We start from the raw sequence: 67,780 nt of genomic DNA, 5'->3' as shown, positions 1-67,780 counted from the left end.
AGTGCATAAATTTACACATTAACACCAATAAATTCGAGTTTTTTCATTGACGGTCCATCACCGGCAGCCAGCACAGCACGGTGGTTTGGTTTGGAAAGCCTCCAAATTAAATGCATGATGAAACAGATGGTATTGGCTGCTAAGATAATGGACAAAACAAATGATGTTAGCACCCAAACCGAATTTTAACCCTTTCTTTGTTTTGGCATGCTTTATTGATTTGGGGGTTGTAATCCATGCATTCATCCTAACAAAAAAAACCTTGCCATGTGTCGTTTGTTGGGATGATTCTGTCGTCTGCTCTTACATGATGCTCACCAATCTTTGTCTCAATCTTTGAGCATTTACACTGTATGTTCATTCAGCTCACGAGTTGTTTGGTTTTTAACCCTCTCAAAATATCTATACACTATCTCAAATAAGAGACACCAACTAAAGCATTTTATGGTCTCTAGTACGTGTCATTCGAAACAAAAATTTCATTTTGTATTCTTTAGTTTGCTTAATTCAACATCTACCCTAAATTTAGATTTAATTGTCTTATCCATTGATAAATTTACAATATTCCTTTTGCTTCACATTGGTTTTACGTCATGAAGGCAAGCATATTAAAATAGACAAATGAATTTTTTAATATGTATTATCTTTAAAATAATAATTTGTAATATGTATTACTTTTAATTATTCTTCATTTTTGGAATATTGAGAGGAGAAAATCCTTGGGAAATGTATGTCACACAAAATACTGTATCCAACAAGACTTTTTTTTTTAAAGGAAAAAAAAACTTTTTAACTCAGTTAAGTTGTTCCACCTCCTCACAAAAATATATATAAAATAATTCGCAAAATAAACAAATGAGAAAGTGAAAAAGGAAAAAAAGAAGAAGAAAAGGTTACATATTAGACTCTAATATTATTACTAATTAAACTTGGGTTATTTAAGCAGCCGAAGTCACCATAATGCAGATCAACGGCTGATGTTCGTCGCCCTTATTATTATCATCACAATTATCAGGCAGCCTTGTATCTACACACGTCAGCATCTGGGCCCTCCTACCTTGTAGGTCCCAGTCAGTGGATCCCACCACAAACAACATAAGCAAAGCGCAACACACTTGCGCCGAAAGCAGGCCTAACCAAAGCCCAGGGAACCCGACTCCGAGATAGAATCCGAGCCCAATTGCCACTGGCATACCCACCAGATAGAATGCACCCAGGTTCACATTGGCTGCGGTGGAAGGACGGGCACTCCCTCTTAGGACCCCACATCCCACCGTTTGCGGGCAATTCCCAAGCTCGCATAGCCCTAGGATGGGAAGGGCGATGGATGTGAGTCGTAGGATCTCGGAATCAGAGGTGAACATATGGGCCCACTTATCCCTCATCCCCGATGCAAATGTAGAAGCTGATAGGCCCATCATGGCGGATACAAGCACCGCCACCACAGCTGATAATCTCGCTTTGTAAGGACGGTTCGCACCTAGTTCGTTACCAACACGGGTCGAAACCGCGAAACCCAGTGAAGATGGGAAAACGTATATCAACGACGTCGTCTGGATCAATATACCCATTGAAGCGACCGGTGCTTTTGGGTTCCCCAAAAGCCCACACAAAACGATCATAATCTCATACCACCACCACTCCAAACACACCGAGACGCAGCTCGGCGCGGCTAGCTTGAGCAGCTGCTTCCAGCCTGTTAAACACTCCAAACTCGGCTTCATCCATGTGGGCTCGTGGAGGCCCGAAGCCCAAATGTAAACAACCAAGCAGATGAGAACGAACAGGTTAGAGATGGAAGCGGAGGCAGCAACACCGGCGACACCGAAGTTGAAGCGGGAAACGAGTACCAAGTTGATGGGTAAATGGAAGACGGTGGCGATGAGGGTTGCTAAAGTAAGGGGGAAAGTGATACCTTGAGCACGAAGGTAAATGCGGATTGGGTGAATGAAAGAGTTGGTGAAAAGGTCGGGGAGGGAAAAAAGCAAGTATCTCAGGCCGATGTGGGTGATATCAGGATCTTGGTGAAAATAAACCAAAATGTTGAACATGTTTGTCCAAAGAAAGGATATTATTATGGAAGTGCATAAGAGGAAAATAACGTAGCGGTGAAGGGTTAAAGATAAAAGTTTAGGTCTTTGAGAACCAAAGGCTTGGGAACAGAGTGGTTCCATACCTAAAGCAAGGCCAGAAAGAACCGAGTAGCCCGTGATGTTTGCAAAAGCTATAGCTAAAGAGCCAGCAGCAAGTTGGATATCTCCGAGATGACCAAGGAAGAACATGGAAATGAAGGAGCGAGAATAGAGAATGAGACCGGTTAGAGCTATGGGGAAAGCCAGATTGAAAAGTGATTTAACTTCTGCACTGATCTCTGAGACTGAAGGGTATACATATCCATTTCCTTGATGTTGTTGCAGTTGGTGCTTATTTTCAGTATCTTTTATTGAGTTGGAGAGTGGTAGAACATTGAAATAAAGGTGGGTTTGAGATGATTTCTCGGTTGATGGAGTAGATGATACGTTTGGGAGGGTCGCGGTGGTGGTTTGATTACACATGACGACGACGGCGCCGATGAGATAAGCAAGAAGAGGAAGAAAGGGGAATCAAAGATGAAGCAACTCCTGTTTGTTGTTTTTCGCTTTAACTCACTAAAGACACTCTCGTAGAAGCTCTCTATCTCTTTCTCTACTTTTCCTTTCGCTTTCTCTTAACTTTGTATGGATACTAAGCTTCGCTTCAAAGATAGGAAGATAGAATAGAATGGTTTGATTTTCAACTGAGATAGCTAGGTATATTAATAGATGAGTTGAGGTCGTGTTTTCTTTCTATTTTCTTTTCTCTTTTTTGTCCTCAAGGGTTGTCACTGACTCGCTTGTAATAAAATATCAATAAATCACTTGAATTTTAAATTTGTTCATTTTTCTTTTTCTTTGTAAATCATGGTATAATCCAACAGATTAAATTCGAAAGTTATGGTCCATAAATAAGTCGCTAATAATTAAAAAAAAATTTATTAGTCTCATTTCCAATAAAGAACCTTTTTAGTTGAAGTTTTAATGGTTAAACAGTTCTAAATTTTTATTCATGGTAAGTTTTTAAAAAATACGTCAGAAGTTGTCAGAATGGCTCAATTTCCGAGAAGTAAATGGCGTTTTTACGAAGTTTGTTGTTCTGGTTTTATTATTGTTCGTATGAATGGCGTCATCCTCCAGCCGTCGGCAGTTCTCCGATCTGCTCTGTTTCACTTCCGGTAACATGGTAAAGAGAATGTGTACGTAAAATATTTTAGTATTTCGCTGTTCTCGTCTTCTTAGTATTTACCCTTGCATGGTAATTCAACTCCCTGTTTGTAGTCAAAATACCATACTAAATATTTGTATTTCCCATGTAGCATTTATATCCATATGTTACCAAGAAGAAAACTAGAATCAAATTAATTAGAGTATTAGTTACTTTGATCCACGAATTTAAACGCATCCCAGAGTCATTTACAGTGCGGTACGCTTGCATTTACAACTTGAATTTAATTTCGAAAAGATAAAAAATTAAAGCAAGGAAAATAAAAACAACAGAAGGTGAGTAAATAAAAACAATGGGAAAAAGAAGAGAAGTACAAAAGACAACAGAGAAGGTAATGACACGTGACAGGACACACGTGCAGTTAGAGACTTGGCAATGCTGGGTTTCTGGCAGAGTCCTTAAAAGGGGCCGTGGAACAGAGACAGACTGAGCAGGCTAAGCTACGAGAGACGACGAACAAAATGGAAGACCAAGACGAAAACTGAAACTAAAACAGAGCCGTGGGAAAAGGCTCTCTCAGTCTCAGTCTCAGGCTCTGTTAATTAATTACTTAGAGTTGGCATTTTCATTTATCCTTTTTATTATTATTATTGGACTACTGTAATCTACCTGCCAAAATTTTGGACCCAGCTCGCGTGCATGCATGCGTGCATCAAAGCCGTTCCCCCTTCTATGTTCACCTAAAAACTTATCCCTAAACTAATCTCGGTTTTTTACTGCCAAAAAGCAGACCCAGAAATTTAAAAGATGTAATTATCATGTGTGGGGGAAGTTGGGGGTAACCTAACCTAAACTTTACTGTGAGTCACGTTTTTAATTAATATAAGGGATAGGGGTTATAATCATGGGTGGCGGCAATAACAGGGCTTTCATTTCACATGTAAGATAAAAAAAGGCAGATGGGGTGGATAGATAGGTAAAGTACAGAGGCAATCATCGACATCGTTGGGATTTTACCAAACAGACGGTAGAAAGGAGACATATCTTTTCTTTTTCAATTTTTTTACAAATAAATTTTACTTCCTTAAATTTGTGTTTTCACATTCTCTCTTTCTTTGTCTATGTTGAGTCGGGCTTATAAATGAGTGTTGTTGTCGTTTTGTCTAGCGAAAAACAGGGGAAGGGGGCCAGCCAGCCAAGCTTTGTAGTGAATATGACCCACAAAATTTTGGCAGCCTCCACCCTCAGTCTGAATCTAACACTCGCTGTCGACCCCCTGCACCACTGTTTGTGTTTCTATTACGGGAGCTAGCGTCTATGTGCTGTGTTGTGCTGTTGCCGTGCCGTTTTTGTGGGCTCCCTGCTCCCCTTCTCCGTATTAACGTTTTTAGTCTTTTTCTCCCAACTCCTGATGCTCTTTCTTTTGGACCATCTTCCCCACTTGAGTTAAAAGCTAACACCATTCCTACCTCAACACTATTATTTAAATATGTAGTTTTGGTGGTAAGGTTTATAAAATTAGACTTCAAGCCATCAATTTATCAATTCAATCGATCAGTTCGTTGCAATTAAATAAATTATTAAAAAATAGTTCAATCAGTCCATACCGATTTTTAAATCAATCAATCTAATGATATTTTTTTTCATTAATACTCGGTCTAATCTATCCAACTGACCAGTTCAGTTCAATTCAAACAATGTTGTCGGACACCAACCTCAATTAACAAATTACCAAATGACTATAATTTAACACAAAAATCATATATTATAAGGGCTATATAAGTAAATTAATTTAATTTAAAAATAAAATAAAAAAGATGTTTATATATAAAAAATATTATTTTTATTTCTTTCACCTATTATATTATTGTATGCCATGAGACAAGTATATTATTAAACAAATTGTGCCACCATAAATATCAAACATTCAAGCAACTTGACTTTTAGCCTTGTATATTTTATAATTAGATTTAATATGCATGTGAAACTTTTGAAATAGTGAATTCTAATCACGGGAACAAAAACTTGAACCCTCTTATATCCACAAATTATGTATTTGTTTGGCAGATTCAGTTTTATTTCTTTCAATAGTAAATACACTAAATCATTGATCATCAGCTAACACGAAACGTAATATTTTGCAATCATTGAATTAAGGGCTCCTTGGGGAAGATTAGGGTAATGATGGGGCATCGAGAGGTAGGCAAGATCGGCATTTAACTATATTCTATCTCATGCAGTTGTTAACAAGTGGGCCGGTAAGGGCATCTTTCCAGGGCTAATGGGCTATTATATTATGAGATTGGAGATTGTTATGTTCTTTTTTGGATAAATTATTTTTTTGTTGCTTAACTTTAAAAAATTATAAAATAGTCATTAAATTGTTTAAATTTTTTTATTCAAGTCACTAGACTGTTAAAATATCTATTGCATAGCCTTTTTTGTTTGCACTACCTGTGCCAATCGAAAGTTCTCATTCCCTTCTCTTCTACAGTTTACTTTTTTTTATGAGATATTTTTGAATGTTACAAATATACGAATTAAGAACCAAACAGATTACTTTTTCGATCTTAAACAATGACCGTCAAATCGATTTAGATCTAAGATATGTTCTTCTACTTATCAATGAGTATTAATCTACTGTATTGATTGCCGAATTGTCGCTTGGAGCTCACTAGTCGAATTTAAAAAAAATATATATTCATCAACCTAGTAACTTAAATGAAAACTTTAGAATAGTTTAATGGTTATTTTGTAACTTTTTGAAATTAAATGATAAAAATGTAAACTTACTAATAATTTAATGACATTAGACATAATTTCTCCCGTTTTACTAAATTTAAGAGGAAAAAAACAATAATTACTTTTAAACACGCTACACTATGTAATATATATTTTTCAATGTAGCACAATAATTTTCACTATTTAAGTATTCTATCAAAAAAATTATATTTTTTTGGTGAATTAGAATAACAGGGCAAAGCTCGAACAACCAACACGACTAGCATGACTCAAACCCAAACCACATATGAGACGGTGAACACCCTTAACCTATCAGGCCATCACATGGGTTTTAATAAATTGATTTTCGCTTAACATTCCAACCTCATATTTAGAATAAAAAATCTAATTTAGATTCAATATTTTTATTTAATTATTTGATTTTCAATGTTTGTAATATTAATCACATGAGTAATTTTTATTTATTTATTTTATGAATGCTACCCAAATCAATTTAACAGAATTCAATTGGACTTCCTCAAAAGATTAGAGGAACTAAAATTTTGAAATTAAAAATAAAAAGAATCAAATTTCAGATGCACAATAAATTCAGCATTATTAAACCATATATTATATTGACCTGTTTCACTACATGGTTTCATGTAAAAAATCATTTAAAGTTGTATATATGATATTCACGTAATGAAGTTTTTGGTCCTCTAATTTTACAAAAAAAAAGTTATTTTAGCTCTTTATTTATTTTTTGGTCTCTTTTAGTCTTTGAATTTGTTTTTTTTTAATCAAATCACTCCAAAATTGATAGAAAAGTAAATTTTTGTTAACTTTATTAACATGTCATACACATGGATTGTTATATGGATGACATGCCAGCATTTAATTAATTTTTTAAAAATTTAAAATATAAGAAATATTGTTTATATTTTAATAATTTTTAATTTTTAAAAATATTTATTATTATTTTTTGAATTTTTAAAAATTTAAAAAATTAATTAAATGTTGACATGTCATTCACGTGATGTTAGAAAATATTATTTTGAGGTGATTTGACAAAAAATATAAATTTGAAAATTAAAAAATAAAAAGTAAATGAAGGACTAAAATGAATTTTTTATAAAGTTAGAGGATGAGTACGTGATTTAATAAGTTAAATGTTACAAGTTTAACTTCACGGATTTTAATCTATCCAAAAGAAGCGATAGAAAAAGGAAAAGAAAAAGAAAAAGAGTGCAAAAAAGACTTTTAATGGGTGTGATTATTTGGACTAATGTTTGGTTTATCCAATTAATTGCCATGGTAGAGCAAGTGGGGAAAACTAGGTGTGTGTTTTTCTTGGTAACAAAGAGTTAAATGGTTAAGGCTAATGCTGATATTGGGACCAGTGTTCATCTAAAATAGTTAATATTCTGTAACTATTAGCAAATTTAGATGAAATATTTTATTCAACTCAATTATACACATACTAAGACCAAGTTAATTTAAAATAGTTGAAGTCCTTATAACTACTAATACAAATCGGACAAGTTTTATACAATTCCTATTGCTATTACTCATATTTCTCAAATCTTTAAATTAAAAAAAAATGGCCTTAAGCATATTCAAAGTCTTAATAATAATGCCAACCCATAAAGTCATACCGAGTAAACATTATTGGGACCGAAGGTCGGTCCATCTTTTAACTTTTGAAGCGAAACAGCCTTATCAAACTCCTTTTCAGCGCTCTTACTTTGATAATCAAGAGGATGAGCGCTTTGGACTAAAATTTGCAGAACATCTCTCATGGAAGGTCTTAACGGAGGCAATGTTCTTGTACAACAGAGACCGAGTTTGAAGACATTGCACATTTGGTTCAAGTGACAAGGTTTTTTGATACCTTCAGCTAATGCATCAAATATCGAGTTGCCTTGTTCAAAGTATCGTTGAGCCCATTCTGCAAGTGATCTGTTTTCATCCCCCTGATCCGGTTTTCGTCCTGTTGTTAGCTCCAAAAGGATGACTCCGAAGCTATAAACATCGACCTTCTCGTTGATTCTCCGTGTATGAGCATATTCTACAGTTCAAGTCGAAATAAATGATAATGTATATTTAACTAGAAATCAAGCTAGTGGAATTGGATGCAATATTGAAGGCTAAAACTCACCAGGAGCAATGTAGCCAATCGAACCAGCCACCGCAGACATTGTTGTTGGTTTTCCTTTGATCAACATCTTAGCTAGACCAAAATCAGCAACTTTGGCATTGAATTCAGAATCTAACAGGATGTTGCTTGACTTCACATCTCGATGAATAATGGGTGGGGAGCAATCGTGGTGCATATAGCAGAGTCCTTGGGCAGCCCCGATCGCGATTCGGAATCGCTTAGGCCAGTCCAAGATGATACCCGATGTTCGGTGCTTATTCAACCATAGGTCAAGGCTCCCGTTCTCCATGTACTCGTAAACAAGAAGTTTCGAGTCCTTACTTGACATGCAACCCATCAGTTTCACTATGTTCAAATGCTTAATTCTGCTCAATGTCATAACTTCAGCTTGAAATTCCTTCTCCAATTCCCTCTCAAGCTTTATCTTATTCCGAATCTTCTTAACGGCAACGAAATCACCATCGCCAGTTATATCAACACGGTATACTTCTCCTGATCCCCCATCTCCAATCTTGTTTTTTTGACCTTCCAATCCTGACAAAATGCTTTTTATCGTGAAAGTCAACATTTGGAATGCGGTGAGCTCCCATTCCGGATCCAAGATGCGATTTCTCTGCCAACAGACTTCAGAGAGGAAGAATGAAACTGACAAACACAGTACAAGAATTGCTGTGCTCGAAATCCAAATAAGAATTCGAGGATAACTCAAGTTCGGGTTTTTTTGTGAACCACAAATGCGGAGGTTTACATTTGCAGTACCTGCACAGAGACCAGGATTGTTTAGGAAGCTGTTGGAGTACGCACCATTTTCGAACTCTTTTGGGATGTTCCCCACGAGATGATTGGAAGAAAGGTTAATGAAACTAGACTTTAGTTGACCAAGTTGAGGAGGAATTTGGCCTGAAATTTGGTTTTTAGACAGATCCAATAAGTTTAGGCTCGGTAGAAAACCAATGGCCTCTGGAATTTGTCCCGAAAGTTGGTTTTGGCTAAGGTTTAGAGTAGCGAGTGAGTTCCATGAGATTATATCAGATGGAAGGGAGCCATGGAGTTGGTTTCGGTCAAGCAAAAGAACTTGTACAGATGAAAGGGCAGTTAATTCTCCAGGAATTGTACCACTGAAGAAGTTGTTACTGGCATTAAATACGGAAAGGTTCCTCCACAGCTTCACATCAACAGGTATTTCTCCAAAAAACCGGTTGTTACTCATCTCGAGTCTGGAGAGATTATCCGACACTTTTCGGGGAAGCTCACCAGTGAACATGTTGTCACTTATCAGTAACTTTGATAAGTTCAACGATGTCCATAGTCCACTGGGAATGCTCCCAGTAAGACCATTCTGGCGGACATCAACCATTACTAAGCTATCACAGTTACCGAGTGATGTTGGCAATTCTCCCGTAAGATTGTTGTCAAAGGCTACAACTCCCAGCAACTTACCTCCATCGCATAAATGCTTAGGCAACATCCCTGTCAGCCTGTTAGAACAAACCTCAAATCTCTCAAGCATCGAGTATCGGCCGAGATCTTGAGGTAGAGTGCCTGACAATCTATTGCTAAACAATCTAACGTCTGTTAACGTGGAGATTTGGCCGAGGCCTTCAGGAATTTCGCCTGACAGTTGATTGTAAAACAGAACTAAACTGGATAACTTTTCTAGCTTCCCGACATCACTCGGGATTCTTCCAGTCAGGCTGTTTTGAGAAAGATCAATTCCTGTCAGATTGGAAGCTCGAATCACTTGAGGAATCTCTCCGAGTAGCTTATTGTTGGAAAGGTATACCGCCTTCAAATTCTTCAACAAGAACAATGCTTTTGGGATTTCTCCCGTTAGTGCATTTTTAGATAAATCCAACACCTCGAGAGCTTTCATATCTCCAATTATCTCAGGGATTTCACCAATTAAATTTGTTCCAGACATCCATAAAGTCTTCAGCTTCGTCAAGTTAGTGAAACTTGAAGGAAACTTAGACGGCATGAATTCTGAATTATCTGCTAATCCCAAAATTTCAAGCTTGGATAAGTTGCTAATTTCTAGCAGGAGAGGACCGCTGAACTGGTTCTTAACAAGCAGAAGGGTACTTAGCTCTTGCAACGATCCAATGGCGGCAGGAACTTCGCCTGAAAAATTATTAACCATAAGATTCAAGTACTGGAGCCGGCCTAGTGTGTTGATGTCATGAGGGATGGGGCCAACGAAATAGTTTTGAGAGAGGTCCAAATACTCAAGTTTGGAACAGTTGTAGAGAGTTTTTGGAAATTCACCTATGATGTAGTTATAATTGAGATCAAGGGATGCAAGGTTCTGAAGGCCACAAATGAAAGATGGGATTGTACCGTTGATGTTCTTGTTGGGAAGGCCTAACGCAGTGACTGAATTGTTAATGCAAGTGATTTCAGGCCAGCTGCAATGGTTAGTGGAGTTTGCTGAGAGGGTCCAGTGGCTGATGGAGGATGGGTTTTGCCAATATTGCTTTAGGTTGATTAAGATAGCTTGTTCTTGAGCAGCATGCAGCTGGGAACTTGCATGGCTGAAAAGAAGAATAAGGACGAGGGCATTGAAATGAATTTTGAGGAAACCGGCTGTTGGCTTTGACATTTGGAATATTGGGAAGTGTGAGTGAGAATTAGTATCACATCCCAAACTGTAAGGACTATGTTGTCAAAGGTTAAGTGAAATGGGTAGTAATAATGATATATGTAAGAATGAATCTTTAAGGTCTATGCTTCCAAATATGCAGGGAATGAATATTTATATACTCATTGGAGTGATCAAAGGGGTTAAGCATTATGGTCAACTTTTCTTTTAGAAAAATGATATCTTTCACCCAATTTTATTACTCCGATAAAAATAATGTGTTTCTCGTTTAAGATACAACTCTCAACTAGACTTGTTCATAGGTTGAGTTATTTGTTTAGGCTTGAAGGTCTGTTCGAAATTTGGGAGGGTTTGGATAAAACTATTAGACTTGAAAATTGGACTAAGGCAAAAAAATTATCCCTGTTTAAAATATAGGCCGGGTGGCTTGAACATTTAAGGCCTGAGCTTAGCCCGCTCATTTTTAAGTTTATAATATTTTATATTATGTTATTTTTATATATTGTACACATTAAGAGAATAATTTTATACTAAATATATAATACTACCCTAATATAAATATTAAAATAATGTTAAGATGATTATATAAAAACTTTCAATAAATAAAAAAATAAAAAATATTAAAATAATATAAAATAAATATTTTTTTAAAAAATAATACGAGCAGACTTAAAATGAGTTTAGGTTAATCTTTTGCAAATATGGGCGAGTATGAAAAAAATTTTAGGCTCATATTTTGAGTCAAACTAAGCTTAAATAAATATAAAATATGTTAATATTAAGCTTAAGTCAATCTCGATTCGACCCGGCTCATAAGTACTTTTAGTCCCAACCCAACGTGCAAGTCGTGGAAAAAAATATGTAGAAAAAGGGACAAAGACGCTACTTTCTATTTTTCCGACCCTTCCAATACGTTGTTTGTTTCCAGGAAAACAACAACCATTTCTATCAATTATCCAAAATTTTCTTTTTCACAAAGGAAAGGCAGAACTAGTTACTTTTTTTTTAAAGTTTATTTGGAATGAATACCCCGATGACATGTATTTTAGATAAAAAGAAACTTTTGAGGGTATATATATTTGATATAACTATATATGCATAATAAAGATGGGGAGAGTTAAAAGGTAGATTAAAAATTTTGGAAGGAAAAATCCCATCAATGGTGTAATAACGTACATAGATATATGATTATTATTGTAGGTTAATGACTAGTAGCATAATAGTTGTATCTCCAAAACATTCCTATCCTATCCATTTTTAGTCTTTTATATTAGTGTTCTTACTTTTCTTATGCAAATGTTCAAAGTGCCACATCAGTTGGAAAATGGTATAGTGGTAGTTAAATGGAAGAGTCAAGAGGTAGGGAAAACACTGATGCTAGCCTTGGGGACGGGGAGTGGACAGAAAAGAGAGAAAGGAACCCCCCGGCCCCCCCCCCCCCACATACACACAAAAAAAGAAAAAAAGAAAAAGAAAGAATATTACTTTTTGGATGAGGATCAACACAAATTATTGCCGAAGACTTTGACGAGAAACTTTGTTTTCATTAAAAAAAGAAGAAGAAGTCTCCATTCCGAGCAGATCAGTACATAATAAACGTAGGATCGATCGGATTTTTTTAAATTGCAGAGTTTGACATCATGTCAATGGAGAACAGACTCTGGAGCTGGTTTCAAAGCTCAGTCAAAGAACATTTTCATGGCCACTATGGTCTATGGACCTGCTAGGGTAGGCTGCTACCAAGTTTAATTTAACATTCCACTCCTAAATGATTTATGGAACACTTTCTAGGCCACCATTCTTAGTGGAATGGTCTTGTGTTTTGTTTAAGTCTTCACTCAAGATAATGCAATCAATAAATAATTGAATAATATTGCAAAGCCCCGGTATCTATTATCGATCAGAATTGGATCATAACAGAATTTCGGTCTATACTGGTACCATAATATCAGATTGGGGAGGGAGGTTAGAATTAGAGATTGATAGAAAAGCAAGGATATGGGCTCGTGTAAGTAGGAAACAGAAAATATCTATTCTAGTTCTATCATCAGCTATGGGTTCAAATCTAAGAGAAATTCTAGAGAATGTTTGCTACCCTGAGATTTTCTTGTCTTTCCTAACCGATAAGGAAAAAAAAATTGGGTCAAAAGAAAATACCATTTTGGAGTTTTATCAACAATTTTCTTGTGTAGGCGGGGATCCGGTATTTCCTGAATCCTTGTGTAAGGAATTACAAAAGAAATTCTTTCAGCAAAGATGTGAATTAGGAAGGATTGGTCGACGAAATATGAACCAGAGATTGAATCTTAATATACCTCAGAACAATACATCACCACAATTTCAGTTGAATGGTCCTCTGCTAGTGTAACACTCTTCGTCCAATCCGATCGTCGAGTCTGAATTACGAAATGTTACACTTGTTACCGGAACAACTACAGACAATTAACATTCACATTAAAATATAAAAAAATGCAAACACAATCATTACAGATCATGAGTTCATAATACAAATTTTCTCGGGTCTTATATGAGCTTACAAATGCTCTAAAGTTAACCCAGAACTGTATTAAAACCAAATTGCAACATTTTCAAAATTTCAATACGACATTGCGATGTGAAGTTACTCGTCGCAATGTGACTGTCTAGTTTGCCTTATTGTTACGAGGGGGTTCCTTGACACGCCGTGATCAAAATCCCAAATCTCATTGCGACGATCATCACTTGATGTCTTGACATGGACTTTGTTTTTAGCACAAAATAGACCTTTTGGTACCTATTTCAATCAACCAAACCATTTCATACAATTTGGTGCACAAAAGTGCACCTTCAACCTGCATAAAATAATGTTCAATCACATGTCAAATATATGCCATTTATCCAAATCTATACATTCAATCCAACAAATCCACAATTTGACACCATACCAAACAATTCAACTAGATCAAGTTGAATCAAATTAACCATGCCATATAGCATTTCAATATCATCATTAATCATACCATTTCATCAACAAAATTGGCTTTCAAATGCCACATTTAGATCTTTAAAACATGTACTATTGCATATATGAACATTAGTTTTCCAAAATCAAGCATTAATCAAGTTTAAACAACTATCTAGCCAAAGTGAAGTGTGAGCTTCGAGTTGATCTGATCGACGAGTTCCGCAAACCAACAATTTACAAAAAAGGGAAAACCAACTAGGGAAGCATTTCGAATGCTTAATAAATTTATAGGTATTAAAACAAATAACATACTTTGATTTATAATCAAACATAACCATCTAATTAACTTGTTACAATTTTTTTGACATAACATTTCACAACGATAAGTTGAGTCGTCACGTAATCGAGTCATATAGCAATTCAACATCAATATGCTATTCAATTTAGTACAATTCACAATTCAATTCCATTTACGATATCAAAACATCAAATTTCCATTTTGAACATTAAACTTCTAACATTCCATTCACGGTTAACTACACCACACCAGAAAGCACCGTAGTGCTAAACATAGAGCACTAAAATGCTAAGCAGAAAGTACTGAAATGCTGATCAGAGAGCACTTAAGTGTTGAACAGAGAACACCGAAGTACTAAACCCGTACACCCACGCAAATAACCCTATTGGCATGTCAACCGTATTCTAATCGTTTACTAAATTCACGCGGACATTAATACTATATTCGTAACATTCAAATCACTGTAGCTCCATCATATACATATTCTTCCATCATAGAACATTTTGTATCCATTCAGACACATATAACACATAGTATCATTTCTTTACAATTTAGATAATGTCTCACCTTTTTTGTATTAAATCATAATCAATTCAAAATTACATTTCACACAAACAAATTCATAATTCAAACATATTTACATTATTATTATATATAATCACACCATATGAACTTATCAGGCAAAAATAACAATAACAAAATTAGTCAATTTTTTTCATTTCTAAGTTTAAAAATCTAACAATTTAATACCAAAAGCTTCACGGTTTAATAATGACAACTTTTAAAAACTTTAACAATTTTACAAATTGGTACACGGGCTAGTTAAATTAAGCTCTCGAGGCCTAATAACATAAAAATTACAAGAAAAAGATTTGAAATCTTACCAAATATGAGGGCCTACTGTTGAAAGCATGAAACCCCTATTTTTCTTTCTTAGTTCGTGAGGTTGGAGAAGAAGATGAATAAAAATGTCTTTATTTTATTTTATTTTATTTTCTTATTTATACTTAGATTAATATATAATAAATCATAATTAACTTAATTAACCTTAATTAACTTAGGCTAATGATGATTAACATATTTTGATGGGTGGAAGTTGTCATCCATCACCATTTGGTGGTTTAAGAAAGGTTCAATTGCTCGATTGGTCATTCAATTAATTAAAAATCCATAATGGTTAACTTTTATCACTTTTACAATTTAGTCTTTACACCTTAATTAACTATCCAATTGACAAAATTAACGGACCAAACTTCAACTAAACTTTATACTAACCTCGACTCAGATCATTGAAAATGAAATTCCAAAACCACTGATTTTCAGGCTGATACAGCTAGGCTGCTACACACTTACTTAATCTTTCTATTATATTTAATTAGATGCTAATAGATTGATGGGGAATAAAAGAGTTTTCTATCATGTAACATGTTCAATAACACTGCCCTGCCTGTATGAGTCTTGCTCTCTTATTCCCCAACTCCTAATCATTGTTTTTTCTCTTGCTTGGGAACAAAATGAAGCCTAGTGAGGCAAACATAAATGCTAGTTCCACTCAAAATATGGATGTTCTTAGCTATTCATACAAGTATTTCGGGTTGAGAACAAATAGAGTCTAATAGCATGAAGCACATTCATCATTCACATTCTACCTAGCAGAAGATACTATTCAAGTCATTTATGATGAATGAACGGAGCACATATAAGTTTCTAACGCCATTCAAATGCATTGCGTGCACCATAGCTTTCATTAATGGTAGCAGAAAAATACACAAGGTTGCAAGTTAGTTTATGCCAGACAATAACTAATAGGCCTTCAAAATCATGTCAACCAAACTGAATATTTTATGAAGTGCAACAAACAATGAGACTGCATATTTTAATTTACCATGAAATTGCATATTGACTTTAATGGAGTACTAGAAATTTATCAAACATATAAGTATTTAGCAGTTTACCGGTTTTAAGGTGAGCCTGTCCAGAGGCAAAATCAGAGCTTGAGTTATCATATTCCTTCCTCAATGAGCCATAAGCAACAAATAAAGCTGTTGAACTACAAAGCAAGTCCCGTGATCTGACATTCCTTTAAACAAATCCCCAAATCCTTAACAAAATGGTTGACGAAAAAGCCTGGTTCGAAATCCCTCATTAAAATCCGGTTCCCTTACAAATCCAACGATTTTGAGCTCAGCTGCCCCGTCGATATCGCATCCAAAAACCCGGCCACATTGAGCCCTGCTTTGCCGGCTTATATAATTCCTTTTACTAATCCGACCATGGCTGACGCTATGCCTTTCCTACTGAATCCCATGTGATTAAATTTCCCAATAAGGGTAAAGAGGGGATCTAAATGGCGGACGGCAACTTCGTCTGTCTCTACCAAATCCCTAGAGAAACCCCCTTGCCCCATACACTTTGGAGAAATTTCAGGCAAAGTTGAAACTGTTTAACTTCTTTTTAAGTTAAATTAGAGTTTCATTAGTGAAAAGATGAGGAAATACAGTGAAACTGTTGAACCCTATTTCATAAAAAGGAAAAAGTTCAAATTAAAATTCAATCGAAAGCGAGACATACCAAACGGAGTATTGAAAATTGAAGGAGGAGACTTTACTATGTTGCTCTACTTGAATTTTAGTATATTTTTTCTGCATTTCACTTATTATTTCAAATAAAATTATGATGAAAAAGTAGCTTAAAATTTTAACCAAAAAAAAATTTCAAAAAAAATTTCTCCAGGTTGAATTCGATTCCAAAGAAAAAGAGTGATTAGGATATTTTGCTTCTAAAGAGAAATGAATAGGCATCCAAGTGGCTTAAGATATCTTAATTTGAGAAATAAATTAAAAACGCCCTTATTTTGGAATTAATAATTTTAAACTGCCCTAGTAAAGAAAAAAAATCTCAGCTGCCGTAACGGTGGCAGTTTTCCGCATCCGGGCTTTTCATTCACAGCCTAACAACCCAAGAAAAGGTTCTTTTTGTATTATATGAAAATAATTTACACATATATATTTTTAAAATTTTAATATGAATTATTAATTTATTAAATTTAAATATATTTAAAAATATATAATTTTTTAATTTTAATAATGATAGGATAAAGTATAGAATATGAAAAATGAATGATGTAATGCAAATGACAAATCCGCAAATTTCCTCGGAATTTCGGTGGTCACTATGTGTGGACCATTTTAGGCATTTTCTCAAATTGCTGAATTGCTTGAATTTTCGTATGATTTTAGTACAGATAATATAAATTAAAGTTTGTGTCTTGCAGAATTTGTGCAATGGTTAGATTTTAATGCTTTTAAATCATAAAATAAAATTTTAAAAACTTGCTTGAGTGAGTGATTCAAGTTTACTTGATATAAGTTGATTGAATCTTTAATTCAATTAGTATGTACATTATTGTCAATGCAGGAGAATATAAATTTGAATGCGTTGAAGCATATTGTTCTCTTATTTATGAATTAGAGAAGAGATATAAATAATTCTAAATATTGTATAAAAAAATAGAATCCGTGTTTATAATAAAATTGTTAAAAAATAGTTAATTAACTACAATTATAAATTATATAAATTTAAGAAAATATCATGTGTTTTTTTTTTAACACTTTAAATTGTTTGATACTGGTCACTGGTCAGTTAAGATAGTCTCTGCAATCTAAAAACATGTGGATCATGACTGAGGTAATCAGGGATGGACAATTGTTTTGCATTAAAATATACGAAAGCAGTGGACCACAAAAAGGGAAAAGTTGCAATACCATGGATCTTTCAAACAACAAAGCTGGCATCGCAATGTTGGATAAAAGTTATGCGCACCTTTGTTCAACCTCACTTTTTTGGCAAGCAAACACAAAATACTTTACTATGTAAATAAATATTTGAATTATTAGTAAATTTAATTATAAAATATTTATTAAATTATTTAAAAAATTTCATTCAAACTATCAGGTGGTTATGTTTTTTTTTAAATTCAACTGACGAACTCTAAGCACTGATTTGTCAATGAGGCAGTAAATAGACCGATTTCAAATTGCTAAAATTATTTGATATCTGAATTTAAAAATTAAACAAACAAACAATTAGAAAAATTAAAAATAAAATAGATTTAGAAAGAACGAGATTGAAACTCTTCTAAAAGAAATAATAAAATATTTATTGCAAAGGAGAAATCAATAAAGGAGTTGGAAAAAAATTCATAGAAACTAATCTAAAAATAATAGTTGGCTAAGATAAAAAAAACAAATCCCTAAAAATATGAGCAGTTATGAAACGTAACTCTTTTTTTTTTAATAAACTCATGAAGAAAAAAAAGGATTAAATGAATATTTATATATAATTTATTAAAGATTGATGCAGACTATAAATTTCAAAACTGTTTCACATCCAAAACAAGCATCAAACTCTCCACCATTAATTCTATCCTTTTTTGCCATAATACCTAACATCCATAATTTTGAGAAAAACTAAATTTAAACATAATCAAATACTATAACTACAATAACATTTGAAAAATGATGGGAATTCATTCCCGCGTTTAGTGTCGGTTGATGTATTTAAGAATTAGATTATTGGACTGACTAATGTAAATTTTGATTATGATATAAATTTACTCATAAAATATTTATTATTTTTAATATCTTAATGTATTTAAAAAAAACCCAAAAAATTAGTTTACACTAGTCAATATTTGAACAACTAATTTTCTTTTTTACTGATTCAACTTATGGGAAAACTACTGCTTTACTGTTCCAAGCTTGACCTACCATTTTTTACTGTTCACCTCTTTATTATTCAATAAAACGACCAAATTAACCTAATAGTATCATTGATAATTCTAACTTCATTTTATTTTAATATACAACTAATTAAAACATAAAAACAAATATTTTTCAGAAACTTCCAATATACACAACAAACACATCTAACGGTCTCTCCCTCTTTTTTCTGATTAGATTTTATTTTTAATTTTGTTTGTTTCTGTTTTTATTTTTCCAATCTGTCGGTCTGTTCTGTAATTTTTCCTTAAAAAAAGGGAAGAAAAGTACAGATGTGTGTGGTCAATCACCTTTCTTTCTTTCCCAGCTAAAATCGAATTCAAAAGGTTTCTTTTTAAAAAAATTACGCAGGCCTTCTCACCTTCATCATCATCATCGTCGTCGCCGTCTTCTTCTTCTTCTTCTGATCTTTTCCTTTCTCTCAGAAACCCAGGACACGCCCTTCATTCAAACACGGGGAGAGAGAGAGGGAGAGAGAGGGAGAGAGAAGAAAGAGACGAAAGCTTCCATTGCTAAATTCTAGGGCTTATTTTTCTTTTTTTCTCGTGTTTGTCTGTGTTTGGTCGATCAATTGATTGATTTTTCTGTTTGGCTAGTAAGATAACCCTTTCCGTCGAAGAGGATCGCAGAGAGGGAAGAGGAACACAATAAATTAGACGGTAGAATGTCAGCATTGCACTCTGCCGATTCGTTTCTCTTATCTCTCAGCAGAGCATTTTGTAGTCCTCTTGCTGTTTTTATTCAAATCCAGGTGTGTTTTAATATTTTCTGGTTTAGATCCATTTACTTTATTGTGTTCCGCTTCCGTTCGGAGTTCATAATTATCTGTAAATAGAGCCAAACAATGTATGTATTCGTCCTTTTCGTTGTTTGGAGAGATTTAACGTATGGAAATAAGCTGAATGGCTTTCTTGAACTCGTTTCAGTTTTTCTAAACTTTATTTTGTGTCTTTTCTCAGAAATTAAATGGATATCGGACTAAAACTTAAAGACCTATTCTTTAAAGAAGCTATAACTTCTTTTTTTTAAAGCGGAAATGGAGTTTTTTCATTATCATTTGGTCTAGATAGCTAAGTTTAGAGCCAAAAAAAGGCCTTTTCTTAATTACACACACACACAAAAAGAAAAGGAAAAGGGAAGAAAGAAAAAAAATACGGCTGTTAAGTAGTGCAGATGAAAGTTCTGATATGTAGTCACAAAGATGACTGTTATTATGATAGTGAGCAATGTCTCTTCAATTTCATTGTAATGGTTATGAAGTTTGTAGATATAAATTCCTTAATTTTGCTTCATGTCCATTGGAAGGTATCGAGGTGGTAAGGTTTTAATATTAAGCTTTGAGTTGATCTTTGTTATAGTATTAAAATAAAATGGAACAGAAGGCTCCTTCTCTAAATACCATTTTTCCATAATGGGAGCTTTTGTTTAGTTTATTGATTTATTTGAGTTGTTGGAGGGAAGGCTGGTATGTCAATTAATTGAACAAAGGTTGCCACATTGAAAAGCAGATGAAATCAACTCCAAACAAATGGATTATCAAAAGAAAAGCTATGGAAACATGCTTACATTTTTACATTCATTACCAATTACAATTTTTGGATGAACTACAATGTTTGACCAATACATGTTATCCTTTTGCTTTTGACTTATGGCTTCCTTCTTTTACTACTTTAGAATTACTTCAGTGATCTATTTATGAATGTAGTGTTTTATTAACTAATCATCACCTTTCTCTCTCATTCTCTGCCTGTTAGAATTAAAAAAGGTCAACAATCTTAATGTTTTGTATATAATGCAGGGATGTGTAATCTGCTTGACTCTTGCTATTGGGTGGGCTTTTGCTGCCTATGTCAGGTACATGGCTTTAAAGCTGAGCATTTAAACAGCAGGATGACATGACCGTTCCATGTTGTCAGCATTACCTTGAACTCTCAGTATATTTATATATACCTACATTTTTTGGCTCTTCACAGGAAAAGAGAGATCAATCGAATAGAAGATGGCATAAAAGGCGGCAATAGCTTTGCTTTTCTATGCCATGATATTTATGAACTTGAGCACTCTAATCAGGTCAATCTACCACGGGTTTCGGTTGTGATGCCTTTAAAGGGTTTTGGAGAGCATAATCTACACAATTGGAAGAGTCAGGTGAGTATTTTATGTTAGGAATTCTAACCAACTCTTGTGGCGTCTTCTCTTGGTTTCTAAAGAAGTGTGCATTTATCTTTTCCTTTCCTACATTTGCTCAATAGAAAAATGGAATTTTGATTAAATTTCCTTTAATAAGTATTAGGCATATCCCACCTGTTCTATTTTATATTTTAACATTACTCAACCAGAGTTGATTATTTTAAAATGTTAATATTTGCAATAAGTATTTTTCTGAAATTTCTACTTAATACTGATGGAGGCAGATCACATCTCTTTATGGTGGCCCAATTGAGTTCCTTTTTGTGGTTGAAAGTACTGAAGACCCCGCTTACCATGCTGTATCTCAGTTAATAACAGAATTTAAGGTATACCACCAATTTACTTTATTGTACATTCTGATAATATTATCTGAAAAAAAATATAATAGGATTGTTAATTACTGATAATCCTTTATTCCAAAACTTCCAAAAATGCTTCCACTTTGTTTCATGCAAGTGTTTGAGGGCTTCATTTGAACTCCTTCACTGTGGCTTCAGTACTTGCTTTCCTGATTTCACTGCATGTTTCTCTAACCAGGGTGACGTGGATGCAAGAGTCATTGTAGCTGGTTTATCAACAACCTGTAGTCAGAAAATACATAACCAGCTGGTATGTAAGAACTTTTCCAGATTGTTAAACTGATTTTGCAAATGACCCGGCCTCATATATTTTAATTAATATTATTTAACATTAGTCCTTGTTCCCTCTGCTAGAAGTGTTTTCCATACATGCTTAGCAATATACATTTTTGGTATATTTTGTGAAGGTTGGGGTGGAGAATATGCATAAAGATTCCAAGTACGTATTATTTTTGGATGATGATGTTAGGTTCCACCCAGGATCAATTGGGGTCCTCACTACTGAAATGGAAAAGAATCCTGAGGTATGTTTGTATTCATCCATGTACCTTCAGTCAAAATAATAAGATTTTTAACCTTTACATGAGTGCTTATTATGATTATGGTGCATAGAGTGTAAACTATTGATTTGTTCTGAGGCTCTCATTTTATTGGCAATATATGCAGATATTTATTCAAACTGGATACCCTCTTGATTTACCATCTGGAACTTTAGGGAGTTACTGCATCTACGAATACCATATGGTATGGTGCCATCTATACTTAGTCTTCTTCCTGAGATATTTGCAGACACCTGACTGCATTATTATTATTATTATTATTTGGATCACTGGCATTGTTTTAATCTAAGAGAGCAGAGGAAAACCTGTTATCAGAACAAGAGTACAGCCAGAATAAAAGATATTAGGACTCTGCCGTAAGCCCTTTGCTAATGGTTGAATTATTACATAAATTCTGATCAATGCTTCAGTCAGGCACTCCAATATCTCATTTGTTTATGACTCCCTGTTTTATTCATGTCCTACTGCCCAATCTGCCATCATGCAGTTATATGGTGCAACCTTTGATTACTAGACAAGCATTATGCTAGCTAAACAACCTTGTTCCCCTACTAAAAGATTAAACACACAGATATCAACAGGAAAACACTTACTGAAATCCTAAAGCAGCAGCAAGTTGGCGAATATCTGCTTCATGTTTAACTTACTCCATAGCCCAAAGTTCAAACAAGACTTGAGCACTATACATACTCATCTGTTTATATCACGTGAATTTGGCCAAGATGTGAAGCCAAATCCCCCCCCCCAAAAAAAAAAAAGCACAGACACAGCAAAAAAAACAAACAAATGATAAGTGGAAAAACTTTTGCTTTTATGCGTAACTATGGTCTAGCAGTTGATATTGCATGTGCTATGTTAATCTTTCTCAAATAAGTTGACTATTGTATTCTTTAGTTCATGTACTCATTGCATGTCTCTTCTACAGCCATGCTCAATGGGATTTGCTACTGGTGGGAAAACATTTTTTCTTTGGGGAGGGTGCATGATGGCAAGTAGCTCTTCCTATCCTTCTCAGTGCTTCCTGTGCCAAGTTGAAAAATTATTTCTGATTCTTCTAGATTGTTTTTCAGATGCATGCTGATGATTTTAGACATGATAACTATGGTGTGGTCTCAGGACTTCGAGATGGTGGATACTCCGATGATATGACTCTAGCTGCTATAGCTGGTACTATAGCCTCTACTAAATCTTTTACCAGTAAGAAATTCAATATTTCTGTTGATATTAGAATAGCAGCTTTGTACATAGACTTGCAACCTTCTCACTGCTCGTGTATTGTGTCTTCTCAGGAGCCCACAAGAGGCTTATTACATCTCCTCCAGTTGCTGTTTTCCCTCATCCTATTGCAAGTGATCTTACTTTCTCAAGGTTTGTGGTTGTTACCATTAAGCTTTTCTATTATATTTATATCCATGTTGACTTTGACCTCTTGAGTAGGTACTGGAATTACTTGAGGAAGCAAACATTTGTTTTGGAATCATATATAAGCACGGTTAATTGGCTAATGAATAGAGCACTGTTTTTAACCCACTTCTATCTGTCATGGGGATTTGTTGCACCGTACTTCATGGCTATGGTTCATGTTGCAGCAGCACTACAAATCTATATAAAAGATTATTCATATGGCGAAACAACCTGTACTTCTGGTGGTGAGCATACTCTTTTTCCTTTTTAGGTAGGTTGTAGCATTAATAGTTCAGATGAATCCAATGCTTCAGGTCCTTACCTGGATGGCAATAATAGTTTTGGAAGTGTTTGTATAATAAGTGTTTACTGCCTGAGACGGTACTGAGTTATGCAGATAATTTACAAGTTCCCCTTGGCCCTCTACGTATTGGACTTTTAGTAATTTAGACATACTTGTATATCAGGGTTGCATAACTCTTTAGCCTTCTGTAACTAGAAATGCTAGCAGTAACCTCATAACGTGATAGAATTTTTGTTGCAGTTCATTTGGTAAAGCATCCAGTTCAACAAAATGGAAGCTAGAGAAGTATACTATGGTATTAAAGTTGAATTTAGCGCCTGGTACTAACCGAACTGTGTTTGCACAGGATTGTTATTGGCAATTTGGCTAGCTATATGTACCTTCACGGAGCTACTTTCTATGTGGAACTTAACAAGGATTGAAGTTCAACTATGCAACATTTTATCTCCAGAGGCACCTAAGCTCTCACTTGATTATTACAACTGGAGCATGGTAAGCACCTCTATCATCTCATTAATATCTGTAATGGCAATGAGTTGTTAGACTTCCGTTCCCCCCCCCCCCCAAGAACTGTATATATGTTCAGAGTGATGAAGAAAACTTCTAGTTGAACACGTTGCTTTGTCATTATTTAAGCTAGACCTTGGATATCAGAGATACTTACGTGCATGTGATGATATAAATCAAATTGTTTTGTGATTGAGCAGATTTTTGTTGCAATGCTGGTTGATAATTTTCTATACCCGATCTCTGCATTCTGGTCGCATTTCTCTCAAACTATAAATTGGTCTGGTATTCGATATAACTTGAAGAATGGAAAGATACACAAGGTATGACAGTTGTGGCTTAGCTATTCATAACAAGCTTTTCATTTATTTGTTCAAAGCTTTAGCAGTATTTGGCTACTCTGCAGATTGAAAGGAACAAAGACAAGGGTCCAGAGTTCACAGACCTTGGAGGGAAGCATTTATATGGAAAGAAAGCAGCCACTCCCAAAGCCTCACTCCTCGGCTCGTTGGGGAGAAGTTTGGCTCACTGGCATCAACCTAAAAAATATGATGTCTAAGACTCCAAGGATAGGTAACAGAGGTTTGATTATTCGGTTATTCCCTTATTTGACTGACTTTTAGTGGTTAGGATTGTATTTTCTTTTCTCCCATTTTTATTCTCCAATTCAATCGATTTATTCTTAATTTATCAACCCATCTCTGGGCTGGCCTTGTGATTTGAATTTATTTCATCCTGTAATTTTATAAATCTTTTTTATACACCGTTCATATTCAAATGTGAGAAACATTAGTGTTTGTAATTCACACAGTTCTCTTCTAATCCCACTCTGTTGACTTGCCATTCTCTATCTCTTCTAATTTATCAGTCCTGTCATATACGTTGGTCGTTTGCTGCATCCCCCCCTCCACCCCCACCAAAAAAAAAAACTCATTACTTTAATTAATAATTATTTGTTCATAGTATAGTTGAATTAGTATCACAACTCAACTTGACACCAATTCTATTAATGAAATTATTAACGTATCATTATGTATTTTAAATAACTTAATATTATTATGAGGGTATTTTTATATTTTTCTTATTTAAAAAAAATTGATAAAAGAATTGCAAATGTTAAGCTTTGAATAGGGATGATAATAAAACTTGAATTTGACGGGCTTCAACCTAACCCATTAGGGTTGGATTTTTTTTTTTTGAAAATTGAATTTAGAGTGGGTCAAGTGAAATTAGAAAAAATAGTCGGGTTAGAATTGAGTTTGAAGTAAATCCGCCCCGACTCGAGATATTTACAAAATACCTCTAATATATATATTAAGTTTTTGCTTTCAATAAATAAATATATTGAGTTTTAAGTTAAAACTAAAAAAAAAAATCACATTTGCTTCAAAATAAAAACTAAAACAAATTTAAAATGTAATTTATTTGCTTAAACAAATATATTAAGTTTTTATTTTCCTAAGAATCGAGTTGGGGCTAGGGTGAATTGGTAAAGTTCTAGGCTAGGATCGGAGTACACAAACACTTGCTCCATCTCACCCAATTGTCATCCCTAGCTTTGAACCCACACGGTCTATATTTGTAAAATCTTTTCTTTACTACTTCAACCAAAGGTTAATTTTAATATTTTTATACATTTAAATTTTATTACACAATTTATTTCACCAGCATTTTTTTTGCATATATTGATAATTATATGTATTGTTATTATCAATTTCAAATCTTACATTCATTATTTATTATATATTATTTTAAATGCGTATTCTAAATACATATTTTTCACAATATAAAATTTCTAGTTCTGTTTTATTTATTTGATGTTTAAAATTGTGTAAATTAAATATTTATAAATGTTAACATTTATAAATTTATCGCTAGTTTTGGTGATTGCTCTCAATCGGCCCAATCAAGGCGGTCCAAAATACTTTGCCTTTGGGCTTGGCTTCGCCATAGCTGCAACGTACCCTAACCAAACGACAGTCGTTTCAGATTATATTCAGTTTTTCAGTTGGCATCACTTCACCGCTAGCATTGCATCTCCGAAAGTACATAAAACACACGTAATGTAAACGTAATAACGAAATCTTGTCCTGTCTGAACTCTGGAAACCCCAAACCCTAAGGAGCCCCAAAACCTCAAACACAAAAAAGATAGAGGAAAAAGAAAAGAAACTAAAGCAAACAGAACCTCCATAACAATGGAAAACGAAACAAAGCTAAGCATATACAGAGCAGCAAGGACGATAAAACGTAAAGACAACACTCTCTACAACGCACTTAGATCAATTTACGAGGATTCAATCTTCGTGGGTGAAATCTCCCAGTTATGGCCTCAACTCCCTCTCGTTGCTAACCTCCGTTGCGGTCTCTGGTATAATCCCAAATTTCACTCCACTTGTTACTTTAAATCCACCGATGGTCATACCAATAATTGGTCTTTCAATACTTCTCGTCTTAACTTCCACATCTCCCTTCTCGCTGGTAAATTTCCTCTCTTTTTCCCTTTTTTTGGTTCCCTTTTTGAAATAGAATTTGAAATGATTTTTTTTTTATTTTGGGTTTTTTTATTGGTAGGACAGAAGGGAGGGTGTATTATAGTTGATTCGACACGGAGGGGGAAACGGTTTCCTGATAGTATGTCGAAAACTATACCTATTTGGACTTGTGTTTTGAATCGCTCCATTTTTAATTATTTAAACACGTTTTCTAATGCTGATGCTTCATTGGTGAAGCAGGTGAGAAATGCTGATGTTCTTTGTTCATTGTTTCTTAATTTTGCCCAATTTTCATGATTGGTAGTTTTCTGGTGGAAGAAATTTCTTGTTCTTGTCTTCTAACTTGCTTTATTCTCTGCAGGATTCAAATACAGGGTGTAACTCTCATGATTGGGATTGTTCATTGCATCTTCCCCTTTGGGTTTCCGAAACTGAGAAGGCAGCAATTGAGGACCGATTAGAAGGATGGACCAAAGACCTGGAAACAAGTGGAGCTGATATTGCGATCCTTGCATCGTGCTTAAAGAAGCCTTTGCGTCCTCTATGGATTTCTCAGAAAACTGTTATCTGGATAAATGAAGTACCGGATTATGATTCTTGGGATTTCACACCTATAATTCTTGTTTCTGCGTCTTCCACGAGCGGAGTAACTCAACATAGGACTACCTCAGAGTTTAGTTGGAATTATATACCTGGAGCTGGGGATGATGAAGAAAGTTGGGCTAGGGGCTTGTCTCCTAATCTCTTTTGGAATCATGCCTATGATCTTATTAGCACTGGACCTGATGTATGTAACCAGAAGGTTGCTGATATAGTTGAGAAGGACAGAGTATATCGTGCTCGAAGAGGGCAAGATGCCCCTCAGATCACTATCAAACCCTCAATCTCTGAGAGCTCACCTTGTTTGGACCCTCTATTGTGTTCAGATCTTTCTAACATTACGATTAGCTCTTCTGATGAAGAACGTGGAATATTTTGGCTAGGATCTACTGATCTTGCTCTTGGCTCATCTCAAATCGGTATGATGTATTAGCAAATTACGCTCATGATTGCTAATTTAATTTAGTTATAAAATTTTTGCTAATTTTCCTTGGAGGTTCGGAGTATGTCTGATGGATGTTATCTGCTATGAAATCCCACACAATCGAATCTGTAGGATTAAATCGATTGTGACACAAGTTAGAATGTATTAGTAGATATTTCAGTGACAATACAGCAGTAAGCCCTTTGTGTGATAATTTCATGTGCCTTATACTTTGTTTTGCTCATGTGGTACAGCGGCTGAATGTTCATCTAACGTTGACTGTGTATTGAATTGTGATCAATGGCCAATCTCTGTCCATCATCAAGAGGCCGAAGCGTATTTGCATCTTCCTATTGTGGTGTGTATGCCAAAAAATTAGCTTGTTAATTATCATTTTTTGTACATTTCCTGCTTAATTTTTCCCTCCTTTTTTTACTGACCAGAGCTCGAAGATGGACCGGTTTTCTTTGTTTAATAACCTTTCTTCTGCAGTTAACTTTGCAAAATCAAATCTTACAAAAGGGAGAACACTTCTTATATGTTGTCACGACGGTAAATGTCACATGCCATTTTCCTAATATAACTACTGTTTTTCTTCTAAACCATCTTCGGGTTTTTAATAGCATTGAATCTGCATTTGTTATCAGGGGAAGATATTAGTGTATGCGTTTGTCTGGCTATCTTGATATCATTATTTAACGATGAAGGTATGCAATCTTATAACTAGCTTCCACATGACCATATGTTTATCGAATTAGATTCAGTCAATCTTTTTGCTTGCTTATGCTTGATGCCTAAGAAAATAGATAAAATTAATTGATGAAATCTCTTCTCCCTGAAACCAAAACTAATTACTTTCCGTGCAACAAGGCTTGTTTTTAGCATCATTCCTTTGCGGACTCCTTGGATAGTTTCTCAAGTTTCTTGCACCCCTCTGTTAGGGTCTTTTGATGATGGCAAATTCTTCAGTGAGACTGGTATCACAAAATGTGAGATGCGGCGACGACTTGTATATGTTTGTAAATTTGCAATAAAGGCCCGGCCATCCAGAGGAAATCTCAAGCAAGTTTTCAGTTTTCTTAATAGTGAAGTTGCCAAAGTTTAAATTATTTTAGTCACCTCTCTTTACATGTTTTAACAGTGAAATGGTGCTGACGGGCGGAATTATTATTGAAATGTAGCGTTCAGGAGAGAAAATCTCATGTGAAAACTGAATTTTACACTGTTGTTTAGTTTTAATTTGTGTTTTTAAAATTCCATATATATTTATAATTTAACCAATTTTTTAGATTTAGCAATAAAATTCCATTGATTATGTTCTTATGATTTTGAGTCTATTTGATATCAAACATTATTGCTTGAGAATATAATTAGTATAAAAACTTGCAAATGAATGAAAAATGAAAGAACTTAAGCAACATAAGTTATGAAATACCACTTCAAATCGAATGACAATGCTGTATATGAATCTGAATCCACTGGCTCAAGTGAGGTGACAAAGCAGAAAATGTGGTGATGGGATTGTAATTAAAACGAAGTTATGAGCCATGTCGCCTCAATGTATTGTTTAAGCAAATTACAATTTAAACAAGTACAAGCTATTAAACTAATGGTACGAGCCCCTGTTCTTAACTATGGGATACAAAGTGTGGCAGCTTTCACTAGTTTTGTTAATCAAGCCATCGGTTAGCATGTGAATCACCCACAAAAATGGGGTCACTTTCACAAGATCTGCCCTATCAGGTCTGATTGCCAAATAAATTGGCTTTTAAAGATTGTTTACCATTTTATTCAGCACCGATCGAAAGCGCAAGCAGGGCCAAACTCTCTTGGAAAACGCGTTTTCAGCCAGAAATTTTACAGGAGATTCCCTTGAAACTCAGCGGATTTACAGGTTATCATCTAATTCGTCCGGTACATGTAACTTCTCAATGGCAGCCTGTTTAGGTAGTCAAAAGAGGGTAAGGTCTAAATCACAAATTGGTATATCCCAAATAGAACCGACATTAGCCCTTCACTATGCATACAGTTCTATCAAGTTTACAGCTTTAAGAGACTCGAACGTTGCTGTGGAAATTTTCACTATGGTTCCTTATTTGTAACAGTAGGGCATTATAAAGGAAAGAAAAGACCAAATGAAAGTCAATACCTTAATTGTAGCAACATCAGTTGCAGATGGTTTCAAATCCAAAGCAATACCGAAATGAAGCATGGCCTTTTCATGCATGTTACGCCGCTTATAGATTTTACCCATCAAAGCATACACGCTGCTCTCACGAGGGGCATACTCTTTAAGTTCCTCCAGAACCTCTAAAGCATCATCAAATCTCTCTAAGCTCATCAGTATATTAGCCTTTTGATACATGGGAAGAGGGTTTTTTCTGTCTGCCAGTATTGCCCTGTCCATTATCTTGATAGCATCCTCACTTTTCTGTAAAATGATTGTGACAAAAGTTCAAAGAACTCCTAAAGGTGATATTGTTCATGTCAAGATATAACAAAACAGTATGGAAAGTAGCCTAACCTTTAAGGCATGAAGAGCAGTTCCAAGATAGGACATTATAACAGAAGAACGTGGATTTATTTGGAAAGCCATTCCAAAGTGATGCTCTGAAAACTCAAACTTCTCTTGGCGAAGATAGATCATTCCTAGACCATACCAGGCATTATAATGCCTTGAATCAATACGAAGTGCATTCTGGTAGCACTTGATTCCATTCTCAAAATCCTCTAAGGCAACATACCTGAAGATAGTAATGTGATGGTAGAACTTTCAACAAACAAATGAATTTGTTACTAGCAAGTTTAACAATGGAAGAAAAAGGTCCATGGAAACCTACTCGTGACCACAAAGGGTGTGTGCATATGCAAATTTTGAATTCAGTTGCACAGCTCGTTGGAAGTTTTTCAGAGCAGTTTCGTGGTCTTTCTGCAAGCTGTAGCAGTTTCCCATGGCACACCTGCAATTTAATTCACAAATATAAACAATAGAAGAACGATAACAATTGTTTATAAGAACTCACAAAACAGCAGCCTCTAAACCCCCAAAAATTGCTAAAAAGCACACACCTAGCAGGTATTAAACAAGGCAGGCAGGTAGTATTTAATCTCAGGCAAATAACAAGCTTTGAGAAACTTAGGATAGTGAAATTGGTAAGATTTACAAGTTACTTAACAAAAAGTTCTATAAATCTACCATGATTGAGGAGCTAAACGGTCAGTTGATATCAGTTCTTGGGCTAAGTAACTCAACTTCATATCTTCCTTTAAATGCTGCAAGAAAAATAAAAACAGCCATCAGCAAAGAAAGTTTGAATGAGAAAACTTTCCTTCCTCTAAAACCTTCATGAGCGGAGTCAGATAGAGGGCATCCTGAGTAGTAAAGCAACAATATTTCAAGCGATACAAATTTTAAGGGATCAAGGGAACTCACATATAGAACAGTGGAATAAACATCCATTCCTTCTAAACTGTAAGGAGACACCCGACAGGCAAGACAGAATGCTCGGTCAGCTTCTAAATAATCTACCAATTCGAAATGTGCTTTTCCAATCTGCATTAGAAAATTTTTGGAAAAAGAAAATTGTAGACCATGAGATGAGTTGGTACTCATTCTTTCTCACTCGCACACGCACACATGCATGCAACTTTCAAGCACACCCTAAGTCCTTCAGCTAACCAACCAAAATTTGTAAAATTATTTCAAACCAACATGTAATAAAACGTGAAAAATATAAATGAAAAAATACAGAATGCTGGACTCCTTTGATGACCTCATTCTTAAAAATATGCAAAGCAAGACTGCTTGTTCAACCTGGTATGAGACAATTGGACATAAGAGAGGAAGAAAACAATGTATTGCACCAGAAGTATTACCTGGGACAGCACCCAGCTTGTATTATAATGCCTGTGTGGAAGTCTCAGATAGGTATCTAAAGCATCCTGTAGGCAGAACAATTATCAAGAGCATTGAAAATAGCACAAAGATATGAATTCAACTTTTTCTTTAAGATAATCATAGAATTACCTGACACCTGTACAAGCAAGAAAGTCTGTAGCCTTCCCCAAGGGTTCTTAAAAGGCCTAATACTTCTGAAGTACCACTTATGACTTTAGAGCCACTGATAACAACCCCACCAACCAGTACAGTTGCCCCATCTTGCTCAAGAGATCTCACATCACCAGAAGGAAATGAACTAGAAGTTGTTGATGCCATATTTGAACGAGCATCATCAAATGCCTCATTCCTTATCCCTAAATAACATCAGAATTCAAAGTTTCTAAGCATCAAAACAGTTAGAAACAAATCCTTAATCAGAAGAGAAACTAAACTTTCAACTCAGTTCAATCAAATAATTGTTACAATTAGGCTTCCAAAATGGTACATGAAGCAAACTTTATTCCATTGTGCCCATCAGTCATGAATCAACAAATAACAACAGCAAACAGGAATATTTATGAAAGAACTTACAAAAAAAGTTAAAGTGCAAATATCAGAGAACTAGTGATGAATAATAAGATTTATAACCTTCTTCAATATTGTCATTCGCCCGTGATTGTCCCTTACGAAGCGTCACAGTACGAAGAGCAACAGAACTCAACTTAGAACTTCCGAGGTACTTAGAAGAACTATTAGTCCCATTTCCAGCTACAGCTGTGGTATTTGCATTTGTGTTGGCCCCAGAATCTCCAGCAAGTCTTGTACTTCGACGGGGACCAGAATCAGAGAATAGCCTCCCAGAAATCTGACATTAAAAAGGATCAAAGAACAGCTCCAAGTGTTTTCTTTTTTTGGTTTTTTTTGGGGGGGGGGGCGGAGCTTCATACCATACAGCACATAAGCACTAGGATAATAATACAAAAATACCAGTTGCACTAACAGGACACTGATGTATCATACTACCACAAGTAATTAAATAGAACATCTGACACTTCTTTGAATGGTTCCATGTATCAATCAAATAAAACAATGCCATCCAACCCAACCACTTCCAGAAGAGAACCATATTTCACAGCCAACTAGCATGATACTGTTGATCTACATATAGAACGGACTGCATGCGTGAATGTGCTCTATAACTCAAACCTAAATGGTTCTTCTTTCTGGTTAAAAACATTCAAAGCAGGTAGAACAATATACATGATGATTAAGAACTACGAAAACCAAGGCATGCAGAGTTACAATTTCACCAACAAACTTTACAACCACTTTTACCTTTCGCAGTTTTCCTTCATCAACAAACTTCCTTCGAGGTGCTTGAATGGTAGTGTTCACAACTGACCTTGGAGAACCATCAGTATTACCCGTGTTGAGGTTAGAACCATTAGGCTGCACATTTCTACACAAAGGTGGAGGAGCAACAGCAGACAACTACAAGATACAGACGAATTCAGGTTGGTTGCCCATAATCAGAAAGGAAAAGATCAAACTAAATAACCTCAATTCATCCACCTTAAATTAAGTACCAAAGTAATCAAAACATATAACTCCACATAAAATTGTGATTCAATATGTCGCATTTCACATCTTACCTGCGAAGCCATTGGAGAAGGAGTATTATAAAATGACGTATTTGAAGGACCACCGTTTTGGGGCTGAGCAACAGCTCCACTAGACACAGCTGCTGCATGATAATTACCAGGAATATCCCTATAGTTATTGCCTTGTGTGTGTTTGAATTGCCTAGAATAGACGTCTTCAGAAGCAAAATTCCGCGACAAAACCAAATTATAATCCTCACTGGAAACATGCAAATTTGGGCTAGCTGCCCCATGATGCACGTACTGCTTTTGAATACAAAGAGCAGCTGCTTCACCAAAAACTGCAGTTGCTTCTTCAGCAGCACCTAAAATAATCGAACACAAAAGAACATAACTTAAATATCAATGAACATATGAGACCAAGTACTAAATGATACTAGAACAGGATCACATCGAGAGATAAAGAGAAATATTGAGTGAATAAAAAATCAAGCCAATCTAAAACAATCTGCAGTGCCCTTTAAGTGACAAACCTAATATGCTCAACTCCTCATATGCAGCCCAAAGTAAAGGATCTATAGATAAAGCCAGCCTAAAATGATGAATGGCACTTTTCTTTCTATCTGTGTACCTGAAAAAGAGACAATGCCAAATTTAAGAAATTCGGAGATCAAAACTGTTACAAAATTGAAAGATAATCCCCACCATAGCAGTGATTAAAAAAAGGACAAGTCTAAGCATTGAAGATTAGATTCCTTCATAACAGACGATAAAATTAAGATTTTGTATCTCTATATCCACTGAGAAATGAATTAAGCAACAATATATAAAAACAAAAAAGAAGAGATGGCCTTCAACGCAAAACCATGCACATCCTTTCCATTTTTATCAAGCCATTCTATGATAAAATTCTAGGCAAATTTTAGAGAACAATTGCAATTTTTTTCTCCCTAAATTCGGCCATAGCACGGTTAAAGATGAAATAACTCAGCCAACCTGTAAATAAGGCCAAGAAGATAATGACCAGCTGCACCATTTGGGATCTACACAAAAAGCAAAAGGTATTAACTAGATATTGCCATCACAATAATAATGTGAAAGCTGCAAAACTAATGCGTACTATCACCCAATACCTCTCCACCAGGCTCATTAGAATGACATAAAGCTGTTTCAGCTTCACTAAGTAGATCCATGTGAAAGCATGATATTGCAAACAAGTAGCGGGATTGAGCAGTTTGTGTTCCTTCACATAGCGAAAAAAACTTAATTGATTAACAACAAGATAACAAGCTAGTCAGGATAATGTAGAAAAAAAGGCTAGGATTAAATACACCAAAACAACTTCAAACATCTATAACAAGGTGATATGCATACCCTTTAGAATATGATACGCAGAGTAGGCTTGATTGTTCTGCAAGTAGCAAGCAGCTAACAACTGCAAGTTCACCTATAGATAAGCCAAACGATTATATTTTAGTTAGCTAATACAGTAAAAGAACCCCCACTTGAAATTATAAGAAATCAATGCAATTTAAAACGTTAATGTCATTAATTTATCAAGTTCCACTACCCAAAACCGAGACTCTCAATCGAAAAAAGAAGAAGCATTGAAGCCCAAATCAAAATTAATGCATTTTTGAATGGTTTCCGAAGTCAAATAAGAATTTGAAAAATAAACCAAATCAGAGACTAAAGCTAATACCGTGAACTAAAAACCAAAAGCAGTATAATTCAACGGGGAAAAGGAAGGAAAATTTAAAAATATATTAATCAATAACGAGTGATAGAATCAACGCGCACGGTCGATCTGGAAAATCCAACAAACGGTTTTGTTTTTTTTCTCCCTTTTTTGCAACCGATTTTAGAAACCCGGACGAGTTAAAGTTCTTACTAGAAAGACCAGAAAAGATTCCTCTAGCTTCTTCTTCTTTAATTTTATTTTTACCAACGAAGGAAAATTTTGAAAAAAAAAAAGAAAGAAAGGAAAAAGAATAAACTTTTTTTGGTGAGTGAGTGAGTTACCTCGGAAGGGAACTCAGCGCAGAGGCGTTCACAAAGGAAGATAGCGTTTTTGAACATGAAATAGCGGAGACTGTTCTGAATACGTTCTGTGAGTATCGCTTCCATGGCTGGTAACCAAAAATAATAGAACCAAAAGGAAATATTGAAAGAAAGAGAGAGAGAGAGAGCGGTACTGGTTTTGTTTTTGGGGGTCTTCTTTGCTTTAGGTTTCAAAATTGAGGTGGCACGTGTTTCCTTCTTTTCAAATTCAGCTCTCACGTGACATTGTTTTGGGTAATTATCCGCTGCTACACATTCATATTTCATACTTATTCTGGTTAGAAAGTTGGTAATAACATTTTCAGGTTAATCTACCATTGAATACCTTATTTTGGTTTTAATGTTCTTGAGTGTTGTTTTTTCTAATTAAGTACTTATATATTTTTTAAAAAGTATACGTGTCAAATGTTTTTTGGGTCATATAGTATAGTTTAGTTTAAATATTAAATTAAATATTGATGTCAAACTCAAACACTAAATTAAAAAAAATTGTAGATAACAAGTTCAACATTAAAATTAAACTTAAATACCAAATTAATATTCAAACTAAATAAATATATTAAATACCAAGCAATTTGGAAGTTCGGAATTTCTGTTTCTCCTCCCTTTCTTTTCTTTATCTCTTCTTCTTCTCCCTCCATTTCTCTTTTCTCAAAAGTCCTTCTTCAAGACCTTCTACTCTTCCAATAAGCTTCTCTTTGCCAAAAAAAAAAAAAAGAGTCAGCACTAAAATACATTTCACGGATAATAGGGTTATTAATCTTTAACAGAAAGCAACACTACACCTTAGAGTATCGGTACAAAGCATTGCATTTTCATATAATGTTTCATTGGTTTTTTTTCATTTTCTTTCTTCAACTCAATTGCTGTGTTCTTGCCGTCTTGGTGCCGACTAGATGATGGTTTAATATGATCAGCTTGGATACAAATTCCAAGCTTGTTGGGCACCACTCTTTGAACCATCCTCAAAGGAAAACCTGAAGCATGGACAAGAGATGAGAATGAAGGTGAGTTTTGGTTCCATGGAAATAGGGAAATTTTGCAATGAAAATAGTTTTGTTGGGAGGAAAAGGAAACTCTTAAACACCAAGCAAATATAATATAATATAAATATATATATATATAAATATAGAGTAAGATTATTATTCTCTTTAGTTTGGCTGTCTTGGTTTCCTGTGGGTGGCACTGGCATGGCCTTTGCTTTAGCTTGCAAACTGTGATTTGGCAGACCAAATTTGAATAAGGTTGAGATAGAAACTGGATGTTTACTTGCACTGACATAACATAACCAGTGTTGCTTTAGGCCGTTGAATTATTGCTTATAAAATATTTGGAATATTGCAATGGCAATGTCCATATATGATGTATTCAAATACGTTATAGAACAACATGTAATTTAAAGAAAAGATGATGATGATGATAAAAGAAAATAGATTAGGAAAGAAGCATTTTGAAAAGCTTGTCAAAGACCTAAAGGTTTGCATATTTCTTTATGCTTTTTACGCTTATTTTTCTCGTTAAAGAAGACGACTATGAGTGTGTATTTTATTCATTTGCTTCCGTTTCTCTTCATGTGTCTCCTTAAACATGGTAGTCTTGAGAGAAAGCTCAGCTCGGTATAGCACACAGATACAATAGAGCAAAGGTGAAGCTCAATGTCAATCGAGTTGACAATATGATTTACTCAAGCAATTTTCCTTCTTGATACTATTGACAATATGGTACAAAGCAAGCTATTTTTTATTGATAATCTTCATGTCATGTTCCATTATAGAGTTTTTCTGTTGAAAATGCGATGCTTTGTATCGATGCACTAAGGTGCAGTGCATTGTTAACATGGCTTTCTGTTTAAGATTAATCATTCTATTATCCATATTAAATGTATTTTAATGCTCAAACTTTTTTTATTTTTTATTTTGGCAAAGAGAAGATGTTGAGGAAGGCTTTTGGCCTTTGAGAAAAAGAGAAATGGAGGAAAAATAGAAAAGAAAAAAAAAGTTAAGACTAAAAGGGACGGAAAGAGAAAATAATAGTAATAAATAAAATGTTGTTAACAACCACGTCAGTTTTTTTAAAAATCTTAACGTTACATAAACTTCTAGTTCTTTAAAATTTTTATTTAAATTTAGTTATATATAATTGGAATGTTATTTAATTTAAGTAAAGACTTAATTTATATAATGCTAATAATTTAAAAATATAATTACAAGGTTTTGAAATTTAAAATTAATCCTCCAACGAACTAAACCTTGTTTAAACCACGGGTGGTTTGCATGGTCATAATACGTCGACGTGATGTTTTTCATATCTGGTAAAAGATCCTTTAAAACCACCTATGGAAAAAGGAATAGTCAAAACTTTTTACTGGAAATGAGAAGGAAAAAGAAAAGCAAAACCGAATTATATATCCAGCGATCACTTGGATTTAGAACAAAATAATTACATAATGATATATGTTTAAACTTTTAGCTTAAAATTGATAAAAACAACGTTTGAAATTGAAACTGATGATGGCAGATGTCTGCAATAAGCGAAAATCGATTGATCATTTTGAAGAAGACGGGACACCCCTACATAAATTCAAGATATGCTAATAGTAGCTTGAATTGTTGCTATACACGCCTATATAGTAACAACAGTGATATTTTTAAAACTGATTTTAGAGGTGGTAAATTTGTTTGTATGTCTTTGCCATTACCATAATATATATAACCAGCAAGATTTGCCTCACTTTAACAATGGAAGATTCAATCTAGCTTCGAGTAAATTGGGGGGAAAAGTCATTTTATTTGACAAGCAATACTATTTCCCATACCAACTCACTGATGCAGAACATAAAGCTTTCAATATTTTCCAAACCTTTCTATACAAATATCCTGAAAGAACCTCACACTCACTGTTTTTCCACTAAACGCCTTCAAAGGTTTCATCTCAATGCCATGTGAAGCAGATGATGATGATGGAAAACCCAGAATCTTCATCCTTACCAGACATCAGAATTATATTCTTTTCACAAGTTCTCCCTACACTGGGTTAAGGTCTTAAACCAATAGAATCCGACCAAGAGAACTACGGGAGTCATAGTTTCTTAAGGGGTATAACTTGCTCGAGATGTAATGCCTATGGCTTGACAAACTTGGAAAGCTATATCAATTACCTCAAGCAGTGTATGCCTAAGAAGTGCATCATTTGACTCTTCTTTTCACCAGTAAAAGAGTAGTTAGAGTTTCTTGGGCAAGTTGTAAGTCTTCTTAAGGAACTTAGCTGCAGTCTCATCACTCCGATAACACAAAACACGCAAGAGTGTGTTAGGCTCTGTTGGATTCCATTGGCCGGTAGTTGGTGGCAACGGAAGCTTGGATTTAGCAGAACCGCCATAAGTCTCTAGGGTCATATATTGGAATTGTTCAATTAGGCTGTCAGTATCAGTATGAAATAGTGGGAGGATGGCACTAACAGTGGTCGAAAACTTCTGTATTAAATCAGCTGGAAGTCCATCGCCATTGGACCAAAATAAATCACACAAGGACTTGAAATCATCAGCTATTGTTTCATAATCTTGCAAATGGAAAGCACGAGGGGGGCCTCCAGCGAGTAAAACCAGCAAAAGACCATCAAAAGAAGCTTTCATTACTTCAGTAATAACTCGTGTTCTGACTCTGGAATGCACGGTTAATGAGATAACCTCCAAATATTGCTCAAGCTCCTGAAGAAAAGGTTCAATCCTAGAGGACGAAACTTCCCCAACATACAAGCCATCCCAAAGGACATGACTTAGATCATGGAAAACAATCTTATATGCAGTTATCTCACACAATTGTTTTATCCCTTTCACACAAGCAGTAGTTGAAAGTTCAAATGCTTTCCCCATCCCATCAGCAATATTGCCCATATGAGCTGATTCGGAATTTCTAACATGGGAAGTTGCCCTTTTTGCCAATACATCCAACTCTATTCGAAAATGATGCAGAGTATTAATACGACAGCACAGCTGAGATATCCCCAAGGAGCCATTGCTATTTGTTGTTCCAACCTGAGATTTCCTACCCTGTGCTATTTGAAACTTCTCTTTTCTCTTGAAAACACCAACAAACTTTGAGCGTGTTGAACATCTGGTCAAAACAGGCATTGAGGGAACAAAAGTACTTTGGGACCCTGTAGATGATAAGATAGTGTATTTTCCTTTTAGTTTTAGTATTTTCCTTTTAGTTTTACACAAAAATTGATTACTTCAGAAGAAATGGAAAGGGCAATATGCATTGGCGTCCCTAGGCTACATGATACGTACCACAGCCAGACTTTGCCTTTGATATATAATGTAGAATACATCTATCAATACCAGTGGTTAAATCGGGAAGCAATACAGCATGCATAGATATTGGCAACAAAAAGAATGCTTCTAATGCTTCATCTACAATTCGTAAAACTTCAACAGCAGAGGGAGCAAAATTCTCTTTATTTGTTTGTGGATCCCATACCTATAAGGAGACAAGAAATAGACATGCATAGAAGTGAATGGTCCATATTAGCAACAAAGATTAGATCCAAGCCATGAAAGAAGCTTGAACCATAAGCTTGAACCATAGTCTACTTGCTAAAAAGCTTGAACCTTCAGCTCAACTACTTACGGAAAAGGATTAATATCCTGTTCCACTTAAATGACAAAACACAAATATTTCATATCACCCAAACCACCATCAAGGTATTATAGGAAAGGAATAAAAGCCTTGTACCTCTTGTTGCAGATTCCTGTCAACCCATTCCTTCAGTCTGTCTAATCTAGTCATTATCCATGATTTCACTAGATTGGAAATCACAGATTCAGCCTCATAAGGAGGCATCTCCCTTATGATCGACTTTCCACCATCTTCACTATCCACTGAATTTTCAACTGCAATTTGCACCAGATCTTTCTCCAATTTGTCAGCAGCTCTCAACACTTGTAGTATATCAGGTGTCAAATCACCAATGCCAGAAACAAACTGCTTCAGCTCATTTCCATAGCAGGAATGAAGAGTGGCCACAGCTACACCAGCTGCAAGAGGATGCCATCTCTTTAATAGAGGACTAAAAATTGCCTTCTCACTAAAAGCCAGTGTACTGACACCCTGTGCGAGGATGGAAAGGAAAGGAAACTGATTTTGTTGGTTCTTAGAAGAACGTTTGCTGGACTTCAGCTTCTCCATTATCTGTTTAAATAGAATCAACACACAACCTTGGATCATCTTTCAGACAGAAATATAACAGGAAAACTAGGTCAAAATATTTCAGAAAGAGATAAAGAGCTCAGCTTGAATATATAATTTAAAAGCTAATAGAACAACAAAGATCCTGGTTTAGCAAGAAGGAAAGTATTCATATTAAGATGCCTGCAAAAGTTGCAAATAACAAAAACCTATCAATCATACAGAAAGCGGTGAATTAATCTCATGATTTAAAACTATAGGAGCCTTCTTATCTTGTACTGCTCATTCTATGAAGGGATATTATGCTAAAATATTGAAAACTTGCCTGAACAAAAGCCACGCGCAATGATGATCTTATGTAATTATCAACTCTCTCACGAGCCAAGTCAATTTCCTTTCTTGTCCTATGATACTCGTGAGAGATATCTTCTACCATTATCTTTGCTGATAGAACCGCCATAGAAACAACACATTCCATTGTCTCAGTGTTATCACTGTGGAAATAATTGTGATAGGCAAGTAGCCTTTTCTCAGCCCAGCCTAGAATTGTGCCCAAAGTAGAGCTTATTATCTTTGAATAATCTGGATCTGTCATTGCCTTTGCATCCTTTTCAACTTCCATTAACAGATTATTAGCAGCAAACAACAGATCGCTTTCCACTTGGCCAGTTCCCACATATCGGTTAAACAATATCCACAAGAAACAAAGATCATGCAGCATCTGGTTCATTCCAAGGACTACCCACGTCTTCTTCACAAGTTCCAGAACCTCATCGACCTCTTCAATAACAGAGGTTTCATCATTAACATCAAAACAAGCCTCTAAAAGCATTTGGTATATTCTGAGATTCAACGGGAATCCATCTGCCCAGTGGCTGGTCTCAGAAACAGACCCATCAAAGGTTCTACAAGCAAGAGACAAAGCAATGCTCCGAAGAGCTTGCATCGATTTGTTGTTTTTGCCGGTCTCCAAAGGTTTCTCCAAGGCCCCACGAATGATCTGTCGCAGTTGCTGTGCAGCAGTATCGGTTTTATCTAGGGGCAAGAGAGGATGTAAAAGGAGTCCAGCTTCAAGAATCTTCAAATTCCTCCTCTGCCAAGCTTCATATTCCCATTGATTCGGAAAATCCGAAGGCTTGAGTTGCTGCAACATCTCAACTGGCAACACTACTGACTCTATCCGTTTTCCAAGCTGATACATCATACATATACAAAAACAAAAAGTTAAATAATGACTGCAATACCATATATAACTTGTCTAGCAAACATAATCATACAAAAATCATATTCCATAAACATTTCCAAATTCCAATAATCACCAATTGAATTATATATCACATTTGTATACCCTACTCATAATTACAGCATAAATTATCAAACTGAACTTTGAAAAAAAGTAAAAGCGTCTGATTAATTCAACTTAACACAAAATATTTCTGTCGCATTAAACAGTTCTTTTTTTTCCCTTTCCATTTAACTTTAAAAAATAAAATAAATACAAAAGACGACAACAAAAAAAGAGGCCGTTGCTTTTGTGAAAGAAATTAAAAGAAAAAAAAAGGCAACCACACAATTCTTTTCTTTTTTTGGAACAAACCTGAGCAGCGGCAACTCTCAAGAGAGCTCTTCTAACCCTGGAATCGATTTGCTCTGAAACTCTCATCTGAACCCTCAACATCTCCCCAATAGTAACCGCTTTTTTGACTCGTTCCGAGTCCGACTCACCACTCACTTGCCTCTTCCCAGACGATTTCAATCCTAAAGCCTTTTTCACATTACTCGCCGCCGTCGAAGACAAAGACCTCTGTAATGACGCCGTCGACGTCAACGCCCGCGCCCTTCCCGAATTTTTGTCGGAATGCGATATGAAAGTCAATGGCTTCACGCCGGAACTCCGACAGGCTCCGACCAGAATCTCGTAAGCCGTCTCTCGGAGCTCCGAATCTGATAAATTCGTTGCCAACTCAGTGAGTGGACAGGTCAGCGTCTCAGTGAAGTGATTAGGCATCGCCACGGCCGTTTTTGTGGTTACTTGGTAATGATGGTTGTGTAGTTTGGGTTGGCAAGAAGTTCTATCCCTTAGTCTACTCGACATGTTAAAGATTTCTGGGTAATAAAAGATATATATTAAAGACAATAAATTAAAACCAGCTTAAAGACGAAGGTTTTACAGGGAGATTACTTTTACTATGAGATTCCTTTTGAAGGACAAGAAAAGTTGGGATAGTGAAATTCTTGCTTGATGTTAAAGTAAACAAAATAAAAATTCTGGAAATATATCATTAAAGAGAAAATATATAATTTTAAAAGGAAATGGATTGAGTTTTGAACAGTGAAAAGATTTCCTAAAAAGATTAGAGAGCGTAGAATTTGATGGTAAGAAAAAAAGAAAGGGAAAAGATGGTAGTGGTGTTTCTATGGCGGCAGCCGAGCCGAGTCAGGAGCGAGTGCGGAAGACAGTTATAGTTTTAAATTTTTTTTAATTGGAGATAAATTAATTGCTGGCATTTCATTCGCTCTCTTTTTTCTTGGTAAATATTTATCTATTAATAAATGTAATAATGTAAAAGAAATTTGCCTCCTTCGTCCTACTTAATTTTCTTTATTACTTATTTATATATATAAGATAAATTTGAAATAATTTTATTTTCACATTTAATTACAAATTTAAAAATAATTTAAAACTATCAATTAAATTTTATTTTTAAATATTTGTTAAGATTGAAATTTATCGTAAAAATTAAATATATGAATATTATCTTTTATTTAATAAAGGTAAATTTGTAAATTATCATTATATTTTTACGAGAGTATTTAGTGAATTAAACGTGATAATTTTAATTAATATCTTTTTATGTATACCAAACATTGTAAAATAAATTCATTGAAAATCACATTTCAAGGAATTAAATTCGATTGGAATCATAACATTGGAAAGCATCAAATATTTACATTAGTTTATGTATTATATGTAAGTGGTGGAATTAATTAATGTATTTTAATTTGGTCATTTTTAATTCTTGTATTTTTTTAGATTTCAAAATTGTATTCATGATCAAATGATAGTTATTAAATTCATTAAGTTCTACCATTTTCAAAATTTGATGCGACAAACATATTATCTCGTGTGTACTATGTCAACTTGCTATTTCGACATATTATTAAAAAAAATAGATTTATCAACTATTGTTTGTATTGAATTAGAATTTCAAAATTCGAAAAGTTGAGTGAGTAAAAACAATATAATTAGAAAACATGAACCAAATCTATAATTTTATGCACAATACAAGACTAATAGAAGATATTAACCAAACATATTTAGTTGTAATCTTTAGGTCATAATTAAAATTTCAAAACTTGAAAAGTATAAGGTCTAAAATTGATCAAATTAAAATATAGGGTCTAATAGCACATTGACCTATTAAATTTTGGGCATAATGTTAAATTTAACCCTTACTTTCTATATATTTTATCACTTTGGTCCTCATTATTTTTTTAAGCTAAATTTGATTATCAACCTTTCATAACATCAAAAAACTTTTTTTAACAAAAAATGCCTACTAAACATTAACTTTTTAACAATACTGGTATGGCAACCCGCGTGGTAGTCTATGTATACTTCATAACGACGTGATACTATTTATTTTATATACAATATCAACAATTATAAAAAAAATCAAATAAAAATTTAATTTTTTAAAAGATTAATAGTTAAATTATACTTCTTTTTTTTAAGTTGAAGGTCAAATTTAATTAAAAAAAAAGGAAGAAACCAAATTAACCAAAAATATAAACATTGAGGACTAAAGTGAAAAACAAAATCGAAAAGTCATTTTTAAAAGTTGAACGATAAAATACTCAGAAAGGGCTAGTGGAACCAATAATCTCGCTTTAAAACATCTAGCTTCAATAGTTGAGTGTAATAGCAAATTAAATTATCCTAACTTTACCTGGCTTGCACCATGTTTAAACTGTATTAGCAAATTAAATTATGCAAACTTCATCAAGTAAAACTCATGAAAAAAGACAATGAAATCAAAATCGTAAGTCATGGATTTACATTAAATTGTTATTTTATACACCCACGGTAAAGAATTATCAGTTGGAATAGAAGATACAACACATTCCATCATCCTACTTATTACAACACCAATAGTTGAAGCCCAAACCAGATGGTTAAAAGATCAAAAGCTCACAGACTGAGAAATGACAGCACTTACTGCATTGGCTTGCTTCTCAAGTTGTTTCACTCAACCTTAAGAATGAAGACCTTTTATCTGGTTTTTATGTGAAAAACCCTGTTGTACCATACTGAGTGAAGGATCATATGAAATAAGTCGTATTTCACGGGCCTTTTGTGCCAAAGAAAATGCCGCTGTACTAGCTTCACTCTCGCGTGCATCTCCAAATATTTCTCCTCAGGGATGGAGAGCAATATGTTTCTCAAACTAGGGATATCTTTCTCTTGAACTAAAATCGCAAAAGCTTCCCAATTCAACACCTCAAAGAATGGTGGCACGTAGTTATCTGATATGATAACCGGCACGCATTCATAGTAAATCGACTCAACCACTCTTGGTGTATGAACTTCATAACCCTTGGCACATATGCAATACTTACTACTCTTCATATGCTCCCTGTACTTTCTTTTACCTTCAACATCACGAGGCATTGGTCCAAAGATTTTCATATCAGATTCTTTATTCTGCCAATACTGTAGTAAGATCGGTCGAAGATAACCGTGCATCCCCCCAGCAAAGAAGGCCAGAATGTTCCTCTCTGAAGGAGGCTTTCCTCCAAGATTTTCCAAAGGAGCCTCCATGGAACGTATATACGTTACTGGTAAAGTGGTATCCTTTCCTATTTCGAAGCCTTTGGCAGCATTGGAATTGCAAAGAGCTCTAATACAACTTCTGATGTTCTTTGTCAAATTGATAGCCTGAAACTCCATATGTCAGATCAAATAAGATACTTCAATTTGGCCATCGAAATCTACATAACAATAATAACACTACCACAGAAATTTAACCATATAAGCATAATCCTTAGCATACCCAATCATGACAGGCAACTAGAAAATGATCAGCTCCTCCGGTTCTGTTCCAAAAGCTATATTTTCCAGCAATCAACTCAACATAATCCTTAAGGTATTTCTGTAGGTCTTTGACGTGTTGAAAATCTTGTCCATTTAGTGCACTCCTTAGCATATTTGAACTGAAGGGTAAGTAAAACAAATGGGCTCTTCTCGGGTCTTTCACAACGAACTTTTTGTTTCCTTCCATGAGTTTCATAAACCATCCTTCTGAGGCATAAATTCCTCTCATCTTTGGCTGATGAAATATGGGCTTAACTCCTTCTTTGTATATGTAAACTTTGAGTATTTGTTCCATCATCTCATAACTCCTGCAAATAATTTGCATAAAGCCACCAACAATTTAGCATTTAGCATAAACATGGACATGGACATGGCCATGGACATGTTGCAGAAACATAACAAGTCAAACACTTACCTCTCAAACTTAGAAATATTCTGATAAACAGATGCATGAAGCACTGGAACCTTCCTTGAAACACGAGCATTTCCAATCTCTAGCCTTGCAGATAAAAGTTCACGGTCACGTGCTGAAGATCGTCTTGGCCTCTATTACCAACAAAGAAGTGAGAAATTCAGAATCTTAACTGAATCCTGTTGCTTAATTAAGACCTTGGAGACGTGATTCTTACCAGAGAGCGAGAAGAATCAATACTCTGAAGCAATAATGAATTCATCTGGGATACAGATATGGCTGATTCAATTTGCAATGGTTTAAAATTCGTATGTTGTGTTCCAATAGAAGTTTCGGCATTGCGCGGTGAAGATAAGTTGGCACCCAAGAATGAGCTAGAAGTCCCTGAACTAAGGTTTGAGCTTTGCAGGCCTTTAGCAGCAACTATAGCCGATATAAATGGCACAACATCAGCACCTTAGTAGAACCATCATCTGTACTAGTAATGTAACCAGACATCAAACTCTTACCCTGAGTTATCCTCGGCTTCGATTTCCTCTCATGAGAATTTTGATCCTTGAATTTACTAAAAGAACCATCAAGATATCTGTTAACTTCTGATGACGAATCAGAACCTGTATTTGCTTCCAGCGTGTTGTGCTTGTACCTAGCTTCTTCCTCAGGATCAGAGCCATTAGTATCATTTGCCACCACATTAATAAACAGTTCAGCCATGTTCGAATCATTTAAAGTGGTGGCATTGATTACCAGCTTAACTACTGAAATCTTACTAGTAGGTGATGGAACAAATATTTTCCCATAAGAAAATGAAAAACACTGAAAAAGGATTATGAAAGAAACTGCCAACCCAATGATCAAAAGTAACTTTCTGACCTCAGCATGAAAGAGCCTCAGAGTTAGGGCAAAAACACCCATGTCACTCAGTAGCAAAGCTCCAATGAATACCTCACAATCTCACGTACAGAATAAGAATCTTGAAACCCTATCTCACATAATCATTGACTGAATCAAGCATTCAACCTAGCAAATAAAATAGTGGTTCAGTAAGATAGATTCAGTTCAAAGAAGCCAGAGTTCAACATTTGCAACTCCATTAATCATAAAGCAATAGTTAATGTAAGCAAGAAACATTTGTAAAATGTCAAAAACAATGGTGACCCAGAAAATGTACCTACAGTACTGAGTGTTCCATGAAATCTAAAGCAAAAAGATTTGGGCTTTTCGTGAGATGGCGAAAAGTACCTAAGCAGATCCTCCATGGTCAAGCACTCAAAAGGTTCACCAGTGTCGGTCTGGGTTCACACTTCAGCTTATAGTACTGCGAAACGTACTCTTTTAGTTGTTCATCAATGAGTTATCAGAAACTACCCTCACTCAAACCAAATATTACAATCAAGCCATTCCTGATTGAGTCCCTCCATTTCCCTTCACAAATGAGATCTTTTCAGTCTTTCACCATAATATGGAAAAACGACATCGTTTCTGCATAGCTGCTGCTGCTGCTTTTTTTTACTGCAATCAATAACAGTGTCGGTCTTTGCCTGTTACACGATCATTGACCAGTTATTTGCTAATGTATTGTGTCCCTTTGAACCACATAAATAAATAATTATAATCATGATTTGTATAATAAAATTTAACCAAATCATAAGCTCATTATTAAAAGTAAGTGAAATTATATAGTTGCCATTGGTGACATGATGATGGTTAAACACAAACCATTGGTAAAAAACACAAGTTGTTTGTTATGCCCAAATATATGACAAGATCAAATGTCTGAATTCAGTTCCACGTAAGATTTATTGATTTGGAAAGAACAATCTTGATCATTATCTGTTCCATATGATATGATATGAAAGACCAAATTAAATGAACATCTTGAAATGCATTTAAAAAAAAAACTTGGATTAAAACAATACAGTAAAATATGACAAAAAAAATCCTATTTACGATATTTTTAGATAATTTAAGATTGGAATTTAATTAGTCCAGTGTCACTTACCAGCAACAATGTAAATGTTAAAAACTTTCTTTTTTCCCTTTTATTGATATGAACAGAACAAAGGTTGAAGAAAAAACTAAAAAGGATTGGACAAAAGTGAAAATTAGACATGGGCACATAATGATAAAATAAAAGACATTGTATGGTATTTGATTGGTATGATAGCGGCAAAAAGAAAATAATTATATACATGATAATCACATGGTATAAAAAATTAGTAGGTAATTTCTAACACTATTTTTCTCCCATTTTCAGTGTTATTTTCCCTTTACCTGTCCTTGTGATGTGCAAAGACAATCTCAGCTTTGATTCTTTTAATCTTCTCTGTCTTTATTCAGGTAACTCCCTTTCTCTATCTTTCTCTTCTATTGCTCCTTTTTCTATATAGTTCTATTGTGTTTTGTGTTTTCTGCAGTTGCTTTTTTTTTTTTTGAATCGGGTGTTTTGATGAAGTTGATTGATTTTTGAAAAATGGGTTTCTGGGTTTGCTTAGATCTATTATGAATTCTGGTCTAAACTTATCATTCTGAGTTTTGATTTTATTTTCTTTAATAATATCCTCTTCTGGGTTTTGATTTTCATTGATTTTGCTAATGAATGGATCTATCTAGCTGATAAACGAATAAAGAAAATAAATACAGGTTTTTAGTCTCATATTTCTTTTTCTTTTTGTTTGAAACCCTTCCCCTCATCTCAAAAAATGAAAATTAAAAAGAAAACCCTGTTTAAGTTTAGTAGTTGCTTCAAGACTATTTTCATGGAAAATTTTATTTTTTTATTATTTATTTTGGTTTTTCTTAGCTTTACTTCTCTAATAAGTAGAGCTTGGTGTTGCCCTTGGATCAAATGTATGTTTTGTTTAGCCTAAAGTTCCTCTTTTTAGAGGTCATTACCAAATTATTAATGATTTTTGTTTCATTTCTAAGATTTGTATGGTAATTGGAACTTATTTATTTATTTCTCTCTTGTATTTCCCCTGATAAATCTGACTTTTATGCAGACATGTATGTTTAGGATGGTTTTGGTGCGTGTTGAGACTATATTGTGTATTTTTGGTTGAATGGTCTGTAAAGAGGATGAGCAAAAGTTATACTTGAACCACCGGGATAATATACTGTGAGTCGATAGAATGGAGGACGATAACGGGCTTGAGCTTAGCTTGGGTCTATCTTGTGGTGCTTCATCTGCCAAAGCCAGAGGCAAGATTAGTAGCTCCTCCGATACTAGGACAGAAGAAGGTGATAGAGGTGTCAAAATAGTGGATAACTTTAAAAACTTTCTTCAAGCTGGAAACGAGAAACAAGACCCCAGTGTGGGTTCTCAGAGAAGTGATCCAATAAAACCTTTGGAAAATTTCTTTAATGATCTCTCCAAGGGTAACGGTGAGGTAGAAGCTACTGTTAACTTGAATGGTAGAGGTCTTTGGGGTACAAACAGTAACAGGTCTGCTGAAATCGATGAAGATAAGCGGTCCGAAACGGGTAGTAAACGTAAGATGTTGTTTAATGAGATAAACAATCCAAAGAAGCTCGAAAGAGAAGCTCATCACACGGATTTGCATGAAAAGTCCAAAACATCACATATCTCCCTAACGGAAGATGGCTCAACTGCTGAGAATGAAGACGTTGCGGAGTCTGAAGTTGAGGGTTCGACCTCAAGGCTGGTTTCACACCATGATGATGGATCCAAGCGATTTATGGGAGTTAGTGGTTCTGCTGAGGTGCCTAAGGAGGTTAAGCCGGGAAACTTGAATTATGGTAACTCATTCCAGGTCCAATCAGTCAATGTCATGAATGCACCTTTCTCATTGCCTATGAAGGATTCTAACTCTGTCGGGATCCCTAGTTCATCAGGTCATACAATGCCTGGCATGATGCAAATGATGCCTACCGGAAATAGTGAACGGTCTGGGACCCAGTCTGTGAATCCTGGAAACTTACCAGTTATGTTCGGGTACTTGCCTGTTCAACTTCCACTGTTGGATAAGGATAATCCCTGGGGTATGGTCTCTCACCCTCCGCAATTCCAGGCTTCATATGCTGGCAGAAGTCCACCTAATGCAGATAAGCAGAGTGATGGACTGAAAATATCACAAGGTATCTCTTTATCCCTTTGCTTGAAGACGGCATTTTAATGGGTTTAATGAATATGATGTTATCTGTAAATATGCCTAGCTATCTACTTTTTATACTCTTCATGGATAGCTCTGAGCTATCCTGATCTTGCTGTCTTGGTATAACCTTCATGGTATAAACCTTATTTCATTATTGAATTCTATATAAATTATCTTTTCTGGTTCGTGCTGCCAAAGATTTTCAATTTCCTATATGTATGAAATTTTGACCTCTTAACATTAATAACCAGTTGATCAATTGTTAATTTGGAATATTATTTTACACCTGTGTTATTTATCACTGGGTTGATAGTTGTTTATCCTCTGTTGAATGTAGCTTCCATGCATACAATTGCGCGCAATTCCTCTGAGGCTGCACAATATGATGGCAGGACATTCGAAAGAGTGAAAGGTGAAGGTAAACAGCATGGTGTAGAGGAAGGCTCCTCTACTCGGGCAGAGGAAGATGTAAAAGGAAGCAGCGTGAATCTCAGAGCAAATGCTACATCTGATCGACAAACTGCAGAAGCCTTAACTCTTGATTTTTCTGCCATAAAACCTGGAATTGCTGCAGACCTGAAATTTGGTGGATCTGGTTCTTATCCAAATTTACCATGGGTTTCAACCACAGGTACTGGTCCACACGGCAGAACTATTTCTGGTGTTACTTACAGATTCAGCGCAAATCAGATAAAAATCGTTTGTGCTTGCCATGGTACCCACATGTCCCCCGAAGAGTTTGTTCGTCATGCCAGTGAAGAGTGCACCAATCTAGATAATAACAACGGTTTGGCAACATTTCCAGGTACCAATCCTGCTGCCTCTAGTCAGAGCTGAAATGACATACATTTACTTCCAATCAAGTATGGCATTGGTATGGCCTTGAGAATACACTGATGAGGGGCTTTGCTTTTCTTGCGGAGTTTAGCTCTCTGTACCCTTTTCCGGTTGTATTAGCTCCCGGAGTTGAATACTTCATTTGTATGTAAGAATTTCTAGCATCCTTTTCTTGTCAAATAGTAATGTTAAGGATTTTATTTCTGTAGTAACAGTTAAGAGAATCATTTTCCTTTTGTTGTATTTTATTTTCCAGCCTTTTAAGCTTCAGATTCTGTTAGTATCTGCAGTTTTGTGAACCACTTTGGTATACAATGATTGTTCTTAGGTCTTTATGATACTACTTTGGAATGCGATACTCGTATCTTTGTGGTTTTGATTTTCGGATTGGTTATGTTCAAGCAGGTCTACAATCTGCTTAGCTTCAACATTCATCAATTGCATCATATCATTTCCGACTTAATCTTTGTGTAGTCATTATATATTAACAAGCAGTGAATGAAAATTTGATGAATCAGGATTTTGAAAGTTCTCACATAGCGACCAAGTTTATAGCATGATTTGTTTGTGTGACAATTTAATAGCAGCATACAGCCTTTATGGTTGGAGCCTACTTCCGCCATTCTTAAGCTTGCGATGAGACGAGATTTTATGAAATGTTGGACCTTCATCTCTGCGAGATAGGACTCTGTAAATACAGTTCAACATGATAGCTTAAACTGTTTCATGGAGGTTCACAGTTGGAGAAGCAGATGATTTCTTGGAGGTTTCCTCACAGCTGTTATGGGTCTAGCACACTGATTCAATGTCGGTGAATAGCATTGAACCGGTTAGACTAGGAACCGGTATGGATGGGTTGAATTGGAATTTTTTTTAATAATTTTTAATCAAATTAGCTGGACCATTGATTTAATTGGCTTAATCATCAATTGGACTTTTAAAATATTGATATTTTATATTTTAAATTATATTATTAGTATACAATTGAAAATTCCTAGATCCGGAAGATGGTATTTGAATTTTTTTTTTTTAAAGAAAGCAACTATTTGACCTTTTGTTGGTTGATTAACAAATTTATGTATTTTATAGGAGTTTACTATTCTATGGTTGATATGTTAATCGAGGAATTGATTTACTCGATTGATACAAGCAATAAATTTATATGTTTTCTTTTAGAATATTTTATGTATTAGATTATGACGGAGTGGGTAAAAATATTTATTAAAAGTGTATATATGAATCAAATAATTTTTTATTAAAATATTTTATTATAAATTAATTGAAAGTTAAAATTGAAGATTTAAAAATTATAATACCTGTTCATGGAGTCTTAGCTCGATTAGTATGGGATGTTGCCAATGCATGAGGACGTGAGTTCAAATATGTTGAAGCGCATACTATACTCTTATTTATACCTTGAGAGGGATTATGTCTAATTTTATATAATATTAAAAATAAAAATATTCATATAAATAACTTAATTAAAAGTGAAATATTTATTTTATATTTAAAAATAATATTATAAAAATTTTATGTGAGGACTTAATGAATAAGATGCTTACCATATAGGTTGATTTAAGTTTAAATTATATTTGTTATTCGAGTTTTGTCAAGATATTATGATAATTCTTTTTTCTAGAAGGAAAATTATATAATTGCCTCTTAATAGATATATATTATTATTATTATGTCTGATAACATCGGACTGAAGAAAAGATGGAACATTTGTTACAGAGAGAGGGATCTCTTCTCGTGAAGGACGTCCGATAATACGGCAATTTGGAATCAAAAGTTTTAAAAATGAATAAAATAATTACCATTTAAATATATAGAGTCAAAAGTTCACCGAGATGGTGAGGAGGATAATTCCCATGGCATCATCAATACGACCTTCGATCTCGTCGTTTATCTTCTCCGATGGTGTTGCTACGACGCGTTCTGGTTTCTCTTTTCCTCCGCTTCACCTTCCTCGACGCCTCCTTTTCTCTCAGCTCGGCAGTGGTAAGCACTGCTCCCTTTATTATTACCATTTTAAAAATCAATTTATACTGTTCTAGCATTTTTCAGTTAATTAGGAATTTAAGTACTGATTGAAGAATTAGATGGAATCGACATTTTGGTTGAACTTCTAAAGTCTATTTTAGAGTGTTAAGGAATTTACTCATTTAGAGGCATCTGATTATAATGAAGTTATGTTACAAGGTTGAAAGAACCAGTAATTTGTTAAAAGAATTGCATTTTAGGAACAATACATAGAGATTCTGCTGAACTTTTATGGTATGGAAGGACTGACTGGATGGATTTGATATAAATATATGTTTTTTTTGTAAATTTTATCCAGCTATTCCACAATTGCGATTCTTCGGTTTTAAAGCTTCCGAGCTGTTGAATGCTGAAAGAAGCTGGGTAGGGATGCCTCTTATAAGAAATGGGGTACAGGCAAGAACGGTTGCCGCACAGGAAACTGCCGTAGAGTTTGTTAAAAAGGATAAAAGAAGAATGCTCCATGTTGTTTATCGAGTTGGGGATTTAGAGCGGACCATCAAGTATGTCATATATTGTTGTTTTTGTTTCCTTTGTTAAACTCATGCCTGATTGTGTATACATCTATTCTTTTTAGCCAATCTTGTGGCTGGAATCTTTTAACTGAACTGGAATTCATTATTCATGGTGGTTGTAGATTTTATACTGGATGCTTGGGAATGAAGCTGTTGAGGAAACGAGACATACCAGAGGAGAGATACACAAATGCCTTTCTTGGATATGGGCCTGAAGATTCTCACTTTGTTATTGAACTTACTTACAGTAAGCTTTTAGACTTCTCTTATGCTTTTCTAAACTATGATAAATCTGTATAATCTTATTTAATTGGATATTGATGAAACATTTCTTTCCCATGCGTGAATATTAGAGTAGTCACTGTACATGAACTCAGTTGTGGATATTTCATTTTTCTTGAATGGCATTACCGGATTACGGAGTTGACAAGTATGACATTGGAACTGCATTTGGTCATTTTGGGATAGGTGTTGAGGATGTAAGCTTGAACATTGGCCTCCATGAATTGTGTTAGGTTTTCCATTTTTAACAAAATGATTGTTCTTGTATTTTGGAAGTGCTGGGTAAATCTGAATGCTTATTTATTTTCGCTGATTAGGTTGCCAAGACTGTGGAACTTATAAAGATCAAGGGTGGAAAAGTAACCAGGGAACCTGGTCCAGTGAAAGGAGGTACTACTGTAATTGCATTTGTTGAGGATCCTGACGGTTACAAGTTTGAACTAATTGAAAGGTGGCCTGCTCCTGAACCTTTGTGCAAAGTAATGCTCCATGTTGATGATCTTGATCGTTCCATAAAATTTTATGAGAAGGTGAGAGTTGCTGCAGAACATTGGCAAATGATATATGACGCTATTTACAGGCTTTTACATGAACATGCCATTTTCTTTTGTGGGGGTGGGTGTGAAGGTGCTATGTTTTATGTCATGCTCTAGGTCTTAGTCTCCATCTCCTTTTCTTGCAGGCCTTTGGCATGGAGCTTCTTCACACACAAGATAATCCAGAGTACAAGGTAAATACTATCGTCTTGATGCAGAACCCTAATAAGCTAATTGAGGGACTGGCTTACTTAAGATTTATTTTATTACTCTTGCTATATTTATGGTTCATTATTTTAGTTTTCTTTTTTCCCTCATTCTTCTCTCAAAAGTTTTCCTTTAAAGTCCTACATAGGATAAGAATTCTAGCTTTTTTAAGGATTAAAGTTGGTACTTGCTAGTAGGCTAGTAGCATATAGAAATAACAATGTACTCTTTCTGCTAAAATGCAGATTATGATTAAATGATTATGAGAAATTTTTAGTGTTATTGCTATCAGATTGCCTGATGCAATCAACCTTGGGTTGGCAAATAGAACCAGTTAAAATTTGCATTCTGGGGAGAGAAGTGAAAAGAGAGAAACAAAATGTGGAAGCAGAACAAAGAAAGAGAGAAAGGGGTTGGTGGGAGCTATTAAAGGGTTGAAAAGAAGGATTCACTTGTATATACTGTGTGTTTATATGCAGGGATTTCTTGTGTGTCCTGAATTGTTGTCTTCATGGTTATGTGTTTCTCCTTCTTGCTGAGTTTGATTGATAAAAGTATTCATGTCAACCTTTTTAGTAATTGGCATGTTAGATGTATGCGCTGACATATGTTTATGAATTTTCCTTTTAGTATACAACAGCCATGATGGGCTATGGGCCTGAAGAAAAAAATGCTGTGCTTGAGTTAACATACAACTACGGGGTCACCAACTACAAGAAAGGAAATGGCTATGCTCAGGTAGATATATTTCTGCTTTTGTTTCACTTTAATGTGTAAAAGATGTTCTTCTTTTGTTTGCTAAATGTAACTGCTTGTGGTATGCATCATGATTCTGCTTTGTTATTTTGGAACTATAAAGTTCTTACATATGGGAACAACTTGCATCTCTGCAGATTGCAATCGGCACAGATGATGTTTACAACACTGCAGAGGCTGTTAGACTTTTTGGTGGAATAGTTACTCAGGAACCTGGACCTTTACCTGGTATTAACACCAAGATCACTGCATGCTTAGATCCTGATGGTTGGAAGACGGTATGCCTTTCAAAGCTTTTATACACAGTTTATTTTAAGTTGTTTATCATTCAACTATATCGCCAATATATCAAATAGAAAAACAAATATATATCAAGAATGTTTTCTCATTCTTGTGCATTGCACCAACACTAAGTTTTATTAGCTTTACAGAGTGAACTTTCTTTTTCTTTTTTTTAATTAATGCATGATGGAAATGAACAAGCAACTCAGACAGAGGTCTGAATGTCAGATACGGGTATGTATCCAACACGAGTATGTTCCATTTTATTCCAAGATTTCATGTATTTGGTAGTCTTTGGAGGATTATATTTCCATAGCAATATCCATATATATATACACTGCATACACGTGTCAGATGTGGATACTTCAAAAGATATGAAGAGTAGAGCATCATGGATTAGATAACAAAATTGTGTTGCTCTTTTTTCTTTTTCATAATTGACTCATTTTACTGTTTAAATTTGCAGGTTTTTGTTGATAATATTGATTTCCTCAAGGAAATGGAGTGAGTTTTAGGTACATTTCTCACACTTTTCCTTTTTGAAATCCAACTCCGAGCTGAAAGGATTTGCGGCAGAAATTAAATTCGCCTTGAGCACACGGCCAATTTGGTTTTGTAGATAAATCTTCTCCAGTGAAAAAATTTCGAGATGCGAGTTTTTTTTTTTTTTTGAGAAGCACAGTTAATCTTAGCGGTACCTTTTTGAGAAAAAATTGTTGCTATTTTTTTAGAGGGGTTAAAAAGTTAGTAGATACTTTCGGTGAAGTTAGAGACTAAAGAAAAATTAACGGTATTTAATTATTTATAAGCTTCGCTGAGTGTTAAAAAAACGAATCTATTTAACTTCTTTGGAAAAAATCTATTTTGGTGCAGTGACTCTCTTCTGGTTGTATATTATTATTATAACCAAATCAACTGTGCACATTGCCATCTCAAAAGCCTTGTGCGTGTAGATTGTCAATAGTCCCAAACCCATTTGAAGGTTATTGGAATGCTTCTGTCTTTTAGGGTGGGTTTGGATAGTCGATTAGGTGCGGTGCGGTACGGTATGTTTAGTTTACTTTTTTGTCTCACACTACTGTATTGTTACAGTATCTAATCTCACCGTCACTGTTGTGTTTATATTAACCGCAGGTAAACGCACCGTCCATCCAAAATTACCCTTAATTTAAGGCAAATCCAGCGGACAATTTTTTTTCTTTAGAAATAGATCATAATTTTAGGAATTAAAAAAACATGAATTATAAAGTATTGGGATTCAAATTTCAATCCAATTAAATGCCACTTACAATTTTTTTTAATCTAAATTCTCAAATGTCACTTAGACTAAATCTGAAGTTTATTTATAAGAAGAAATTTTTTAAATCATTTGTATCTCAATAATATGTGTTTAATCGTTTTAGCAATAAATGATTATTGGATTTAAAAAATATCACACCCCAATATATGATCAAGTGAAAAAGACTAGTGAAACAGAAAAAAAAATCATCATAAAATTGAAAAAAAAATAGTTGAGGATTTGTTTGTAGATATATTGGCTTTGAAAATGAAATCAGGTCCTTCTTTGGTTCACTTTGAGGGGACACAAATTCCTATTTACAACTTCCTGTTTGGGAAGGTTTCCAGTAAACAAGATGTACTGTGCTCTTGTAAGGGAAATGTTTCATTTAGCATTAACCTATCGTGTTTCTTGAAGTAAAGAAGTGTAATTGGCTTGATAAAGTCGTCATTTTATGTGTAGCATATGTAAGCAATAAGATTTTGTATGTTTGGAAGTTATATTTTACTCATAATTGAGTCAAAAGGTAATTTCTCTCAACATTATTATAAAAAATTAAATTTCTTATCATTCAACCTATTAATTATTTTTCTTCATATATGTGAAAAAATTTATTATTTTCAAAGCAGTTGCTCCTGTAAGTGCTGATTGATTACATATGAATACATAGAAACACATTTTCTATCATCCAAAAAGATTAGGGTTTATAAATGACCAAGTATAGCACATGAAACATACAAAAAAGCATCTAAACTTTGCAACTTTTAAGACTAGATACCTATTTATACTAGTGCTTAATTAAATTGCCCAAATTAACAATCGAATCTTAACCAAAAACTGGGAAATCTAACTGGGTTTTGATGCTTGCTCGATCTCAATATGTCTAGCTAACTAAAAATAAGGAGCAAATAGATAATTGAAAATTTTGAGAATTAATTATGACTTTAATCCTAATTTCTTTGAAAATTTTATGAACAAAGGGAAGATCAAATTTTCATTATATCTCATGCAGTAAGTCAATCTACCTCTCATTACACAAGAAAGATTCCTTTCAAATCAAATTTAAAGCAAATCATCAACATGCTCAACCTGTATAAGTGAACTGCAAGTCCAAGTACTGCTTAATTATCTTCAACTTGCAATGCTAAAAGTGGGAACCATAATACTCAGTCTCCAAGCATTTATAATATATATTGATTACAATGACAGTCTGAGCTCCAAATCAAGCTCTTGTGTGGATTCACAATTCTGACTGCTGGATCCCAATGAATTGCTCCCTTGTTTCTTGCTCTTTTTTGGTGGTGAATCCTATAAAATACATAGAGGGGTGAAAAAACAGAAGAAATAAAGTATATATATATATAAGCTACATAGAGGCATTCATTAATTTCAAAAATTTTACATGATAAGGATGTGAATTGTCAACCTCCACATGATGTAAGTTTAGAAGTTGTCTGGTCAGGTTTGGTTGTGCAAAATGTTGAGTGCTGCCATTGTCGGGGTTCCAACTGTTCCAAATGACCCCAAACATTAATTATAAAGCCAAAAAAAAAAAGGCCTAAAAAACAAACTTCTAATAGGAAACTATGATAATAGATGTGCTTCAAAAGGACATTCTTTAAAGGGGAAAAGAAAACAGAAAAAGAGACAGACTGGAAAGTTAAATATGATGTACCTTGTTGTCGTACAAGATTGGAAATCACCATATCTGGTGTTCGGTCTTTTATCATATTCCCCAAGCCCCTTCTGTAAACATATATAACTCTATAAGGTAAATTTTACTATATGATAAATAGCGTAGCTCATATGCAATCAAATTTGGTTTACTTTCTTCTTGCCTTCATTAATATTATGATGAAATATAGGAATGAAAATTTTGTATCTAGGGTTAGCAATATCAAAACTTGGATGCTGTGATGTTCATGACGACGACGACGTGGACAACATATAATATGTATTCCAATATATCCACCAAAATTCTTCTGCCATGTCTGTTATACCTCATCATTTATTAGGGATACAGCAAGTTGTGAATGGGTGACACAAAATCATGTCAAATATGCACTCAATTAAGCCATCCATTAAAAGGAATTGTATGGTATCTCTAAGAGGGCACAGGGTTTCACCTACCATCATGGTGGGGTGGAAACCATAAGAAGCTGAGGTAGTTGATGACGATGAGGAAGGTGATGACGCCATTGATGAATAAAGTGTTTGCACTCTCATGTCTTCCTGCATGTAAAATCAAACAATTCTTTTGATCAGGTTCCTCCCACAAACTCAAATAATTAATTAAAAAAAACCCAGAAAAAGGGTTTGGGTTACCTGGTTGAAATTTGAAGGGAAAGGTCGACCATGAAGAGAAGGATGGTGGTGGTAAGTACAACCCACTGGACCTTGTAATCTGATCTTCTCCAGCTGAGCAACACCAAGCCCTCTTTGGGGTTGCTTTGGCTTCTCTGAATTACTACCCTTCTTCCCTTTTCTTGAAGAAGAAGACGAGGATGACGAAGACGACGCTCCCCTTTCGTTTCCCACGTTTGGTTCTCCAAAATAGCTGCTACCCATCTTCCCTTGTAATTTACTGATGATGATGATGATGCTAAAACTATCTATTAGGTCAAATAAAGATGAAAAAAAACAACAAAGAGATTAAAAGCTATACAGTTTAGTTTAGGTTTGCAAATCCCAATAGCTGCAAACTTTCTGGCAATAGAGAGAGAAGTGTTGAGGAATCAAAGATCTTCTTCACTGCCCCCTTTTTAAGCTGATTGCATTGCATCGCTGGATCAGATTTATATGTATCTTTTTTATATATACAGAGATTTTATATTTCTTTCCACTGCATACTTCTCTATTCTTTTATTACAACAAATATTAGAAAAATATCTATTAACTATTATTCACTTTAATTACTCTTAAACCTACTTTGAACTTATCTTTTTATTTTTTAGATAAATGAAAAACACAATTGGCATATAAAAATAAAATTTTGTTTCTAATAACAAAAACACGTTCAATCAATTTGATGTTTAAAAATTATTAAAAAAATATAACTGTAAATCAAAATTAATTCATTTAAGATGTTCTCAATTATTAAAAAGCATTTCTAGTAGATTACTTACTATTTTCTAATTATATATATATTTTTTAATTTTAGTTGACAAAAGATATTTTTAAGAGTTTTTGCTAATCACATGTCTTGATAACTTCAACAGCTTCACTATACGTATGTGCTACAAAAGTGCTTGTCACGCTCCTTAGTAAATATTCTGAAAAGAAATTGATACCATTTAGGTGAGATGGTAAAGATTTATTTAATTTTAATTAATGATCGAGGTTCGATTCTTGTTTTAGTTATAAAGCTCGCTTTAAAATTTGGAAGTAGCATTTATAAAACTTGAAATATTAGTTATTGAACTCTCTTTTGAGAAATTAAAAAAAATTATATGTTTATTGTTAACGTGAGAAATTTTGTTTTGATTTTTTTCTAAAATTTAAATTAATTTCTCCAAGGATAGTTTTTTCCTTGTTGAAAAAAGAGGAATTTATATAAGTGGGCCTAAAGATAGAGATAATATTCCCTTCAAAGGGTAATTCAATTAAAACCCCATTGATCCATTCCCCTTACAAAAATTATGGAGGAGTAATTTGTGGGTGATGTATTTATATATTGTGAGGTGTGCGTGGTGTCATAAATCCCTCCCGAAGACTATCTATGACACTTGTTACGTATGTGGATAAGTATATACATATAAATTATTGAACTCAAGGTTGAGGTGTCGATTTCTAGAATGATTAAAAAATGGAGCGTCTCTCCAATCAATTAATTTCATAAGATATGCTTCAAAGATGTGAGCATTTAGAGGTTATCATCCTAAAAAAATTGCCCCCAAAACAAACATGTAACCCCAAATTCCAACACTTGGGTTTTATTTGAATTTGTTATTATGGTGGCCTAGGCATGCCCTCCATATACATATTGTTTTCGTAATGAGGGAGGGGCTTAATATTGTAAACCACGTTGCAATAATAATGATAAAAAAAAGGGACAAAGACAAAGTTTAGTGGAGATGGGGAGATATTGTAGAGAGGAAGTTGGGGGGCACATGTAAGAGCCTTACAGGTTGCATGCAATATTAGTTAGAGAGGATTCGCCAACCAAATGCAATCCCTAGGAATTTGTTATGTCTAATTAAAGATGATGCCTTTTAAGCCTAATGAAGGAGACCATATATATCTCCCACCAACCAAATTGCTGGGTTTTTTTCTGTAATTATCATGTCTGTTTTTTTTTTCAAATTTAGGGTTCATAAGGTAAAGAAATGTGAGAGATGATATGCATAATCTTTAGTATCTCAGCTTTTAGGGTATAAAATTATGCAGAAAATAAAATGCTAAGATTTTTGTATAATACATAAACTTGAAGTCTGTTTTTTCCAAAGAACAAAAAAAGGAAAGAAAGTATAATACTACATGTTGATGTGTTTTGAATAGTGAAACCGGTTGAGTTTATTATTAGGATTGTGATGCAAAGGTGGAAGGTAACATGCAAAAAAGGAGTAGGAGATGTGATAGAGGTACAGAGAATCTGATTTCTAGGGCATGCTCCAATGGTATAAATTTAAGAAAATTTCAAAGACAATGAATATTAAAAAAAATATCTTGTGTATATTATCTCTTGTTTCCATTACTGGCTAATTATGAGCAATTCTAATGGAATATTATTTCATAAATATTCCTTTTGTCAGTATAAATTTGAGAGGAAGACGTGATTTTGAACTTTGATTTTTGGAGTTAATTGAACTTGTCTATAAGTTGGATGACTTGTCTAGTTTGAAAAAGTTGAGCATGAAAATTGATTTTAAAAATCGGGTCATATTCCCTTTCAAAATACCCCATCAATGAATTTGACGACTGAATCATAGAAAATAGCAGCCATGGGGATGAGCGTAGATAAAAAACCAGCATCCCCATTGCTGTTATGATCTATATTGGATATGGTATTCTGATGCTGTATGATTTTAGAAATCCACGAATGATTACCCAAATCTTTTGTTTTATTATTCCCAAAAATATCGTCAGTAAATTCAATAATCAGAAAAAAGACATGTAAGTGAGTATATTATACTTGAAGCCATAGCCTTTGTTCTAATTAATCAGATTTTGAAGTCAATAAAAGGCATGTTCCATTTCGCACGTCAAGATCTAAATCCAGATTATGTAGGGAATCAGATTTTAATTATGACTTTTTACTTATTTAATTAATTACAAAGCCTTTAAATTTAAAGTAGTAGTAGTAACCTAAGCTATTAACGAGGCAGATTAAAAAGGTTGATAATGATATATTGTTTAACTTAGTAAGTAACATTAATTTTTTTTTTAAATTTTAATAAAGTTGATATTTCTTGTGAGAATATTTTAGAGAATGATTAAATAAAATAAGAATGTCCGGTGATTAATTAATTAAAGTTGTTGCCTTTGTGTCGTGTCAACTGTATCATTATGGCTTAGATTGAAAGCTAATTACAATTAATCTTCTTTTGCTTGCCCCTGTTTCTGCTATGATGTTGCAAAGCTAGTGTCTGTTGTTTTACGAATGAGGAGGAGGGGGTTGATTTTAGATTACTCCCCTTCCAGATTTATCGTGTGTTCTTTTTTTGTTTTGTTTTAATTATCACGTATGTGTTTGATCTGTTGGTGTATCGATATTATGCGTGGGCCTAGTTTAGTGGGTGGATTTCGTCCCCTTTTTTTTTTTTTGTTTATTTCTGTATTGTAATCAAGGTAATCATTATCTCAGTATTAATATATATTGATATCAAATATATTTTAGTGTATTGTTTCGAGTTTATTAATATTTTTAAATATTTTTTAAACATATATACTCATTTTTAGTTCTTTATAAATTATATATCCATTTAAATTTTTTTCATATTTGTATATATTTATAGTTTTTTTAATTTCTCAATAAATTATATATTATTTTTTATAAGGAAACGATATTGACCAAAACAGGCTGAAACAATTGAAATAGACAAAACGCATATAAATTTTGATAAGGAATATAGACTACTTATTACTAGTTTAGGACCGAAACGGTACGTACCAACCGACACGATCAATATCGGTACGATACCGCCTATCATAGTTGTAATGGTTTGATTTTACTTTATAAGTGTTCGAATATGTATTTGTATTTTTTATTTTGCAATTATATCATACTTGTAAACTCTAAAAATATTTGTGTTAGATACTATGCAAAAATGTATGAACAGAAAGATAAACTACAGAGTAATTCTTTAATCAATATTCCTTATCTTTTGAGTAAATACATTGACGATGTTTATATATACTCGTATGAGAGTAACTGTTCCTAACCAACTTCATATCAAACTAATTTACCAGATTTGATAACAAACTAACAATCTTAACAATCCATATACTAATATTTAACAATCTGAAATTTATAAATAAATAAATAAATAATTAAAAAGTCTAGACATAATATCAAATCTAATCCTCAACATTTACATATTTTGTTAATTCAGTTATCCTATTTTTTTAGATAAATTTGATCATTATCCTTTTAAAAATAGTCAACTTATTTTTTTAACGAAAATGTTGACTAAAACATTAATTTTTAACAATGTTGGTGTGGCAGTACATATGTACTTCATGCTAACATGATAGTTATTTGTTTAATATGCCTCGTCAACAAATAAATTAAAAATTATAAAATATTCAAAATAGAAATTAAAAAGTTCATAAAATTTTAAAAATTTAGAATAAAGTACATATGGACTGTCATGTTAAAAAAATACAATAATTTGACTTTGCTTGAAAGGTCGATGGTAAAATTTAACTTGTTTTTTAAAAGGTTAAGGGTCAAATTTAACTAAAAGAAAATAAGGAACAAATTTGATAAAAGATATAAACATTGAGGACTAAAGTTTTAATTAATGTCCCTGTTGTTTTCAATATATTAATCGGATCCGTTATTATAAGAGGGATGGATTCTTAATAAAATTAAACGTGGTAGTGGTAGTCTTAAGAAATGTCAAAAACAGTATTGTTGGTATTATTCATACCAGCAGACACTATTTTATCTTAAAATATTCATTAAAAACATCATGAAGACAATCTGATTTTATGCATAAATAAATTCAACATCAAAACAAAACAAAGTTTAAAAAAACAATTACCACCAATCTCTTCGCTTAATGATAACAAAGCAAAGTATGTGAAACTCAATTATAGGCCCAATTCAGTCTCTCATAAAAACGAACATTTTTGGGTTTTGTCTAAGCCATGCGTTGTAATCTCTAAGCTGGACTTAAACTTGATATTTTTTCTTAATTTGATACTTAAATTTAATATATTTTTTTTAAATTAGTACTTAAATTTTTTGGGTCTAATTTGGTACTTAAAATTGACTCTTTTTCCTAATTTGGTACCTAATCTTTTTTTTTGTTTGATTTGATACTTGTCAAACGTTTATAAATTACTCCGATATATTAACAATGTTTATTTTTTTATGAAGTAGCAAAAATAATCAATGTATGACCAATATGTGATAGATGATATGATATTTTTTTATTTTATATGTTCAATTAATTTATTTATTTTTTATTTTATTAATTGAAAATAATGAATTTATTTTAATTTGGAGTTTTAAAAAAATATCTTTTTTTCTTATTTAATATTAATTCATTAAGCATAGCTCAATAATTATTTTTTTAACATGAATCCCTCTAATATTAGCAATATTTTTATAGCATAACAAAAAAAACTAACGCCGTTAGTGTTTTGTGTAATTTGTATAACATTTATAAATTTAGATACTAAAATGAACCTAAAAAAAAAGGTTAGGTACTAAATTAGAAAAAAATGCCAAGTTGACATACAAAATTGGGCCAAAAAATGGTTTAGGTGCCAAATTAGGAAAAAGTGTCAAGTACCAAATTGGGCCAAAAAAAGTTTAGATACCAAATTAGGAAAAAGTGTCAAGTTTAGGTAGAAAATGTTATATTAAGTTTAATATTTATATTATTATTTAAATTTTTAATTAAGTTGGATTAGTAAAACCTTAAATCTACCACTAAACTAAAGTTTTATTTTAATGTGTTTTACACATTTTTATTTTAATATGCACAATTAATTATCTTCATCAATTGTATATATTTAATTAGTTTCAAGTTATACATTTCATTATTTATTGTATGTTTTTTTACACACATATTTTTGTTCTATATTTGTGGTTTCCACTTTCCACACGCATATAAGATTTCTAATATAGTATATACACATTTTATCATCGGTGAATAATAATATAGCACTTCATCATTAAATAAAGGGATAAATATAAAATTTATACATAATTTTTTTTCTAATATGAGATTTGATATATCAACTTTAATTTGGTGTTTTAATTATACACGTGAAACTTGAATTGTGGTTTGTTTGTATACATAAAACTTTGAATTTAATTCAGATATACACATTTAAAGAAATGAATACACACGTTTATTTTCAAATTGAATTAATATAATTGTTAGTATATACAATATATCAATATAAAATAGTGTCAATTTAATCATGTTATTACTAATTTGTGAAAATTGAATTGAATCGAAATTGCATATATTTTATATTTATCTCTTAAATAAATTTATAAATACATGTAACATTATTTAAATATAATTTAATATTAATTATTATTATAATTTTTACATCTTAAATTCTCTAACCTAATGTTTAAGAAACGCAACTTCACACCCTTAAATAATTATATTTTCCGATTTTAATGTTTAAGAAATATAACTTTAAAACTTTAAATAATTATTTTTGTCGGTTCAACCTTAATTCAATTTACAACAATTAAGAGAATATTTATCGGTTGTTATTACAACAATTAAGAGGATATAAACAATACATATTCTTTCGATTTAAAGATTTGAACGGATGGTAATAAAAATAGTAGTATAAAAAAAATATTGTTGCGTCTAAGGAAGTCCCACGTGCACCTCCATCTTTTCAATCTTGCTAAACCAATTACCCACGTGCACCTCCATCTTTTCAATCTTGCTAAACCAATTATCATATTTCATGCGATCTTTAGCTTGAATATATAATATGAAAGGAAGAATTATCATAAAAATGCCCTTTATTTTATTGAAAGATGGAGATTATAGACAGTTAGCAAACCATTTAGCCTTAAGCAGAGAGATAATAAAACACATAACCATACAACAACAAATCTATATAAACCTGGAAATTAATGTCTTAAAATACTTTTTTTTTTTATCTTGCCCTACTAACAATAGCAAAGCCTTCAGTCCTTAGAAACATACTTTAGAAGCAAATAGAAGACCCCGATTTTGATAAATAGTCAAAGGCTTTTGACATTCACATATATATATAAATATATATAGTAGCAAACTTCCATCTTCTGCTTTCAGTAGTTACAGTGACATTGAATCGTCTAGGTACGGTTTTTGCACTTCTCCATAGCCCTCGGAGCTGAAAAAACATGTCTCAGTGATTACTTGTTCGGAAGTAAACACTGTCGTGTAACTAAAGGAACAGGGTTTTCGAACATGTCACAAAGATGACCATTTTGCATTTGTAATGAACAGGCAGTCAAAAACTAACAAGAAATGAAAAATCCTACTATAGCATACCTAGGCCGATAGCCTCTGTACTCTTCATGATCCTCAATCTCTTACACCAGTCGGTAAACATCCTGCGAACGGAACCGGGCGCTTAAATAAGTGCTAACTAAAGGATAATGATGTTGAAAATCAACCCAATAATGTTGAAAATTAACTTACTCCCAAGGAACATCGCCCACCAGCATCCAGTCACCGTCCTTATCTTCATAGGTGAGTACATACTCAGAACCGTGCAGGAGATCGATTAACCGGCTCTCAGTCAATCCATCACCGCTAGAAACTCCATGAGAACCACACTGACCTGAACCAGTCAATTACAAAACCACAAATAAACCCTTTTCAAAGGCTATTCTGGCTAGTATGCACACATACCACTTCATTTTAATGCATAGATCATTAACATCACAGGCAGATCCTTTCGGTGTTCACGTGTAACTAAGACAAAATTGTTCATTCTATGTGATCTGCTACTGAAAAACACATCAGATTTTCGAGTAAAATTACCGATTGTGAAGCAACTGAACATCTTTTCGAGTGCCGAGGAGAGATCTTTGTAGCTGCCATAGATTTTGAGATCAACTTTCCTCAGGTATGGAGCACCATCCATACTAACTTTGACATACAGGCATCCTGATCCTAACTTGGCCTCTGCATTACCATCACCGTCATCATTCTTCGGAGGGTGAGCAGCCAACGTATTCTTTCGGAAAGACCGAATTGGTGGCCATCCAACTACCTGTGCCCTGTTAAAAACATCAACCAGAAGATAAAAGACTATATTTCTTGCATTGAAAGCCAAAGAGTAAATAATTTTGTAATTATGAGACCAAAACCAAAGACAACATGGTAGCTACAGAGAAGACAAGTTTAAACACTAACCAACCTGAACAAGTTCAATTTGCACTATCAAAAGTTTCACACTTGTTATAAACATGTAGATCATGGAAGAACAAATTCATCAGAATTTACGTAATTTTTGTGCCTAATTCCACTGCTTATAGCCATAGAAAATGTTGTTATCAAACTTTTTTTTTATTAAATAAACTGAATTAAAGGGTGAAAAAAGGTAAAAAAAATTTAAAAAGAACAAATAAAGGAAGTGAAGCAATAATTTACTTTGAAGCTGGAGCAATATTCCCATTTCCATGGCTACTGGTAGCAGCTACCTGAGGCTTCTTCTCTTGAACCACCGATGGCTTCTGAGCTGCTCCATCTTTCAAAACCGAACCCGAATCCGACCCAGAAAGATCTTTTCCTCCATTATTTTTACCGCCACGTCTAGGAGAAAACAACCCTTCAGTTCCTCCACCACTGCCGCCGGAGAAAACCCAATTACCGCCACCGTCGAGTGCGTCAGAAAAACCTCTTTTTGCCCCTGACACAAAACTCTTCAGTGAAAGCACGTTTTGGTCATGATCCTCCCTCTCCGGTGACTC

The 67,780-nt window shown here is 34.1% G+C and overlaps 11 protein-coding genes across 27 annotated transcripts in view; 4 read left to right on the top strand and 7 right to left on the bottom strand.

The window, feature by feature from the left end:
- Nucleotides 1-769: 769 nt before the first annotated feature.
- Nucleotides 770-2,863, bottom strand: LOC107907184 (protein DETOXIFICATION 52). The gene has a single exon (XM_016834440.2). It carries the CDS (start codon nt 2,553-2,555, stop codon nt 939-941), a length of 1,617 nt encoding a protein of 538 aa, XP_016689929.2. The 5' UTR covers nt 2,556-2,863; the 3' UTR covers nt 770-938.
- Nucleotides 2,864-7,394: 4,531 nt separating this feature from the next.
- LOC107907187 (receptor-like protein kinase 5) lies at nt 7,395-16,907 on the bottom strand. 3 transcript variants are annotated; one of them, XM_041093102.1, is made up of 5 exons: nt 15,916-16,875; nt 13,034-13,549; nt 12,876-12,935; nt 8,120-10,240; nt 7,395-8,029 (listed from the first exon to the last, which is right to left on the bottom strand). In XM_041093102.1, exons 4-5 carry the CDS (start codon nt 10,095-10,097, stop codon nt 7,611-7,613), a joined length of 2,397 nt encoding a protein of 798 aa, XP_040949036.1. In that variant the 5' UTR covers nt 10,098-10,240; nt 12,876-12,935; nt 13,034-13,549; nt 15,916-16,875; the 3' UTR covers nt 7,395-7,610. The 3 variants fall into 3 exon arrangements, with proteins under 3 accessions (XP_040949036.1, XP_040949035.1, XP_016689930.2); XM_041093101.1 differs by having other exon boundaries at nt 12,876-13,549; nt 15,916-16,907; XM_016834441.2 differs by lacking the exons at nt 12,876-12,935; nt 13,034-13,549; nt 15,916-16,875 and having other exon boundaries at nt 8,120-11,158.
- Nucleotides 16,908-19,002: 2,095 nt separating this feature from the next.
- LOC107907188 (uncharacterized) lies at nt 19,003-24,908 on the top strand. 2 transcript variants are annotated; one of them, XM_041093100.1, is made up of 14 exons: nt 19,003-19,492; nt 20,540-20,595; nt 20,715-20,889; nt 21,156-21,257; nt 21,469-21,540; nt 21,698-21,814; nt 21,957-22,034; nt 22,776-22,838; nt 22,921-23,017; nt 23,140-23,218; nt 23,288-23,499; nt 23,905-24,050; nt 24,266-24,388; nt 24,472-24,908. In XM_041093100.1, exons 1-14 carry the CDS (start codon nt 19,406-19,408, stop codon nt 24,622-24,624), a joined length of 1,560 nt encoding a protein of 519 aa, XP_040949034.1. In that variant the 5' UTR covers nt 19,003-19,405; the 3' UTR covers nt 24,625-24,908. The 2 variants fall into 2 exon arrangements, with proteins under 2 accessions (XP_040949034.1, XP_040949033.1); XM_041093099.1 differs by having other exon boundaries at nt 22,921-23,047.
- A 1,154-nt stretch (nt 24,909-26,062) lies between these two features.
- On the top strand, nt 26,063-28,904 carry LOC107907189 (uncharacterized protein C3F10.06c). Of its 8 annotated transcripts, none has more exons than XM_016834446.2 (7): nt 26,063-26,545; nt 26,644-26,799; nt 26,921-27,578; nt 27,838-27,941; nt 28,027-28,135; nt 28,231-28,290; nt 28,525-28,904. In XM_016834446.2, exons 1-7 carry the CDS (start codon nt 26,480-26,482, stop codon nt 28,686-28,688), a joined length of 1,317 nt encoding a protein of 438 aa, XP_016689935.1. In that variant the 5' UTR covers nt 26,063-26,479; the 3' UTR covers nt 28,689-28,904. The 8 variants fall into 8 exon arrangements, with proteins under 8 accessions (XP_016689935.1, XP_016689937.1, XP_016689938.1 ...); XM_016834448.2 differs by having other exon boundaries at nt 26,106-26,545; nt 26,639-26,799; nt 28,076-28,135; nt 28,525-28,679; XM_016834449.2 differs by having other exon boundaries at nt 26,106-26,545; nt 26,639-26,799; nt 28,076-28,135; nt 28,466-28,602.
- A 172-nt stretch (nt 28,905-29,076) lies between these two features.
- Nucleotides 29,077-35,273, bottom strand: LOC107907190 (cell division cycle protein 27 homolog B). The gene is made up of 16 exons (XM_016834450.2): nt 35,087-35,273; nt 34,439-34,511; nt 34,198-34,307; nt 34,061-34,107; nt 33,598-33,695; nt 33,116-33,429; nt 32,799-32,954; nt 32,112-32,328; nt 31,611-31,837; nt 31,460-31,525; nt 31,017-31,136; nt 30,780-30,856; nt 30,424-30,543; nt 30,108-30,327; nt 29,733-30,014; nt 29,077-29,522 (listed from the first exon to the last, which is right to left on the bottom strand). The coding sequence occupies exons 1-16, from the start codon at nt 35,189-35,191 to the stop codon at nt 29,472-29,474; spliced, it is 2,283 nt and encodes a 760-aa protein (XP_016689939.1). The 5' UTR covers nt 35,192-35,273; the 3' UTR covers nt 29,077-29,471.
- A 2,509-nt stretch (nt 35,274-37,782) lies between these two features.
- Nucleotides 37,783-42,812, bottom strand: LOC107907191 (protein unc-13 homolog). The gene is made up of 5 exons (XM_016834451.2): nt 41,909-42,812; nt 40,637-41,503; nt 39,859-40,314; nt 39,414-39,603; nt 37,783-39,280 (listed from the first exon to the last, which is right to left on the bottom strand). The coding sequence occupies exons 1-5, from the start codon at nt 42,404-42,406 to the stop codon at nt 38,346-38,348; spliced, it is 2,946 nt and encodes a 981-aa protein (XP_016689940.2). The 5' UTR covers nt 42,407-42,812; the 3' UTR covers nt 37,783-38,345.
- A 1,529-nt stretch (nt 42,813-44,341) lies between these two features.
- LOC107907192 (probable glycosyltransferase At3g07620) lies at nt 44,342-47,228 on the bottom strand. 2 transcript variants are annotated; one of them, XM_016834453.2, is made up of 6 exons: nt 47,061-47,228; nt 46,328-46,838; nt 46,036-46,241; nt 45,822-45,952; nt 45,366-45,714; nt 44,342-45,250 (listed from the first exon to the last, which is right to left on the bottom strand). In XM_016834453.2, exons 2-6 carry the CDS (start codon nt 46,731-46,733, stop codon nt 44,585-44,587), a joined length of 1,758 nt encoding a protein of 585 aa, XP_016689942.2. In that variant the 5' UTR covers nt 46,734-46,838; nt 47,061-47,228; the 3' UTR covers nt 44,342-44,584. The 2 variants fall into 2 exon arrangements, with proteins under 2 accessions (XP_016689942.2, XP_016689941.2); XM_016834452.2 differs by having other exon boundaries at nt 46,990-47,212.
- A 641-nt stretch (nt 47,229-47,869) lies between these two features.
- LOC107907193 (ninja-family protein mc410) lies at nt 47,870-51,147 on the top strand. Of its 2 annotated transcripts, XM_016834454.2 has the most exons (4): nt 47,870-47,976; nt 48,076-48,158; nt 48,821-49,916; nt 50,271-51,147. In XM_016834454.2, exons 3-4 carry the CDS (start codon nt 48,950-48,952, stop codon nt 50,768-50,770), a joined length of 1,467 nt encoding a protein of 488 aa, XP_016689943.1. In that variant the 5' UTR covers nt 47,870-47,976; nt 48,076-48,158; nt 48,821-48,949; the 3' UTR covers nt 50,771-51,147. The 2 variants fall into 2 exon arrangements, with proteins under 2 accessions (XP_016689943.1, XP_040949031.1); XM_041093097.1 differs by having other exon boundaries at nt 47,870-48,158.
- Nucleotides 51,148-52,451: 1,304 nt separating this feature from the next.
- Nucleotides 52,452-56,263, top strand: LOC107907194 (probable lactoylglutathione lyase, chloroplastic). 2 transcript variants are annotated; one of them, XM_016834456.2, is made up of 9 exons: nt 52,452-52,771; nt 53,112-53,316; nt 53,451-53,575; nt 53,797-53,807; nt 53,928-54,140; nt 54,293-54,340; nt 54,984-55,091; nt 55,247-55,387; nt 55,858-56,263. In XM_016834456.2, exons 1-9 carry the CDS (start codon nt 52,621-52,623, stop codon nt 55,897-55,899), a joined length of 1,044 nt encoding a protein of 347 aa, XP_016689945.1. In that variant the 5' UTR covers nt 52,452-52,620; the 3' UTR covers nt 55,900-56,263. The 2 variants fall into 2 exon arrangements, with proteins under 2 accessions (XP_016689945.1, XP_016689944.1); XM_016834455.2 differs by having other exon boundaries at nt 53,743-53,807.
- Nucleotides 56,264-57,628: 1,365 nt separating this feature from the next.
- Nucleotides 57,629-59,504, bottom strand: LOC107907195 (protein SPEAR3). Of its 3 annotated transcripts, XM_016834458.2 has the most exons (6): nt 59,336-59,504; nt 58,996-59,254; nt 58,801-58,902; nt 58,346-58,416; nt 58,073-58,178; nt 57,629-57,978 (listed from the first exon to the last, which is right to left on the bottom strand). In XM_016834458.2, the coding sequence occupies exons 2-6, from the start codon at nt 59,236-59,238 to the stop codon at nt 57,868-57,870; spliced, it is 633 nt and encodes a 210-aa protein (XP_016689947.2). In that variant the 5' UTR covers nt 59,239-59,254; nt 59,336-59,504; the 3' UTR covers nt 57,629-57,867. The 3 variants fall into 3 exon arrangements, with proteins under 3 accessions (XP_016689947.2, XP_016689946.2, XP_016689948.2); XM_016834457.2 differs by having other exon boundaries at nt 57,630-57,978; nt 58,996-59,503; XM_016834459.2 differs by having other exon boundaries at nt 57,631-57,978; nt 58,097-58,178; nt 58,996-59,502.
- A 6,314-nt stretch (nt 59,505-65,818) lies between these two features.
- Nucleotides 65,819-67,780, bottom strand: part of LOC107907196 (auxin-responsive protein IAA27) — a 2,495-nt gene continuing 533 nt past the window's right edge. Inside the window, exons 1-5 of one of the 2 annotated variants that reach the window (XM_016834460.2) lie at nt 67,461-67,780; nt 66,849-67,087; nt 66,504-66,645; nt 66,354-66,415; nt 65,819-66,192 (exon numbers count right to left, since the gene is read on the bottom strand). The exon at nt 67,461-67,780 is cut by the window's right edge and continues 533 nt beyond it. In XM_016834460.2, coding sequence (XP_016689949.1) covers nt 66,155-66,192; nt 66,354-66,415; nt 66,504-66,645; nt 66,849-67,087; nt 67,461-67,780 — 801 coding nt within the window. In that variant the 3' untranslated portion in view covers nt 65,819-66,154. Of the gene's footprint in view, nt 66,247-66,353; nt 66,416-66,503; nt 66,646-66,848; nt 67,088-67,460 lie in introns of both variants that reach the window. The other variant, XM_016834461.2, reaches the window with a different exon arrangement.

This window comes from Gossypium hirsutum, chromosome D05, assembly GCF_007990345.1.
Source record: "Gossypium hirsutum isolate 1008001.06 chromosome D05, Gossypium_hirsutum_v2.1, whole genome shotgun sequence".
Lineage (NCBI taxonomy): Eukaryota > Viridiplantae > Streptophyta > Magnoliopsida > Malvales > Malvaceae > Gossypium > Gossypium hirsutum.
Note: the sequence above shows the minus strand (reverse complement) of the source record. Positions and strands in the feature narration are given on the sequence as shown.

Bases quoted from the DNA above. Each gene is read 5' to 3' on its own strand.
- LOC107907184 (XM_016834440.2), bottom strand. From the start codon at position 2,555: ATGTGTAATCAAACCACCACCGCGACCCTCCCAAACGTATCATCTACT.
- LOC107907187 (XM_016834441.2), bottom strand. From the start codon at position 10,718: ATGTCAAAGCCAACAGCCGGTTTCCTCAAAATTCATTTCAATGCCCTC. The intron at 8,030-8,119 runs GTGAGTTTTAGC...CTTGAACTGTAG, and splicing joins GATTGGCTACATTGCTCCTG to AATATGCTCATACACGGAGA.
- LOC107907188 (XM_041093099.1), top strand. From the start codon at position 19,406: ATGTCAGCATTGCACTCTGCCGATTCGTTTCTCTTATCTCTCAGCAGA. The intron at 21,815-21,956 runs GTATGTTTGTAT...CAATATATGCAG, and splicing joins AAATGGAAAAGAATCCTGAG to ATATTTATTCAAACTGGATA. The intron at 24,389-24,471 runs GTATGACAGTTG...GCTACTCTGCAG, and splicing joins AGAATGGAAAGATACACAAG to ATTGAAAGGAACAAAGACAA.
- LOC107907189 (XM_016834442.2), top strand. From the start codon at position 26,263: ATGGAAAACGAAACAAAGCTAAGCATATACAGAGCAGCAAGGACGATA. The intron at 27,579-27,837 runs GTATGATGTATT...CATGTGGTACAG, and splicing joins TCTTGGCTCATCTCAAATCG to CGGCTGAATGTTCATCTAAC. The intron at 28,136-28,230 runs GTAAATGTCACA...ATTTGTTATCAG, and splicing joins TCTTATATGTTGTCACGACG to GGGAAGATATTAGTGTATGC.
- LOC107907190 (XM_016834450.2), bottom strand. From the start codon at position 35,191: ATGGAAGCGATACTCACAGAACGTATTCAGAACAGTCTCCGCTATTTC. The intron at 31,526-31,610 runs GTAATTCTATGA...TTCTGCCTACAG, and splicing joins CTTGCTTGTACAGGTGTCAG to GATGCTTTAGATACCTATCT. The intron at 29,523-29,732 runs GTATTGACTTTC...CTACCTAAACAG, and splicing joins CTGATGTTGCTACAATTAAG to GCTGCCATTGAGAAGTTACA.
- LOC107907191 (XM_016834451.2), bottom strand. From the start codon at position 42,406: ATGTCGAGTAGACTAAGGGATAGAACTTCTTGCCAACCCAAACTACAC. The intron at 41,504-41,908 runs GTTTGTTCCAAA...ATGATGTATCAG, and splicing joins TGAGAGTTGCCGCTGCTCAG to CTTGGAAAACGGATAGAGTC. The intron at 39,604-39,858 runs GTACAAGGCTTT...GTCTCCTTATAG, and splicing joins ACAGGAATCTGCAACAAGAG to GTATGGGATCCACAAACAAA.
- LOC107907192 (XM_016834453.2), bottom strand. From the start codon at position 46,733: ATGGGTGTTTTTGCCCTAACTCTGAGGCTCTTTCATGCTGAGGTCAGA. The intron at 46,242-46,327 runs GTAAGAGTTTGA...TATCGGCTATAG, and splicing joins GAAGCCGAGGATAACTCAGG to TTGCTGCTAAAGGCCTGCAA. The intron at 45,715-45,821 runs GTAAGTGTTTGA...AATTATTTGCAG, and splicing joins AATATTTCTAAGTTTGAGAG to GAGTTATGAGATGATGGAAC.
- LOC107907193 (XM_016834454.2), top strand. From the start codon at position 48,950: ATGGAGGACGATAACGGGCTTGAGCTTAGCTTGGGTCTATCTTGTGGT. The intron at 49,917-50,270 runs GTATCTCTTTAT...TGTTGAATGTAG, and splicing joins TGGACTGAAAATATCACAAG to CTTCCATGCATACAATTGCG.
- LOC107907194 (XM_016834455.2), top strand. From the start codon at position 52,621: ATGGTGAGGAGGATAATTCCCATGGCATCATCAATACGACCTTCGATC. The intron at 54,141-54,292 runs GTGAGAGTTGCT...CTTTTCTTGCAG, and splicing joins CCATAAAATTTTATGAGAAG to GCCTTTGGCATGGAGCTTCT. The intron at 55,388-55,857 runs GTATGCCTTTCA...TTAAATTTGCAG, and splicing joins ATCCTGATGGTTGGAAGACG to GTTTTTGTTGATAATATTGA.
- LOC107907195 (XM_016834458.2), bottom strand. From the start codon at position 59,238: ATGGGTAGCAGCTATTTTGGAGAACCAAACGTGGGAAACGAAAGGGGA. The intron at 58,903-58,995 runs GTAACCCAAACC...TTTTACATGCAG, and splicing joins TCCCTTCAAATTTCAACCAG to GAAGACATGAGAGTGCAAAC. The intron at 57,979-58,072 runs GTAAAATTTTTG...TGTATTTTATAG, and splicing joins ACAATTCACATCCTTATCAT to GATTCACCACCAAAAAAGAG.